Here is a 72,089-nt window from a genome sequence, read left to right as displayed (position 1 = left end):
CCAGTACATCATTGGGGACAAGCTTCCTGCCATCCAGGACATCTATACCAGGTGGGGTCAGAGGAAGGCCCTAAAAATTGTCAAAGACTCCAGCCACCCAAGTCATAAACTGTTCTCTCTGCTACTGCATGGCAAGTGGTACAGGATTGCTAAGTTTAGGTTCAAAAGGCTCCTTAACAGCTTCTACCCCCGAGCCATAAGACTGCTAAACAGTTAATGAAATGACTAACCAGACTATTTGCATTGACCTCCTTTTTATTCTGCTGCTGCTCGCTGTTTATTCCCTATGTATAGTCACTTTTCATCTTCCTACATATACATATTACCTGAATGACCTCCTATATATAGCCTCGTTATTGTTATTTTATTGTGTTACTTTTTAAAATTGTATTTGTTTACTTACTTACTTAATAAAACGGCATTGTTGAAAGTAAGTGTTTCATGGTAAGGTTGTATTGTAACACCTGTTGTATTCGGCGCATGTGACAAAACCATTTTATTTTATTTTATTTGAAACAAATTTACATTTCTCTTCTCATCTCTTCTCACCTGGTTTGACCTCTCCTTTGGCCCCCAGCACAGCAGTGAATCCTACATCAGGTGTGTTGGTAATCTTTAGTTAGTAAAATAATTGACTTATATTATCTTACCCAGGTATTTCTATTCTTTTTTTCATCACAAATGTGCCTAATTACTAGAAAAGAGGTTGATATTGGATTGATTAAATCATCCCATTAAGATACCTTATTGTATAACCAGATCCAATGACTTTGCTTTGCACCAGATTTGACTGTTAGTCCTACCTTGACAACTGACACCCCAAAGAGTCCAACTGAAAGTGAGTATGACCACACAATTTTTGTTTATTGGTGTTGACTAAGTTGTGATGTGTGTTAACTGTTAACAAACCGTCTCTATCTTGTATGTGCACAGGAGGTCAAAGCTCCACAGAAAGCGTTGTGAATTCAAACAGTCCAAAAAGAGTTTTGGGTAAGTATCCTTATTTAGTAATCCCACAGCAAAAATACACTTGTCTTTTCCTTCTAGAACTGACTTTGCTGATAACTACTTTGTTGAGGGAAAATGTACTTGTTGTGATATGTTGTTGCCTCACCAAGCTATCTTAAGAGGAATGCACTAATGTAAGTCACTCTGGATAAGAGCCTCTGCTAAATGACTAGTCGTGGAAATTTCCATCAGTGACACCTGAAGTCAATATTAAATTAATCATTCTTTATTATCAACAAGCTGGAGAGGTTCCAACAAACTTAATGTACCATAGTAAACATCGGTCGGGAGCTCCGCCGGAGAAGTCCCATTAGTTCTCTTATATAGTGCTTAAATAGACAAGCTATATTTGCAAGATTTAGCTTATTCTTTATTTATAATTAATTTATCATTAACGTTTGGTTCATGCATGTGACCAACCAATACCTCACGAGGCTTCTTCTCTTCAAGCTGAGACTTTGAAACTGATACACAGCCTTTCGGTTTTCAAAACAATGTTCTTGGCGTACTGCCAAATTGCTTATACTGATAGTGAGGATTCCTCCCAGTCACGATCAATCAGTCATTTACATGAACCCAGTCGAATTGGTTATTAGAAAAGCACAAACAACATTTTCCTTCACAGACTCAAATGTAAAACGCTTAGCTGACTAGCTGTCTTTTCTCACATATATGAAAAAGGAAACGTTTACCAAGACTAATAATAATGTGGTATTCTAACACCTGTCTACCATTGAAGTATTTACATTTGGATTAAGAGATAATGACCTCTCCTGATGTCATCATGTCACCAAACAGCGGTGCAATTATGGCAGGCAGCAGTGGGTATGGCTTCTGGAGTGGGCGTGTTCCTGATGGGATTGACAGCTGTCTATCTCTGCAGGAGGACCAGTGAGTACTTCTGATTCTGCATAACAAATCATTTGCAAACATTTTCTTTCTCATATTAATGTAAGTGCCTTTGACATGGGTTAATCTTTCAACTCCTTTTGGTGATATTGTGTATTGTAGGCTATATTCAATATCATTCATGTAGCCTAATTTGTTTTTCAGAGAAAACCAATTCTCAGAGGTAAGAATTCCCTTGTGAATATGATGCAGATTGGATCAACCTTTAGTTCTGTATTGTCCATGATGAGATGTTCTTACCACAACCTTCTTATACTTTTATGTTGTACAGACCTACAGCCAGACAGGATGATCACAGCCAATGTATGTTCCAAACAAAATACATCAAACACTGCACACACTACTAACACAACTACACACATGCATGTACAAACACAAATTCTAATTTAATTTTTATTTATTTTCTGTTGTAGGTGATTTGGTGATGGGACCTATGAGCAGTGCAGCCATGTTGGATTCAAGGGATGCTGGGATCTATTCTCTCATCACTTATGTACCGTCCACGTTTTTGCCCTCAGGTGAGTTTCATCCTGACCTGGGACGTGAATATTGGACCCTCAGCACAATAACACTTGGTCACTCAATGCCAACCATACTAACTTAAAATCTATTAGTCAAAGCATCTTAAGAGTATGAGAACAGAGCTGTAGGTCTCCAGGGTGGTTTGAGTCAGGAGGAGAAGAATGAAGTGACATCAAGCCCTGTTATTTTCACTTCTTCTGACCCCCCCCCCCCCGTCGTGTCTTTGGGGGTACCATTAAACTGAAGATATGTTTATCAATTAGCTCCCTGTAATTATTATCACGCGATTAAACTGATTAATCGTTTAATTGTAATTAACTAGGAGGTCGGGGCACCAAGGAGAATATTCAGATTACAAAGCTATAATTTTCCTAATATAACTTTCCTTTACTATAATATTATATTCTATTATAGTATAGGTCGATTATCTTCTAAGTTTAAATGGTGTATTTACCTCTAGTCCAGTCTCATTCCAAAACGTCGTAAATTGTATCTGCACGAACCCAGTCTTTACTAAAATCATCCATACATCAATTGTCTTAAAATCATTTATTTACTACACTAAGTAATTAACAGAAAAACATACAAACAGTAATTATCGTCAACAAAGGATTGGTATCGGAATGTGCCCTTGTGGGCTAAACAGGCTGGTCGGCCTGTTGAACAATGGGTCGTAAATGGTCAGCTGAGAAGTTTACACAGAGTTCATTAACAATTGACAATTGAAGGCTCACTCATTCGGGAACAATTGCAATCAATATATATATTTACGCTCAGTGTGTCGTTCTGATTCTTGTTGGAGAGTAGTTCTGTTGGGGAGTTTTGTCCGCTTTCTCTCTCTCTCTCTCTCGGTTAGAATGGATCTTTCAGAGCGACATTCATTAATGTCGTCATAGAATGGTGGTTTCGTTGGTCTTCGCGTTCGATGATATAATTTACTTAGCTGCAGACTAATAATTAATATCAAAGACTTGTTCTTATTCTGTCGGTATCAATAGTCTAAAAGTTAACCACGTGGTATGGTTCACTTTCAGTAGAGGAATTGGAAGGTAGAACCTATGTGCCAACGGAGTGTAGGCCTGGTCTGGAGAAATGTAAATCAGGGAGTGTTTTATAGTGCACATCGAACAGGCTGGTCAAATGACGCCTGGTCCTGTATATGTCCCTGGGGCGTGCCTATGACTGAGTTAGAGTTGGTTACAGAAATACAATTCTATCACATTACATCAGTACATAGCATCTCAATGTCTTACAAAGGCTTTATCCTTATCAATACATTCCATACACCCATATGAGGCAAGTTTTAAACTGAGTCTATTATATGAACAGTTGTATGGTAATATGGCTATATTGTCTCTTCTGAGTATCACAAAATGGTACCAGCGGATCAGTTCGTAGCTGGATTCTTCAATTCTATGAGTTGGAAGAATTTCCTTTGTCTCTCTATGAAACATGGGGTAGGAGATTCTCCTCAGAGGGTTTTTTACAACCCTGGGTTGGGGGGAAGGTAAGTTGGGTGATGGTACAAAGGGGAGGGGGTCAACTGTCCTTCCTGTACCCAAAGAGGCCAACGTCATGACACCCCCCACACACACAACCTCTAACTTATGGCTTTGTCGCTCTCTGTGAGATGCAGGTCCTGTGCAGGTATCTGCAAATGAAGATGCAGGGATCTACAGCCTGATCCCTTATGTATCATCCAAATCTATACTATCAGGTTTGTCTATTTAACTCTATCCCAAAGATTCATAACATGTGGGGCTTTTTATAGGACTCAAAGTTGTTTAGGCTTGGATTTTGGTCTGATGTAGTCATATCAGTAAGCATGTATGTATATAAATTATACATAAGATAATGTGTTAGAGTATCTTGAAAGCATGAGAACAGAGCTGTAAATCTGCAGGATGGTATGAGTCAGGAGAAGTGACATTAAGCACAGCAAAGTAACACACACAACCACACCCACACGTGCACACACACACACACACAAACACTCACTCAGGCTCCCTCTGTGTTGTACAGGTCCTTTTGAAGAAAATGGAAAGTCATCTGAAAATGAGAATGTAAGTTCAGAATCACCCACTGTGTTTGGTGATTGTGAACGACTCTTAGTTTTAGATTGATGTTACATCCTTTTACATGACATTACATTTACAGTACTGTAGAATCAAAGGACTGAAGTTAAACTGTTTCTTTTCTCTAGTCTGATATGTACCGCGTATACAGCCCAATCCTCGACAGACCAGCAACCTCAGCCCAGCCGGATGGGTTGTACAGTCTTCTGCAGACACACTGACACTACACCACTGGCTTTCTGTAGCTATGTATGTGTGTGTATGTGTGTCTCACAGAAATACTTTTTCTTGCAGTATGTCCTTTATTTATCAAACATCATGTTACTGTAAATAAGTATCTAAATCATCTACTGCAGTGCCGTTTCTATTCATAAGTGAAATAAGCGGCCGCTAAAGGCCCCCCCTCCCCCCCAAAAAAGTTGGGAAGTCAGTCGGGGTCTCAACATACTGTTACTTAGGATAGTAGCATACACAACGTGCAGTTTCGAAATGTGGTTCCGCATCAGCCATTTTCCTCTTGTTATGTCAGTCATAGACAGTCACTCAATTAGCCCATATCAGCTAACATTTTATAGATAGCTGGCGAGACCAACTTGCCTAGCAATCTAAGCCTTGTAGTAATGGGCGAATTACTGCCCAGGGGCCTGACCTACAGGGGGCCCCAATTGATTTTGTTAGTCACTCTCACTCAGATATCAAATGAACATGGCATAAGTCATGGCAAAATGTGTAGAATTGCAGGAAATGATCTATAAAATGTCTAAAATGTCTCTCCATCCCATTGCACAATGTGTAGAATTGCAGGAAATTAGCTTTATAATTGCAACTTTCTCTCCGCCCCATGGCAAAATGAGTAGAATTGCATGACATTAACTGTAAAGCTGCACAGTTAAATTGATTTAAATTAAGTCATTTCAATGAAACATGGTGAAGCCCCAAAATTGCCCTCGCTAGAAGCCTGTGTTTCAGACATAAAGAAGTGGATGGCTGCAAACTTTCTACTTTTAAACTCGGACAAAACAGAGATGCTTGTTCTAGGTCCCAAGAAACAAAGAGATCTTCTGTTGAATCTGACAATTAATCTGGATGGTTGTACAGTCGTCTCAAATAAAACTGTGAAGGACCTCGGCGTTACTCTGGACCCTGATCTCTCTTTTGAAGAACATATCAAGACTGTTTCAAGGACAGCTTTTTTCCATCTACGTAACATTGCAAAAATCAGAAATTTTCTGTCCAAAAATGACGCAGAAAAATTAATCCATGCTTTTGTTACTTCTAGGCTGGACTACTGCAATGCTCTACTTTCCGGCTACCCGGATAAAGCACTAAATAAACTTCAGTTAGTGCTAAATACGGCTGCTAGAATCCTGACTAGAACCAAAAAATTTGATCATATTACTCCAGTGTTAGCCTCCCTACACTGGCTTCCTGTTAAGGCAAGGGCTGATTTCAAGGTTTTACTGCTAACCTACAAAGCATTACATGGGCTTGCTCCTACCTATCTTTCCGATTTGGTCCTGCCGTACATACCTACACGTACGCTACGGTCACAAGACGCAGGCCTCCTAATTGTCCCTAGAATTTCTAAGCAAACGGCTGGAGGTAGGGCTTTCTCCTATAGAGCTCCATTTTTATGGAATGGTCTGCCTACCAATGTGAGAGACGCAGACTCAGTCTCAACCTTTAAGTCTTTACTGAAGACTTATCTCTTCAGTAGGTCCTATGATTAAGTATAGTCTGGCCCAGGAGTGTGAAGGTGAACGGAAAGGCTGGAGCAACGAACCGCCCTTGCTGTCTCTGCCTTGCCGGTTCCCCTCTTTCCACTGGGATTCTCTGCCTCTAACCCTTTTACAGAGGCTGAGTCACTGGCCTACTGGTGTTCTTCCATGCCGTCCATGGGAGGGGTGCGTCACTTGAGTGGGTTGAGTCACTGACGTGGTCTTCCTGTCTGGGTTGGCGCCCCCCCCCCCCCTTGGGTTGTGCCATGGCGGAGATCGTTGTGGGCTATACTCGGCCTTGTCTTAGGACGGTAAGTTGGTGGTTGGAGACATCCCTCTAGTGGTGTGGGGGCTGTGCTTTGGCAAAGTGGGTGGGGTTATATCCTGCCTGTTTGGCCCTGTCCGGGGGTATCATCGGATGGGGCCACAGTGTCTTCTGATCCCTCCTGTCTCAGCCTCCAGTATTTATGCTGCAGTAGTTTATGTGTCGGGGGGCTAGGGTCAGTCTGTTACATCTGGAGTATTTCTCTTGTCTTATCCGGTGTCCTGTGTGTATTTAAATATGCTCTCTCTAATTCTCTCTTTCTCTCTTTCTGTCTTTCTCTCGGAGGACCTGAGCCCTAGGACCATGCCTCAGGACTACCTGGTATGATGACTCCTTGCTGTCCCCAGTCCACCTGGCCGTGCTGCTGCTCCAGTTTCAACTGTTCTGCCTGCGGCTATGGAACCCTGACCTGTTCACCGGACGTGCTTGTTGCACCCTCGACAACTACTATGATTATTATTATTTGACCATGCTGGTCATTTATGAACATTTTAACATTTTAACATTTTGACCATGTTCTGTTTTAATATCCACCCTGCACAGCCAGAAGAGGACTGGCCACCCCTCATAGCCTGGTTCCTCTCTAGGTTTCTTCCTAGGTTTTTGGCCTTTCTAGGGAGTTTTTCCTAGGGAGTTTTTCCTAGCCACCGTGCTTCTTTCACATGCTTTGCTTGCTGTTTGGGGTTTTAGGCTGGGTTTCTGTACAGCACTTTGAGAATATCAGCTGATGTACGAAGGGCTATATAAAAATAAATTTGATTTTGAAATTTGATTAAGATCCAAGGTGGAATTTTCTAAAAACAAATGCAGAAATTCTCCATGTTTTTTTATGAAAAATATGAAACTGCTTGGCCATAATGACCATTGTTATGTTTGGAGGAAAAAGGGGGAGGCTTGCAAGCCAAAGAACACCATCCCAACCGTGAAGCACGGGGGTGGCAGAATCATGTTGTGGGGGTGCTTTGCTGCAGGAGGGACTGGTGCACTTCACAAAATAGATGGCATCATGAGGCAGGAAAATTAGGTGGATATATTGAAGCAACATCTCAAGACATCAGTCAGGAAGTTAAAGCTTGGTCGCAAATGGATCTTCCAAATGGACATTGACCCCAAGCATACTTCCAAAGTTGTGGCAAAATGGCTTAAGGACATCAAAGTCAAGGTATTGCAGCTGGACTTGTACCTGGCAACCATCCACCCGGCTCCTTTGGGCCGTGAGAGGGTGTCCGCCCTCATCTCGTGCCTCATCGGGAAAGCAGATCGGGGTCTGTTGGTTCCATCCTCCTGCACCCAATACCCATGGGTACTCTCCGATACCCATGGAGCTGGGAGGGGCGGTGCGCAGGGAGACTGGAGGGGGTTCCAGCTCACTTTTTCCCCGCATTTTTCCCCGCATTCCCAGCATAAGGCGCTCGTTGATTCAGGTGCGTCTGGGAATTTTATAGATAGATCGTTCGCCCATAGTTTAGGGATCCCCATTGTTCCCGTGGCTGTGCCTTTCCCTGTTCATGCCTTAGATAGTCGACCATTAGGGTCAGGGTTGATCAGGGAAGCCACCGCTCCTCTGGGCATTGTGACGCAGGGGGGTCACAAGGAGAGAATTAGTCTCTTCCTTATTGACTCCCCTGCATTTCCAGTGGTGCTAGGCCTACCCTGGTTAGTTTGTCATGACACCACTGTTTCTTGGCCACAGAGGGCTCTCACGGGGTGGTCGCGAGAGTGCTCGGGGAGGTGTTTAGGGGTTTCCATTGGTGCTACTACGGTGGAGAGTCCAGACCAGGTCTCCACCGTGCGCATTCCCCCTGAATATGCCGAATTGGCTCTCGCCTTCTCCAAAAAGAAGGCGACTCAATTACCACCCCATCGACGGGGTCATTGCGCGATAAATCTCCTGGTAGACGCTGCACTTCCCAGGAGTCATGTGTATCCCCTCTCACAGGCGGAGACGGAGGCTATGGAAACATATGTCTCCGAATCCCTGCGTCAGGGGTACATTCGGTCATCCACTTCACCCGCCTCCTCAAGTTTATTTTTTGTGAAGAAGGAGGAGGGAGGTCTGCACCTGTGTATTGACTATCGGGTTCTGAACCAGATCACTGTGAGGTATAGTTACCCGCTACCGGTCATAGCCACAGTCAATGTACGGGGCGCGCTTCTTCACCAAACTAGATCTCAGGAGCGCTTACAACCTGGTGCGTATCTGGGAGGGAGACGAGTGGAAGACGGCTTTCAGTACCAACTCAGGGCACTATGAGTGGGCCGAGATGTCACAGAACTCGCTTTGCCACTCCTCCACTAACCTGTCGCCCTTCCAGTGCATACTGGGGTACCAGCCGGTTCTGGCACCGTGGCATCAGAGTTAGACCGAGGCTCCTGCGGTGGACGACTGGTTCAGGTGCGCGGAGGAGACATGGGAAGCTGTCCGTGTTCACCTTCAGCGGGCCGTGCTGCGCCAAAAAGAGAACGTGGACCGCCACCGCAGTGAGGACCCGGTGTTCGCACCTGGGGACCGGGTCTGGCTCTCGACCTGAAACCTGCCCCTCCACCTGCCCTGCCGGAAGCTGGGTCCGCAGTTTGTGAGGCCATTTAAAGTCCTGAGGAGAGTGAACGAGGTTTGTTATAGGTTACAGCTTCCCCCCGATTACCATATTAACCCCTCGTTCCATGCGTCTCTCCTCAGGCCGGTGATGGCTGGCGCACTCCAGGAGTCTGAGGTGCGGGAGGTTCCTCCGCCCCCTCTGGACATCGAGGGGGCTCCGGCATACTCCGTTCGCTCCATACTGGATTCGAGGCGTCGGGCGAGAGGCCTTCAGTATCTCGTGGAGTGGGAGGGGTACGGTCCGGAGGAGAGGTGCTGGGTTCCGGTCGAGGACGTGTTGGACCCTTTAATGCTGCAGGAGTTCCACCGTCTTCGTCCGGATCACCCTGCACCTCGCCCTCCGGGTCGGCCCCAAGGCCTTGTCTTCTTTTGTCTTGTCTTCCCACACACCTGGTTTCAATCCCATCAATTACATGTTGTGTATTTAACACTCTGTTCCCCCCATGTCCTTGTCCGGTATTTTTTTCTGTAAGTGCTTGTGCACGTTCTGTCTGGTGTGCATCGTGTTATGTACCCAATTATTGATTGTTCTGTTTTCCGGTGGGTTTTTATTATTAAACTGCGCTGTTGGAAACACAGTTTTTGCTCTCCTGCGTCTGACTTCTCTGCCGCCAGTACGCACCCCTTACAGTATGTAAACTTCTGACCCACTGGGAATGCGATGAAAGAAATAAAAGCTGAAATAAATCCTTCTCTCCACCATTATTCTAACATTTCACATTCTTAAAATAAAGTGGTTATCCTAACTGACCTAATTTTTACTAGGATTAAATGTCAGGAATTGTGAAAAACTGAGTTTAAATGCATTGGGCTAAGATGTATGTAAACTTCTGACTTCAACTGTATATATTTTTCAAATGACACTTACATAGACAACAACTTTAAGAATTCATTTTAGACATATTTATATTTTCATATTCATAAGACGACACAAATGACATTTAGCTACAATTGATAAAATGCTGAATAGTTACACTTCATTTTTAAGTATCACTTCAATTTAATTTTTAAGTAAAACTTCTTCAGTGCTCTTCCATATCACTCCTCATCCTCAGCAATGCTGTTCACAGCCAAGGCATTCCAGAACTGCCTTCAATTTGCATGCATCAGAGGACACAGCTTGGTGATGATGTCCATCTTCTTGGACTCTTATAGCTCTATTGCTTATTTGGATTTGCATTTTACAGACCTACATTTTACAGACCTTGTTACTTTCATCCTCATTCTAATCACATTGGCCTACGTTAGCTCAACCGTCCTGCGGAGGGGGGCGGCACACCGATCCTGTAGAGGGCCTATAAGCTATTTTGCAAGTATGAAACCATCACAGTCAGGAAAGGTGAGGAATTTATTCTGCAATGATACAGTAGATGCCGATTTCCAATTATTTTAGAATCCAAAGATAAAATAAATAGGCCTAGACTTGACACTTCTCACTAAAGGCACATTATTTAGCTACCTGTTTTTTTGTTATGACTAAGAGTGACATCATAAGCTGAGTGTACAAAACATTCCTAATATTGAGTTGCACCCCCTTTTGGCCTCAGAGCAGCCTGAATTCGTTGGGGCATGGACTCCACAAGATGTCAAAAGTGTTCCACAGGGATGATGGCCCATGTTGACTCCAATGTTTCCCACAGTTGTGTCAAGCTGGCTATATGTTCTTTGTATCAATCCTGATACACACGGGAAACTGTTGAGCATGAAAAACCCACCTTTCCCAGTCAGAGGAATGCGGCAACTGCACAGAGTTCCACACACTAAATCACTTTATTTCCAGAGGATATATGAGATGAATGTGGTTCTGGACAGAGAATAATATGAATGAATATACTAATAAAAATAGCATGAGAATAAATGCGTAACAGCACATGAGCAATAATAAAGGACTGTATAATACACAGCATCAACTACTATTAACCACTAGCAATAGTAATGAACAACAGTAAATGCACAAGTTTCAATAGCAACATCACTAACTTCTGTCCACGCACTCCATCACTCTTGTCTACTTGGAGAGAGACTGAGGAGGCTCTGACCTGAGCAGGCAGAACGAGTGTCAGGTGTCCTGCTCCCAAGCAACCTATTGGTTGCCTGGTAGCAGAGGTCACTAGGAGTTTGGGGAGACAGTTTGTGATCGCTTAGTCTCTCTGGCAACAGTGGGGGATGATGGGTGGAGTGAGCTGCATGAAGTTATAAAACTCACAGGCAGGGAAATCCGTAACAGTGGGAAGGAACATTGCTGAAGCCCAGATCTTCAGCCCTACAAATTAAATTGAGCCCCTTGATACCCTTGTTTCATTATTAGTTCCTCAAGAAAAAAAACGTTCAAAGAAAAAAATCATAATATATTTGCAAAGCTTCTTGGTATCTTCTAACAGACAGATTCATGAAAGCTTCGATTCATTTGAACAGAATGAATCAGATCACACACACACACACACACACACACACACACACACACACACACACACCCGCACACGCACACGCACACGCACACGCACACAGAGAGAGAGACAGAGTTTGGGAGAAACTGATACATACCAACCAGTGTCCAGTTGCAAGTACTGTACGGTTTATGGTAAATAGTTAAGATACTGTAAAGCGGAAGATATCAAAATACTGTTGCTGTGATAAATAATGAAGATGCTTTTTTGTCACACCCTGATCTGTTCCACCTGTCTTGTGCTTGTCTCTACCCCTCACCAGGTGTCTCCCATTTGTCCCCATTATCTCCTGTGTATTTATACCTGCGCTTTCTGTTTGTCTGTTGCCAATTCGTCTTGTCACGTTAAGTCCTACCAGCGTGTTCCCGCATTTCCTGTGCTCTTGTTTTTGTTTTTCTCAGTCTTCCCAGTTGTGACCTTTCTACCTGTCCTGACCCTGATCCTGCCTGCCGTCCTGTACCTGCCTGACTCTGATTTGGATTACGACCCTTTGCCTGCCTTGACTTACCTTTTGCCTGTCCCTTATACTTAATAAACTCTGAGACTCATACTATCCGCTTCCTGTGTCTGCATCTGGGTCTCAGCCTGAGTCCTGATAGTACAAACTGGCCATGACTGAGCCAGCAGACTCGGACCAGCTCCGCAACTCTGTCTCCTCCCAAAGAGCCACCATTGGAAGACACAAGGAGATACTTCAAGGTCTTATGGAAGGATTCCAGACCTTGGCGGAACACCATGACTGTGCCTTCAATACATTGCTGGAGCAATTTCGCGGATTGTCTGCTAGGCAGCCCGCCACTACAGTAACCCCCCAGACTGTAAGTTACCCCGCGACCAGTGGCGCTTCTCCCCAATCTACTCTGGCTTCCTGAGAACCCTGCTTACCTCCTCCGGAGCGTTATTCTGGAAATCCAGGATCCTGCCGGGCATTTCTCTCCCAGTGTTCTCTCATCTTTGAGCTGCAGCATTCTTCATTTACCTCGGATCGCTCGAGGATAGCATACTTGATAACACTGATGTCTGGGAGTTCTCTCGCCTGGCATACAGCGGTGTGGGAGCAACAATCCACCGTTTGCCTCAGTCTGGAGGAGTTTGTGGCAGAGGTACGTAAAGTGTTCGATTCTTTGCTGTCCGGGGGAGAGGCGGCTCATAAGCTGCTCCAACTACATCAGGACTCCCGGCATGTGGCAGACTACGCTGTGGATTTTTGCACGCTGAGAGTGCCTGGAACCCGGAAGCCCTGTTCTCGTACCCCTCTCCATTCCCATGGACGTCAGAGTGCTGGATGGGCGCTCTATTGGCAGAGTCACCCACACTACGTTTCCCATTAACCTGAGAGTGTCAGGTAATCACAGTGAGTCTATGCAGTTCCTGCTCATTGAATCCCCTCATGTACCTGTGGTTTTGGGGTTTTCATGGCTCCAGAGGGACAATCCTGTGCTACTGGTTCTATCATAGATTGGAGCCTCTTCTGCCATGCGCATTGTCTGAAATCGGCGCAGCCTACCCCAGGACGTCTTCCTGCGGGCTTGGGAGAAGCCTCGGATCTCTCTGCCATTCCCGCGGAGTACCAGATCCTCCGGGAGGTTTTCAATAAGGCCCGTGCTACATATCTCCCTCTGCATCGACCCTACGACTGCGCAATCGACCTTCTCCCGGGCACTACACCGCCTTGCGGGCGGCTTTATTCCCTGTCGAGTCCGGAGACCAAGACCATGGAGAGGTAGATTGAGGATTAAGTTGCTGCACGGAGTATTCGTCCATCTGCCTCCCTCGCCGGCGCAGGGTTCTTCTTTGTGGAGAAGAAGGACAAAACCCTGCGCCAGTGTATCGACTACCGGGGCTTAAATGACATCACAGTTAAAAACCGTTACCCTCTACCAATCATCTCCATCTCCTTCGAGCGTCTCCAGGGGGTGACAATCTTCTTTAAGTTGGACCTTTGGAATGCCTACCATCTGGTTTGGATACGGGAAGGAGACGAATGGAAGACAGCTTTTAACATGGCAAGCAGGCCCTATGAGTACCTTGTTATGCCATTCGGACTGACCAATGCTCCTGCAGTGTTCTAGGCCCTGGTCAATGATGTGCTCCGTGATATGTTAAACCGGTTCATGTTTGCCAACCTTGACAACACCCTAATTTCTTCCTGGCCTGCTCAAGAACACGTCCTCCACGTCCAACAGGTCCTTCAGTGTCTCCTGGAAAATCAGCTTAAAAAAAAAAGTGAACTCTATCACTCCATCATCTCCTTCCTTGGGCACATCATTGCTGCTGGAAATATTCAGATGGACTCTGACAAGGTGAGAGCGGTGGTGGATTAGCCTCAACCCAACCCAAAAGTTGCATCCTTGTGCTTTCCTTTCTCATCGTCTTAACCCTGGTGAAAGGAACTATGATACGGGAAATGGAGAACTACTCGCGGTCAAGATGGTGTTGGAGGAGTGGAGGCACTGGATAGAGGGGGTGGAACATCTATTCATAGTGTGGACTGATCACAAGAACCTGGAATATCTCCTCACCGCCATGCGCCTCAACTCTAGGCAAGTGCGATGGGCCCTGCTTTTCACTCAGTTCAACTTTACCATCTCCTACCGCCCGGGGTCAAAGAATGTGAAGACAGATGCGCTCTAACACCGCTCTAGCCCCTCTGCTACACTGTCAGGCCCCGAAACTGTCATCCCTACCTCTTGTCTAGCAGCTGCACTCATCTGTGGTATAGAGAACCAGGCCCGGCTAACCGGATGTTTGTCCCGGACTCTGCCTGTTCCCCGGTCCTGGAATGGGCTCATTCCTCCAGACTTGCCAGCCATCCTGGCTCCCGTCGGACCCTGGCCTTCGCACGACAAAGCTTTTGGTGGGCCACCATGGTTCCTGATGTCTCCACGTTCATCGCCGCCTGCACTGTGTGTGCTCAGAATAAGACTTTGCGGCAAGCTCCAGCTGGCATTCTTCAACCATTCCCTGTGCCTCACCGCCCCTGGTCACATATAGATCCCTGGACTTCGTCATTGGTCTCCATCCATCAGATGGCAACAACACTATCCTTCCAGTGGTGGATAGGTTTTCCAAAGTCGCCCATTTCATTCCCCTTCCCAAGTTATCCTCTGCCAAGGAGGCTGCCCAGCTCATGGTGCAGCAAGTCTTCCGGATCCATGGACTTCCGGTGGACATGGTCTCTGACTGCGGTCCTCAGTTCTCTTCCCAGTTCTGGAAGGCGTTCTGCACCCTCATTGGGTCATCAGCCAGCCTGTCCTCCGGTTTTTACCCCCAGTCCAATGACCTGTCAGAGCGAGCCAGTCAGGACCTGGAGACGGCTCTTCGTTGCCTCGTCTCCGCCAACCCCACCACTTGAAGCCAGCAACTTGTGTGGGTGGAATACGCCCGCAACACCCTTCCCTTCTCGGCCACTGGTCTCTCGCCTTTCGAGTGTTCCATGGGATATCAGCCCCTGCTCTGTCCTGAGTAAGAGGAAGAGGTCAGCATGTCTTTGGCCCAGATGTTTGTCCGCCACTTGTCACCATACATGCAAGAAAACTTGGTTTGCTCTTCTCAAGACGCCCTACAGGTATCGGCAACAGGTGGACCGCCACCGGACCCCTGCTCCCCGCTATCGTCTCAGGCAGAGGGTATGGCTGTCCACTCGAGATCTGCGGAGGGTGGAGTCCTGTAAACTTTCCCCCCGTTTTCTCGGCCCTTTCCCCATCTCTAAGATCCTTAGCCCCTCTGCTGTTCGTCTTCTGTTGCCCCGCACTCTCCGTTTACATCCCACTTTTCATGTATCTAGAATTAAACCCCTGTCTCAAATCTCTTTGTCTCCTGTTTCCAGAATCATCTAGAAAGTCATTGTATGCTGTATCTTTAAAATGTCCCTTCACTGGAACTAAGGGGCCTAGCCTGAACCATGAAAAACGGCCCCAGACCATTATTCCTCCTCCACCAAACTTTACAGTTGACACTATGCATTGGGGCAGGTAGCGTTCTCCTGGCATCCGCCAAACCCTGATTCATCCATCAGACTGCCAGATGGTGAAGTGTGAATCACCACTCCAAAGAATGCATTTCCACTTCTCCAGAGTCCAATGGCAGCAAGCTGACACCTCCCCAGCCGACGTTTGGCATTGGGCATGGTGATCTTTGGCTTGTGTGCGTCTGCTCGGCCATTGAAACCCATTTCATGAAGCTCCCGACGCACGACGCAAAGTCATTGCGCTGACGTTGCTTATAGAGGCAGAAATTGGGGCAGCCCTAGCAGGGCAGAAATTTGACGAACAGACTTGTTGGAAAGGTGGCATCCAATGATGATGCCACATTGAAAGTCGCTGAGCTCTTCAGTAAGGCCATTCTACTGCCAATGTTTGTCTATGGAAATTGCATGAATGTGCACTCGATTTAATACACCTGTCAGCAATGGGTGTGGCTGAAATAGCCGAATCCACTAATTTGAAGGGGTATCCACGTACTTTTGGCGATGTAGTGTATTTATAAGTGACTATTTACCAGTTGTGCACTCATTCTTAGAGAGTCGGTTTTTGCTTGTTTGGGGGATGTCTACAAATGAAAGGAGTTGCAGGTTGGTTTTAAAAATGCCTTTTGTCCGGTATCTCACAAACACACTGTCAGCAGCGTCTTGAGCCAACTCCGAGCTGGGGTAGTTCATTTAAAGTCTAACCGTTTGAGAGAGTGGCACAGCCACAGGAAGTAGGGGTGCCCCCCCCCCCCCAAAAAAGAAAATGTAAAAAAAAATAAATAATAATAACAAAATCTTGTCCTTAAACGTTGCAAAGTTATGGGCAAAGACACAAAACATCCACATCAAATTAAATATTTTTCTTGATCAAATAACATGGAAAATAACCACTTTTTGTTTAGTATTAATTTACCATCCTTACAAACCACTTAATGTAAATGTACATTACTGTATTGTACATAGGCTGGTCATCTAGGTGTGTACCTGTATACTTTCCATCACCATGAGGAAAAACAATGCACAATACAGTAATTGAGTACATTGAGACACCAAGTGGTTTGTGATGATGTGGCTCAGTTGGTAGAGCATGGTGCTTGCCATGCTAGGGTTGTGGTTCCGATTATCATGGGAGACCGGTATTTAAATGTATGCACTCACTACTGTAAATTGCTCTGGATAAGAGTGTCTACTGAAAATAAATTAATAGACCATTTTAGTTTTCAATAGTAGCATTTTCAGACTAGATCTTTCATTTAATCAGTAGCGGGGCGTGGGTAAAATCATTGGGGAAGCCAATCCAGAAAAAAAGCCATATTGCAAACCTTGTGTTGTGATAATTGTGTTGTTTGCTCTATAACTATAATTGTGTTGTTTGCTCTTCATATGCCTTGCGTGTCACGTCCTGACCAGTATAAGGGTTAATTGTTATTGTAGTTTGGTCAGGACGTGGCAGAGGGTATTTGTTTTATGTGGTTCGGGGTGGTGTTTTATTTAGTGGGGCATTTGATTTGTGTATTCCGGGGTTTGGGCACTGTTTTGTATTCATGTATTTCAATGTTTGGTTAATTGGGGTGGGGACTCTCAATTGAAGGCAGGTGTTGTCTATTTGCCTTTGATTGAGAGTCCTATATATTAGGGGGTGTTTGTAATTTGTGGGGGATTGTTTCTTGTTTAGCGTGTGTGAGCCTGACAAGACTGTTTCGTTGATCGTGAGTTTGTCGTTATTATTATTTTGGTGTTCACTTTTGAGTTTAATAAACATCAAGATGAGCATCCACATACCTGCTGCATTTTGGTCCTCCTTTCCCGACGACAACCGTGACATTGCGACTGTGATATATAGGCCTAAGGCTGAGACAATAAGACACAGTGGCAGAATAAATTCAATCACACCTTTGTTTCATCACAAAACCGGAGTAAACTCTGTCCAGTGAAGTATACAAGGCATATTGCATGTAACAAACAGTTACATGACCTACAGTATGGTCAAGTAATTAATGTTTCTGACATTTTTGGACTACTAAACAACTACGGATTTAGAACCACAGAGAGTTACCGCAAGTCACAAAGAAAACAGGAGCTGCCTCCACTATTCCAGCACCATTTCAACATCATCAAATCACCTATGCTTAGTCTAGTACAGTGACAACTAAAAGATACCAAAAACAATTTATTCCAATCAACGTAAGCTAAATATGATGTGGCTGTTCTGATTTGTGTGTGTGTGTGTGTGTGCGTGCTTTCGTGCAAGTACAAAAAACCTGTCAACTCACCCTGCTTGTAGAGAAATGCCAATGCCATCCTCCTCTCTTTCATGTTCATGAAACGTTCTATGACTGTCATACAGTACACGCTATTATTTTTTGTTGTCCTAGGCTGCCTGGATAAAATGCTAGCTAGCTCGCTAGACTAACTTCCTTTTATGGGCAACGTTAGCTAGTTAACACTAGCCTCCTATATCTCAAATCAAATTTTATTGGTCACATACACATGGTTAGCAGATGTTAACACGAGTGTAGCGAAATGCTTGTGCTTCTAGTTCTGACTATGCAGTAATATCTAACAAGTAATCTAACAAATACACAACAACTACCTTATACAAACAAATACACACAAATGTAAAGGGATGAATAGAATATGTACATATAAATATATGGATGAGTGATGGCGTGCGACATAGGCAAGATACAGTAGAAGGTTTTAGAATACAGTATATACATATGAGATGAGTAATGTAGGATATGTGAACATTATTGAAGTGGCGTTATTTAAAGTGACTTGTGATACCTTTATTAAGTCAATTTATTTAAGTGGCCAGAGATTTGAGTCTGTATGTTGGCAGCAGCCTCTCTATGTTAGTGATGGCTGTTTAACAATCTGATGGCCTTGAGATAGAAGCTGTCTTTCAGTCTCTCGGTCCCAGCTTTGATACACCTGTACTGACCTCACCTTCTGGATGATAGCGGGGTGAACAGGCAATGGCTCAGGTGGTTGTTGTCCTTGATGATCTTTTTGGCCTTGCTGTGACGTCGGGTGCTGTAGGTGTCCTGGAGGGCAGGTAGTTTGCCCCCGGTGATGCGTTGTGCAGACTTCACTACCCTCTGGAGAGCCTTGCGGTTGAGGGCGGTGCAATTGCTGTACCAGGCGGTGATACAGCCCAACAGGATGTGCTTGATTGTGGATTTGTAAAGGTTTCTGAGCATTTTAGGTGTCAAGACACATTTCTTCAGCCTCTTGAGGTACTATGGTGTTAAATGCTGAGTTATAGTCAATGAACAGATTTCTTACATAGGTATTCCTCTTGTCCAGATGGGATAGGGCAGTGTGCAGTGTGATGGCGATTGTATCGTCAGTGGACCTATTGGGGCGATAAGCAAATTGGAGTGGGTCTAGGGTATCAGGTAGGGTGGAGGTGATATGATCCTGGGGCGATAGTCATTTAGTTCAGTTACCTTAGCTTTCTTGGGAACAGGAACAGAGGTGGCCATCTTGAAGCATGTGGGGACAACAGACTGGGATAGGGTTTGGTTGAGTATGTCTGTAAACACACCAGCCTGCTGGTCTACGCATGCTCTGAGGATGTTGCTAGGGATGCCGTCTGGGCCGGCAGCCTTGCAAGGGTTAACACCTTTAAATGTTTTACACACGTTGGCCACGGTGAAGAAGAGCCCACAGGCTTTGGTAGAGGGCCGTGTCAGTGGCACTGTATTGTCCTCAAAGCAAGCAAAGAAGCTGTTTAATTTGTCTGGGAGCAAGACGTCGATGTCCGCGACGGGGCTGGTTTTCTTTTTGTAATCCGTGATTGACTGTAGACCCTTTCACATATGCCTCGGGTTTGAGCAGTTGAATTGCGACTCTACTTTGTCTCTATACTGACACGTTGCTTGTTTGATTGCCTTGCGGAGGGAATAGCTGCACTTTTTTTGTATTCGGTCATGTTTCCGATCACCTTACTATGATTAATTAAAAGCGATTGTTCGCTCTTTCAGTTTTGCACAAATGCTGCCAACAGTGAAGAGGTGACTCCGGGATGCTGGCGTTCTAGGCAGAGTTGGAAAGAAAAAGCCATATCTCAGACTGGCCAATAAAAAGAAAAGATTAAGATGGGCAAAAGAACACAGACAGTGGACAGAGGAACTCTTCCTAGAAGGCCAGCATCCCGGAGTCGCCTCTTCACTGTTGATGTTGAGACTGGTGTTTTGCGGGTACTATTAAATGAAGCTGCCAGTTGCCAGTTGAGGACTTGGGAGGCGTCTGTTTCTCATACTAGACACTCTAATGTACTTGCTCAGCTGTGCACCGGGGCCTCCCACTCCTCTTTCTATTCTGATTAGAGCCAGTTTGCGCTGTTCTGTGAAGGGAGAGGTACACAGATCTTCAGTTTCTTGGCAATTTCTCGCATGGAATAGCCTTCATTTCTCAGAACAAGAATAGACTGATGAGTTTCCGAAGAAAGTTCTTGGTTTCTGGCCATTTTGAGCCTGTAATCAAACCCAGAAATGCTGATGCTCCAGATACTCAACTAGTCTAAAGAAGGACAGTTTTATTGCTTCTTTGAGCAGAACAACAGTTTTCAGCTGTGCTAACATAATTGCAAAAGGGTTTTCTAATGATCAATTTGCCTTTTAAAATGATAAACTTGGATTAGCTAACACAACGTGCCATTGGAACACAGGAGTGATGGTTGCTGATAATGGCCCTCTGTACGCCTATTTAGATATTCCATTAAAGTCATTTACAACATTAACAATGTCTACACTGTAATTCTGATAAATGTGATATTATTTTAATGGACAAAAAAATAGCTTTTCTTTCAAAAACAAGGACATTTCTAAATGACCCCAAACTTTTGAACGGTAGTGTATATCAAGCAAGTATTTTTATATTCCACAGGTATTATCAGATTAACTTTTTCTACAGATATTTATCAGACTCAAGTAAAAATGCTGGTAAACACACAAATACGTTTAGTAAAAAAGATTCTCACAAAAGTAGTGCACTGAGCCTTTACTAGTCTTGTAATAGCGGACCGATATAGATGTCTTCAACAAGGCTAACTACTTCCCGTGGCTATGGAGAGTGGTGAATGTTCTGCTAATGAACTAATCACTGTTAATGATTCCACTCGTTCGCAGAGGCATGCACGATTAGAGCTCAGACAGATCAAAAATATAAGCGTTCTGAGCTTTGATCACAGCTGGGAGCAATATATAGATGTTGACCAATAATTGATTTTCTTTATTGTGTACAAAATATATATTTTTATTATTATGTATGTTAAAAAATAGAGGAAATTACAGAGGTCCGGACCTTGGTGTCCTCCTATGTTTTTACGGCCCTGCGGGGAGGGGTCTATATTAAAGAATTAATTTGTATTTTTCCCCAATTTCGTGACTATGATCTTTTCTCATCGCTGCAACTCCCTTACTGGCTCAGGAGAGGCGAAGGTCAAGTCATGCGTCTTTCAAAACATGACCTACCAAGCCACGCTTCTTAACACTCGCTTGCTTAACCCGGAAGCCAGCTGCACCAATGTGTCGGAGGAAACACAGTTCAACTGACGACTGGGTTAAGCCTGCAGGTGCCCAGCCCACCACAAGGAGTCACTAGAGCACAGTGAGCCAAGTAAAGCCCCCCCAGCCAATCCCGGACAACGTTGAGCCAATTGTGCGCCGCAATATGGGGAGGGCCGGTCACAGCCAGTTGTGATACAGCCTGGGATCGAACCCCAGTCTGTAGTGATGCCACAACACTGCGATGCAGCTCCTTAGACCGCTGTGCCACTCAGGAGGCCATTAAACAGCATTCTAAAAGAATCCCACCCTTTTAGTATGCCGTTCACTTGAGGATTCCATTGATCATTTGGTGTGTCTAAATACAAAGTGCCACTCAGTGTAACTCAATTTAATTGTGAGCAAAACGATAAATCATATTGATTTAGTCAATTATTTTTAAAGGGTAATTAACTAAAACGACCAAAACATTCTCATTGGTGTTACTCTACTGGAGGCACAATGTTACCATAATGGTAAACATGATTTAAAGTTATTAAGCCGCCATATCAGTTTATTTACAATGGGAAGATGTACCTAAATACATTTAAATTTATAAAAAATCTACAAAAATGTATTAATGCCCAAATGCCACTGCAAATCAAGAACGTTCCTTGAAAATTCAAAGTGTCAAACGAAGAGTTGGTTGACTGCAGTTCCAGACAGACAGACAGGATAACTAAGATCTATTTTTCTCTCTGTCTCTTCCAGGTGGATTCAGGGGAAACAGGAAGCTACAGTCTGATCATTTCTGTACCATCCACATAAATGCCCACTGTTGGAGTGGATACGCAGGCATCTCAAAAAGTACAGCACAAATAAAAATGATAGCCATAGTTTGTCTTATTCACCATCACCCATGTGATTGTGTTCTGCACTTCTTTAAATTATTCTTACCATATCATTTATATGCCAAACTGTCAAACTGTCTGTTTCTGTCTTGTTGTGTGATATGCACCACATGTACAGCTCAATCCCCGACAGACCAGAAAACTCTTAGTGAAACCACAACTGTCACTTTCTCTAGCTACAGATCCCAGAATACCCCTCTCATATAACGGCATATGTCTGTTCCGCTCAACAAGTTAAATGCTCGTCTCTCACAGGATGCTGTATATAGAGCATGTCTTGAGTTTAATGGTCAGACAATAAGACTTTCTGTTAAACACCTACCTATCTCTTACGCCTGTATCTGTGAATGTATTTTTGGTATTTCTATTTCTCATGTTTTTATTCTGATAAACTGAGGTGGCTTAATAAGTATATTGGCTATTTATTCATCTGTTTAGCTAATTCCATTAGGTGTCAGTTAAGCAAACTGTAAAACAACACCAACATCCACCTTACACATAAAACCAACTGTTGAAGTTGAACCAAACCTCAGAAACGTCAGATACATTCAACTGACGCTATGGTTACATTTAATTAACATTTAACATCTTTACCAGACTATTTCAGATATGAAAACCCAAACTAAATACGCCCTCTAAAAATACCAACATGAGAAACATATGAATGCTTCTGACAATTACTGTAAGCACCTCAAGATGTCAACAGAAATGTAGTGTTGTTGAGTTACAGAGCCAGACATGGAGTCACAGCCAGAATATTAACTTGTGGGTGTTGCCAATGCTGTACATTAACCTTACTTCTTTTTATCAGAGTTGTCACAGTCAAATAGGCCTCAAATAAAACATATGAATTTACTCTGACAGTGAAGCTAATGCTTTTGGGTTCATTTGATATTTTAGGAGCAAAATATAACTACAGAACATTGGCTGATTGACATTCCCCCAACCTCATGATGTGAGACACTACTTGATAGTTAATGGAGTTAATTTGTGGTTTTTCTGCGAGGAAGTTTCTCATCTATCTCTCTATTCAAACCGTTCTATCAGTCACAGACACCATACTCCTAGTAGTTTGTGAGAGTCTGTGAAAATGGTGTTGTTCACCCCTGATATGGCTGGTCATCTGTTTTTGGTCATCCTCCTTGTCTGAGAGTTATTCCTCCATTCCAAGTTATTGTAATAGTCTACAGCTATAGCTGTGGTAAGTTGATGTCTCATTTTATCAGTCCATTCTAATTTGATATGAATATGTAATTTTTTGCCTAAAGGGGTATTGCCATTGCTACTAAATAACGTGAGCTCAATAAGATGTCTGATCTGAAGTAATAATGTCATGAACGTGTGTAAATAGTTACTAACATTATGTTACTATAGAACTGTGACTCATGCTAATCGATACTGGTTTTGAAAAAATGTGTCTCAAGATTTTCTTAGAATGGCTCATTTGCATAGTGACCCTTTTTTTATTTCTAGATACCTTCCAAATCAAAGCGCAAGGTCAGTATCATCGTGGTCAAATAACTCAAGCATAGTGTCACGGCTGTTATAAGAAGCGGACCAAAATGCAGCGTCTGTTTCGTTCCACATATTTGTTTGATCGTGAAACTAAATGCAAGTAACAAAGTAAACTTAATGCCAAAACAACAAACCGTGACACAGGATGAACAAACACACTCACAAAATATAATCACCCACAAACAGGAAGAGGAAAAACCCCTACTTAAATATGATCTCTAATCATAGGCAATGAGGATCAGCTGCCTCCAATTAGAGATCAACCCCAAACAATCCCAACATAGAAATAGACAAACTAGAACTTAAACATAGAACTAGAAAACACAGAACAACCCAAAACACCCCCTGTCACGCCCTGCCCTACTCTACTATAGAAAATGACATCCTACTAGGGTCAGGATGTGACACATAGATTGGTAACTCTTTTTCTAATTTGTCACACAGAAACGAGAGGCCATGAGTAATTGGTCAAAAAGAATGGCACCGATTGGTCTATAGGTGGAGCTGTTATAAGAAGACTCACTTAAACCCTCATTTCCACTGCCCCATTTGACCTAGAGCAGGAGTGTCAAACATACGGCTGGTTTGAGTGGGGAAAAACAAACTCAATATACAGTGCATTCAGAAAGTATTCTAAAAACCAGTTTTTCCTTTGTCATTATGGGGTATTGTGTGTAGATTGGTGAGTGAATTATTTTTAAATTCAATTTTAGAATAAGGCTGTAACGTAACAAAATGTGGAAAAAGTAAAGGGGTCTGAATACTTTTTGATTTCATTGTACTTTAAAGTGACTAAAATCAAATCTAAACTTTAGAAACAGTAATAGACCTACATTCATACAGTTTCTTTACTGTCTAGATTGCTTATAATCACCGAAATGAAAGCTAGACAGTCAGGGAGCTTAAACATTTTTTTAAACGATGGATAGAGGACTATTTAGGGACATTTTTCATGGCGAGGAAATATAAATAATTGTCATCGCTGTCCTCCGGACCTCGTTTATGACCGAATGCAGCCCCCGGGGAAACATTTGTTTAATGCCCCTGACCTAGATACCTGAAACTTTGTATGTAGGTGTCTGTCCTCATGATGAACATATTCGCCTCAAGGACAGGGTAGATTTACCTCCATCTTGGAAATCTTTTCAAACCTTTGAAAAACGTATTCTCAGGAAGGGTCTAAATAACACCTAATTCGGTATGTAGGCCCATGGTACATCTCTTAATTTAGCTAAGCTAAGTGATTGGTTCAGAGATGGCTGAGTTATTGATAAATCAGGGAATCCGATTTTTCCTTTTAAATACTTCTCAAATTCACTTCACAATGACCTATCAACTTGACAATGTTTAGGGTAAACAAAGACATTACCAAGATAACTTAAAAAATAAGGAAAATATTAACTATTTATTTTATATTTCTTAGATCTAAAATGTCCCCTTGACATCCTTTTCTGGGAGATGTAGGCAAAGATTTGTATAACTAAACCAAGATAGACCACAGCCTGTCATTTCATATGGGAGCAAAATAATCCTAGTGGATCATAGTTGGGCAGAACAAGCAAGGAGGTGGGCAGAGCCAAGCATGAACTAGCGAGATCCTATTGGCGCGTTTTAGCATGTATTTGCATATTTCTGTTAGGGAACACCTACTCTGTAAAGTGCACGTGTGCAATAACTCAATATGCCCTTGCACTCCTTCTGAACAAAGCCTTTGCCAAAGGATAGTCTGCAAAACTTAGTCCACTCTGTTCATAACAGATTTTCGTTTTGGGAACAGAAAACTGTTTGAGATCAAACGTTTTATCGGTGATAAAAATTAGCAGAATAACAGAAAAAAATCCATTTCACTCCACCTTCTCAGTCAACATTTCCATATGGGACCCATATCGGTTAATGAAGGGCTGTTCCACGGGCCCCATTAGAGAAACCCAACAGTGGGCCCACTAAGTTTTGTCCTCAGTATCCACGTTGGCCCCACATGTGGTTGCCATGTTGGTCTTTATGTCGGTTCATGTTGGTCTTATTGAGGGACCACAGTGGGCAAATGTATGATAACCCATGTGGGTGCCCCAGATTTTAACCCAAGTGGGTTAACCCTTCCTTAACACTTGAGCCCTTATAAAGAATAACCACAAGGGGCCCACAAAGGTTTGTCCTAAATAACCACGTTGGCCCCACATGTGGTTGCCATGTTGGGCTTCATAAGTTGTCCTAGCGGGCGAATTGAGGATTTACTTGCATGGGTCCCAGGTGTTTACCCAAATGGGTTACCCAGATGTAACCCATTTGGGTAAACACCTGGGACCCAAGTCCCCAATTTTCCCGCTAGGGCAATAAGTAGGCTGTAAATGTTGATTTCAAATGGGCTGTCAACCTGGGACCAAACTGGTTTTATTCTCAGTCTCCAAGCAGGCCCCAGATGTTGCTGCCCAAGCTTCTTTCTTAAGAGATGACAAAATCATAGTTTTCTTTAAAATAAAAAGTGTATTTATATCACATCAAATGCATTGTAGGAACTTCAATTAGAGGGATAGTTCAAAATAATTACACATTTACACACTGGTTTCCTTACCCTGTAAGCATCCTTTTGACAAGGTATGACAACAATCCATGCTTTGCTTTATTTACCTGGCTACTGTTTCCAAATGCTAACTTTTTACAATTTGTAGTACAAATCCAATGCAAATAAATGATACAAACTTAAGCATTTTTCGCGCTTCATGTCTAAATCATCTTAAATCAATAATACAGTATGTGCAGTGTGTATTTTCAAAGGTCTAAAGTGAAACTGCCTGTTTCTTTCCTCTAGTCGGATATGTACCACGTATACAGCTCAATCCCCGACACACCAGCAACCTCAGCCCAGCAGGACAGCCTACTGATGTAGTTATGAAACCACAACTATGACTTTCTCTACAGTGCCGTGAAAAAGTATTTTCCCCCTTTCTGATTTTCTCAATTTTTGCATATTGTTGATACTGAATGTTATCAGATCTTCAACCAAAACCTTATATTAGATAAAGGAAACCTGAGTTTACAAAAACAATATATATACTTATTTTATTTATTTAATGAACAAAGTTATGCAACACCCAATTCCCTGTGTGAAAAAAAATTGCCCCGTTACACTCAATAACTGGTTGTACCACCTTAAACTGCAATGCCTGCAACCAAACGCTTCCTTGGTTTTCATCAGACATAATGGGACCCATCTCGTCCAAAATGTTGACTCAAGTTTGCCAAAAAGCACCTGGAAGTACCTGGATGATCATCAAGACTCTTGGAAGAATGTTCTATGGACAGATGAGTTTAAGTATAACTTTTTGGACGACATGGGTCTCATTATGCCTGGCGAGACCTTATAACAACGGTCAATCATGGTGGTGGTAGAGTGATGGCTTGGGAATGCTATGCTGCCTCAGTACCTGGACGACTTGCCTTAATAGAAGGAACCATGAATTCTGCTTTGTATCAGAGAACTCTACAGGAAAATGTCAGGCCATCTGTCTGTGAGCTGAAGCTAAAGCACAGCTGGGTCATGCAGCAAGACAATGATCCAAAACACACAATCAAGTGAAAATGGCTAAAAAGCAACAAATGTGAAGTTTTGGAATGGCCTAGTCAAAGTCCAGACCTAATTCCAATTGAGATGTTGTGGCAGGACTTGAAACGAGCAGTTCATGCTTGAAAACCCACAAATGTCACTGTGTTAAAGCAGTTCAGCATGGAAGAGTGGGACAACAATCCTCCACAGCTTAGAGACTGATCAACAATTACAGGAAGTGTTTGGTTGGAGTCATTGCAGCTAAAGGTGGCACAACCAGTTATTGAGTGAAAGGGGGCAATTATTTTTTCCCACAGGGGTATTGGGTGCTACATAACTATGTTTCTGAAATAAATTAAATAAATATATAATTGTTGTGGTATTTGTTCACTCAGGTTTCCTTTATCTACTATGAGGTTTTTGTTGAAGATCTGATAACATTCTGTATCAAAAATATGCAAAAGTAGAGAAGATTTGAAAGGTGAAAATTATTTTTCACCGCACTGTAGCTACTGATCGTAAAATGTCTTATGTCTGCACCTCACCCTTTGAGCCTCTTACAGGATGTTGTATGTAGAGAATGGCTACAGTATTATCACTGCTCTCTATTATCACCTGGCTCCGTGATTGTATTTATACTTATTTTATGTTTTGCTAGTTCTCATGTTTTTGTGGAAAATCATTATGATAAACCGTAAGGGTTAAATACAGTAGCTTTTTTATTCATTTGTTTAGCTAATTCCATTAGGGTAACTGTAAATCAACACCCACATCAATGCAACTGTTGAAGTTAAGTAAAGAATTAGAGCTGAAAGACAGATGATAGAAAATAGGTATTTGTGTTTATTTAGATAGTAGCAGCGTCCTCAAACATAGGGGTTTGGGATCGGGGTAAGCATTAAGGGTTATAGGTTACAATAAAAATGTAAAACATGCAAATGTTCATATTTTCAGTTTACAGACAGAGCTCTGAACTTTATTCCTTTCCCGTAACTTACATTTTTTATTTTTTTTATTTATTTAACCTTTATTTAACCAGGAAGGGCTCATTGAGATTTAAAATCTCTTTTTCAAGAGCGTCCTGGCCAAGATAGGCAGCGCCAAGTCATTACAAAAATTACAGACAAACAACATAAAAAACTACAATTAATCTAGTAAAAACCATAGAATTAACAAAGAATATAACAAAATCAAAAACAGCAAATTAAAAACATTGACATGTCAGGGAATCAGTCTCCAGATCATTCATCAGTGATTTAAAAATACCAATCGGGACAAGTTCTTCCAGTTTAAAAGTATTTTGTAAGGCATTCCAAGACGATGGCGCAGAGTACATAAAAGCCCTCTTACCAAATTCAGTTCGGACATTTGGAACAGTTAGCAGGATAAAGTCCCGCGAACGAAGAGAGTACCCACCACATTTCTGAACAATAAAATGCCCAAATAAAAAGGTAGTAGACCCAAAATGGCTTTGTAAATAAAAGTATACCAGTGACTGAGCCTACGAGTGACTAGAGAAGGCCAGCCAACCCTGGTATACAAAGTGCAGTGGTGCATAAGGGTTTTGCAATTTAAAAGAAATCTCAAAGTACCATGGTAAAGGGTGTCAATTGATCTCAAACACTGAGCGGAAGCATTCATATATTAAATATCCCCATAGTCTAGTAAAGGCAGAAATGTAGCTGATACTAGCCTCCTTCTGGCTTCAAAAGAAAAACAAGCCTTATTCCTAAAATAAAATCCTAATTTCAGCTTCAATTTTTTTGTAAATTGTTGAATATGCATTTTAAAAGAGAGGCCATCATCAATCAAAATTCCAAGATATTTATATGAGGTTACAACCTCAATCTCCTTGCCCTGACAGGTAGTAATAGGTGAAAGGTTCAGAGGTCTATTTCTTGCTTTAGAAAACACCAATAGTTTAGTTTTGTCAGTATTGAGGATAAGCTTCAATTGAGACAAGGTATGTTGAACAGTATTAAAAGCAGTTTGCAAGTTCTGGAAAGCTTTTGTAAGAGATGAAGCACAACAGTAAATAACAGTATCATCAGCATAAAAATGAAGTTGTGCATTTTGGACATTTTTGTCTAAATTATTTATATTAATAGTGAATAAGAGAGGACCAAGTACAGAGCCTTGGGGCACACCATTTAAGACAGACAATTTAACAGACCTAAGCCCATCAAATTGAGTGCACTGAGTTCTATCAGACAGATAGTTAGCAAACCATGCAACTGCATGCTCTGAAAGACCTACACTCGACAATCTCTGCCTTAGTATAGCATGATCAACTGTATCAAAAGCCTTAGAGAGATCAATAAAAAGTGAGACACAATGCTGTTTTTTGTCAAGAGCTTCAGTGATATCATTTAAAACCTTCATGGCTGCTGTAATTGTGCTATGCTTCTTCCTGAAACCCGATTGGTACATTGATAAAATAGAGTTAGTAAATAAAAACTATTTTAGCTGTTCACTCACAAGGGTTTCAAGTATTTTCACCAGGGGTGACAGCTTTGAGATTGGCCTATAATTATTTAAAAGAGTTGGATCTCCCCCTTTTAAAAGTGGCAGGACAAATGCTGATTTCCAGATCTTTGGAATTTCATTACATTCCAGGGTTAGATTAAACAAAAATGTAAGTGGTTCAGCTATGAAATCAGCTGCCAGATTTAAAAAGCAGGGATCCAAAAGATCAGGACCTGCAGGCTTCCTCTGATCTAAGGATTTCAGGGCTTTATGTACCACCTGCACTGAGAATGGCAAAAAGCTAAAAGTTTGACCAGCTCTCACTGGTTCATCCACACAGGGTTGTACAGAGACAGAGGACACTGAATCAAACAGCCTACCAGATGATACAAAGTGCTCATTGAAACAATTCAGCATTTCAGTTTTGTCATATATAGCAACAGAGTCCTTCAATACACATGACGGTAATTCATTTACATTACTGTTACCAGACATAGACTTAATAGCCTTCCAAAACTTTCTAGGGTCATTCAGGTTATCAGTGGTAACAGACATAAAATATTCAGACTTGGCCTTCCTAAGAAGAAAAGAACACTTGTTTCGTAACTGCCTAAAAACAAGCCAATCAGCATCAGAACACGATTTCCTTGCTTTAGCCCAGGCTAGATTACGGTCGTGAACAATGCAAGAAAGCTCAGACGAAAACCATGGATTATCCCTCCCTTTAACCCTGAACCTGCGGAATGGAGCATGCCTGTTTACTATTTGGAGAAAACCATCATGAAAGAATTTCCAGGCAGTTTCCACATCACGGATAAACTCAATCTTGCTCCAGTCAAAATAAAACAAATCATGAAAGAAAGCCTGCTCAATGAAACACTTCAGATTTCTCTTACGAATAAAACGCGGGTTAGACTTAGAAATCTTAGTATTTCTAATAGCAACAACAGCACAATGGTCACTTAAATCATTACAAAAAACACCAACCGCAGAATATTTATGAGGAACATTTGTCAATATCAAATCAATCAGGGTAGATTTATCTGGGCATTTTAGATTTGGGCGAGTGGGTGAGTTAATCAACTGGGTAAGATTCATAGAATTACAAAACATTTTTAAATCATCAGACACCGGCATTAACCAACACCAGTTGAGATCACCAATCAAAATCATTTCACTGTAAAGAAGTTTAGACATGAGGTGCGTCAAAGAAGAAAATGCATCACCGAGAGCAGAGGGGGGTCTATAACAGCCAATCACAGTTATAGAAAGACCCTTTGAAACCTCAATATTCAAAGCAAGAAATTCCAACTGTTTTTACATATATAGCCACAACCCTTTCTTAACCCGATCAGTGCGATAAACATTGTAACCAGTTATACAAATATCCGTATCAAGAACAGACTTGCTGAGCCAGGTTTCAGAAAACACAATTATATCAGCATCAGTTGATTTAGCCCAAATCCTAACCCCATCCATTTTTGACAACAGGCTGCGTACATTTAAATGAAAAATACCAAGACCAGATCTTGATTTAAAATCAGAGGGGGTTTGGAGGCATTGCATATCAGGGCCAGGGTTAGGCTGCACGTTACCTGATATCAACAATAGAAGAATAACTAGGCACCTCTGTTTAATAACTTTGCACGGCTTCTCTTTTTTAAGAGACCTACTGCAAGCGAAGTCTACAAGTGAGTTTCCAGACAATACAAAACAGTCATTTAAAACCATTAGACTTTGGTAGTGACACAAATTCGTAATGTTAACATCATGCCACAAATACATCGGCACTTGGACGAGTGGAACGAGTGAAAAAGAGCGAGTTCCTACAAACAAAATGTCCAATGGACGGGAGAGCACATTGTCAGATGTACTCACCCAGCGACAATGTTCGTTTTCTCCAGATCTCGTTAAAGTCAGTGCACAAAGCAATAACACGAAAATTGTCATTTTCTCTAACAAATGTAAATAATAGAGCCCAATGAAGGTAAGGGGAGAGAGGGGCAGCGTATATGTAAGTCTGAATGTGAGTATTTGCACGTGTGAGTAGATTGGGTGTTGAGGTCGATTGAGAGAGCGGGTTGGGGATTGTTGAGCTGCCACTGACAGCCAGACGAAGAGCAAAAAGGAGCGGCTTAGACGAGACACTCCGTGGATAAAGAAGGAACTCAGGCCAGCCAGAGATAGGGTTACTTTGGTAAACTTCAGTGCCGAGTTGAAGTGCCAAGTTGAGGAAGACCCGTGATCTTTACAGCAGCAAAAATAAAATAGTTTGCACTAGACAACAAGGAAGTTACTCAGCCATAAATAAATAGGTTATTAGTAGGTTAAAATGTACTAGTCACAGACAAACGACTTGACATGCTACCATCTTGGATGTCATAAATGTATTTTTTTTATCCTACACATGCATCTTTTTAATCTGTTTAAGATGTTCTCTGCTGTAATATTTAAAGCAGGCAGAATAAATTGACTTAAACCATCCTCTCGTCTCTGTTATTTTACATGATCCCTTCCATATCCCAAAAGACAGAATAATATTTGTCAAAATAAAGCTACAAATATTTACCTCTAAAATCGTATAATCGCGTCTCTATACCATCTTTTTTACAGTTTCTTTTCAATTGTATAGTACTCTTTTTTTTAAAGCTGGAATTTTTTTTGTTCTTTTAATTCATATAACTACGTTGACCTAACTCTTGTTATTTTCTACAGTGCATGTACAGTAGTACACAGGGATATTGGTTTCTTTGCTCTGGCATCCACAGAGGGGTCTGTAATGTGCTCAGGATCTCATCATTGCTGTCACATTGCTTTCTCATCCTTTATTAGTGATCCAGAGTGAAGCTGTGAAACCTTTTGTTATTCTTACATTTTTTACCCCTTGACATGGTCAAATAACTCAAGCATAGATTGATAACTGTTTTCTAATTTTGCACACAGAAACTAGAGTAACTTGGTAAAAAAGAATGGCACTGATTGGCCTATAGGAGGCGCTGTTATAAGAAGTCTAACTTAAACCTTCATATCTGCTGCCCCGTTTCACCTAGAGGCAGGAAACTTTGTATGTAGGTGTATTTCCTCATGCTGCACACATTTTCCTCAAGAACTCATAATGTCTGTTAGGATAGATTTTCCTCCATCTTGGACATTTAGGAAAATCTTTGAAAAAGGTAATCTCATGAACCATAGGTCCAAATAAAACCAAATTCAGTGTGTAGGCCCATGGAACATTGTTAAATTTAGGGTTATTGATAAATCTTGAAATCAGACTTTACATGTCCATTTAAATCCTTTGTAAATCCACTTCACAATGGCCTATCAACGTCAAACATTTTAGGGTCATCAAAGACATTATTGTGATGATCCATGTTAAGTTCCTGTAGCACATTGTCAAGACAACCATGAGACCAGACATAACCCTGGTCTCAGAGTCCACAAAGACCATCATTATTTTGGAGCTGTCAGTCCCTTGGGAAGATCGTCTTCAGGAGGCGTACAAGAGGAAGAGGGCAAAGTATGAGGGACTGGTCATCGACTTTCAGAAGCAGGGTTGGAAGGCTAGGTGTATGCCTATCGAGGTAGGCTCCAAGGGTTTTGCTGGGCAATCCCTCTACAGAGCCTGCAGCGCACTTGGCATCAAGGGAGTGAAGAGGAGAAGAGCCATCAGCAGCACAATGTCCCTGGATCAAGAGAGGAGATCCATTGGGAGCAGCGTAATGCTACCTGGAGACAAGTCAGGATCTGATCAACCTTGGTTGGGTCGCCTGTGCAAGGGTGTGTGATGTTGACCCGAAACACCCTATGACTCCAGGTTACATCACTGATTATGTGACCAGGAGCATCAAAATATGTATTCATTTGATTAAAAAAACAAAGAAACAATTAACAATTCCCTGTTCCTTATCTGTCGTGATTGGTTTTGAGGCTTCTTTGGTGCGTGACGTCACTCTGAGCCCTTCCCAAAACACCAAACATGGCGGAGAGTTTTAATCGTCATCTGAAACCAGTAGTGACCACCAACTTCAATGACAGTAAATAGCATTGCTGCTGAGGAGGCCTAGCTAGCTAGCTACAGTGTTTGCATAATCTCAGCCGTTTCCTTGTAAAACAGAAATAGCATTTTGCTAGCTAGCTAATGCGTTAGCTAAACTGCTTCTAGATTTGGGATCTCATGGGGGCTTCAGGAGCCAGCAGGTTTAAATTTAAAACTAGATCCGTGTTTAGACACCTGTGCACATGTGTTGCTATTCCTTGCTAGCTAGGGAGTTATTTGCCCAGTTATAGCGGATTTTTGGTCATCAAACAGGGTTTGTTTGGTCAGGAAATGTCAAGCGGGCTGTTGCTCAAGGAGAGAGAGACATTGCAGCAGCAGGTAGGCTAGCCTATAGAATAAACAATAATAAATAGATAGCCAATTCAAATCATATAATGTAGCCTAGTCTGGCTACTTACGTCGGTGTTTAACTACACTGAACAAAAACATAAATGCAGCATGTAAAGTGTTGGTCCCATGCTTCTTGAGCTGAAATAAAAAAAAATCCTAGAAACTTTCTATACACACAAAAAGCTTATTTCTCTCAAATTTTGTGCACAAATTAATTTACATCCCTGTTAGTGAGCATTTCTTCTTTGACAATATAATCCATCCACCTGACAAGTGTGGTGTATCAAGAAGTTGATTAAACAGTATGATCATTACACAGGTGCACCTTGTGCTGGGACAATAAAAGGTCACTCTAATATGAGCAGATTTGTCACACAACACAATGCCACAGATGTCTAAAGTTTCGACGGAGCGTGCAATTGGCATGCTGACTGCAGGATGGTCTGTCCACCCAAGCTGTTCACGGAGAATTGAATGTTAATTTCTCTGTTTTAGAGAATTTAGCAGTACGTCCAACCGGCCTTTAGCAACACAGACCACATGTATTGCATTGTGTGGGCGAGCGGTCTGCTGATGTCAGCGTTATGAACAGAGTGCCCATGGTGGTGCTGGGGTTCTGGTATGGGCAGGCATAAGCTACGGACAACGAACACAATTGCATTTTTATCAATGGCAATTTGAATGCACAGAGATACTATGATGAGATCCTGAGGCCCATTGTCGTGCCATTCATCCACCGCCTTCATGTTTCAGCATCATAATGCACGGCCCCTTGTCTCAAGGATCTGTACACAATTCCTTGAAGCTGAAAATGTCCCTGTTCTTCCATGACCTGCATACTCATCAGACATGTCACCCACTGAGCATGTTTGGGATGCTCTGGATCAACGTGTACGACAGCGTGTTCCAGTTCCCGCCAATATCCAGCAATTTCGCACAGCCATTGAAGAGGACTGGGACAATATTCCACAGGCCACAATCAACAGCCAGATCAACTCTTTGCGAAGGAATCGTGTCGCGCTACATGAGGGAAATGGTGGGTTGCACCACATAGTTTAAGGTTTTCTGATCCATGCCCCTACCTTTAAGGTATCTAGATAGATTAGGGCTTAATGAATTCATTTCAGTTGACTGATTTCCTTAAATGAACTGTAACTCAGTAAAATATTTGTAATTGTTGCATGTTGCGTTTATATTTTTGTTCAGTATATTTAGCCATTAGCAGAATGTATTATTGTCATGTCCTATGTTCTGTCCCTGTTTTGCTGTATGATCTCACTCTCTCTCCCTACTTTGTGCGCGGAGTGAAGGGAGAGACTCATTCTGAAAGTGCAAGCACATGACAGTTGAGCAAGATTTCAAAATGTAATCGCAGCTTAAACACTGTTTTTAAAACAACTACTGTTACTGTTTTTAAAGAGAGGAGAGTCTTAGCTTTCGGTGAGTAGAAATATTACATTTAAACGTTCAATGTCATGTCAGATGTCCTCTTTTGTTGGCCTAGTCTTGTTAAATGTTTTTAAAATATAACGTAGGGTATGTGGGGCGAACAGAAAGAGGATTCCAGACTGCGTAGCTCAAAGTAGGGGGTTCTATGAATTTAGTAGGTCACCTAGCATTTCATGCACCCTGTCTTATGAAATGGTGTCGTTAATAAAGATCATTGTTTTCTATATCTGTGTTGAGTGTTGGTGTCCTAACCTCGCTGGACCATACCATACCGGTCAAACAAAGATGGTGGCTAACAGTACTCTGCTCAATCCAGTACTTGCCCCACCTATCAGGTGGTCTAGCAAGCTTTATTACACTTGTGGGATATACACTATATGTCAGACCATGAGGACACAAACTTAGGCACAGGTGCGGCCCAGATTGCAGCCCCCGTCCCATATAATGGTCAGCCCCTTCCCCCCAACATGCAGTCGGTGCACCCTGTCTTTATGCCAGAAACATTTACTGGTATGGGGCTGGAATGGTCTGTTTGGGCTGGACAAAAGGTAAACAATTGGAATTATGGGCTCAAGTTAAAATATGTCTTTGTTACTATCGGGGCGGGCTCGAGACATTTCTAGCGGTCTCTCCGTTGAGGATAGAAGTGACTACACACAGTTGAAAAATGCTATTGGGAAATGTTTAGACCCTTGTGACAGTCACAATGGGAACTGTGCTAACTTCCTGGCTAGGAGGAGGCTGCATAACGAAACAGCCCGTGAATTTGGTAATGCTCTACGTCGGTTAATGGAGAAAGCGTACCCAAAAGCAGATGCCACTACTCTGGATATGTTTACACGTGATCATTTTATTGATTATGTATGTAGTGGGGACTGGCGTGTCAGTCTTCGGTCTGCTAGGCCCGCTACTAGGGAACAAAGCGGGTTTGCTTATGACCGAGTGAACAGAGGCCGAAGCAAATTCTGCTAGGAATGTGGATGTAACCGTCATATGAGAAGAAACTGCCCCTACCTGCCGGGAAACTAGAGCGGGTGTGCACGGCAGGCCAATTGCTCGCCCCCCTTCCTCCTTCTTCTAGACTGGCCTCTCCATGTGACAAGAACTAAGCGGGTGGGACTATCGTCTACCAGTTGATACCGGGGCTCAAGCTTCAATTGTTTCCATACCTAAAAATAACTAATGGAGACACTGAGTTGATGGGATACCAGGGCTAAGTTGCTGTAGCTAATGGGTGGGAAATTGAGATCCTGAGCCGTTGGCAGAGCATTTGTCAATTTGAGTCTTTAGCTGTAGTTACTGAATTCTTATGGTGGATATCCTGCCCTAAGACATTTTGCTTGGCACTGACTTTCTAGCTACATTTGGGGATGTGATTGATATGGAGGAAGATGATACCGACTAATGGGAAAGAAGCTACCTCTCTTGTTGTTGTATGATGCTAACCAACCCAAACTTGTTACTGTTCACTATGATACAGTAGTCTCAACCCACTGCGAAGTAATTATCCCGTGGGCAGTTGAAGGTCTTCCCAAGAAGTACACCAAAGGTATGCTGGAACCCTCTTCCTCTTTGCTCAACCATTGTGATGTCAAGGTGGCTCACGTCTTGTGTACAATTGACCAGGGGGTTATGCCAGTACGTGTAATTAATATGACTGATGAGAACCAGATTCTAAAATGGGGCATGGAAATTGCCACTCTGTTCACTGAGGTGGAGGTAGATAGTGAAACAGTGGACTTCGAAAAGCGGAGTGAAGAGGGCATCACCCCTTCCTGGTCTGTAAACACCATTGTGGTGCAATTTAGTTTGGAAAAGAGAGGTTTTAAATGCGCCGAACTTCATTCCATTCGTGAACTGCTCCATCGGCACACTTCTGTTTTTAGTACAGGAGATACGGATCTAGGGCAAACTCACCTTACGATGCATCAGATAGATACCGGTAACGCAAAACCCATTAAAATGGCCCCGTGCAGGATCCCCCTCCAACTGCGACAGGAAGTCGTAGACAACATTTAGCAGATGCTAAAGCACGGCGTCATCCGCCCCTCATGTAGCTCCTGGACAGCCCCTGTCATTCTGGTAAAAAAAAGAGACTCAATGATGTCACTGAGAAAGATGCTTACCTGCTCCTGAGAATTGACGATGCTCTTGACAGTTTGAACAAGGCTCGCTGGTTCTCCACCATCGAGACAGTCGGGTTGGACCCCAAAGACAGATCAAAAACGGTGTTTCCTACCAGATGGGGCTTGTTTGAATTCAATGTTTTCTGTTTTGGTTTATGCAATGCACCTAGTACCTTCCAGATGATGATGGATGTAGTCCTAGCAGATTCACAGTAGACCACCCGTTTAGTTGATATGGATGACATTATTGTGTCCGGTCGTACCGTTCAAGAACAACTCCTCTATTTGGATGAAGTTCTTTCCGAGCTGCACCAGGTAAATCTTGCCCCTCTCTGCATCAGCTTACTGAGAAAGGAAGACAGTTTCAATGGCGGGAAAACTGCCAGCGGGCATTCACGCAGTTGAAAGCTAGCCTCACTACTGCATCAGTCGTGTCCTACCCAGATCCTAACAAGACCTTTAGCCTAGATACCGATGATAACAATGAAGGAATAGGAGCTGTACCATATCAAAGAAGAAAGGATTGGAGTGTGTGGTAGCATATGCTTGTCGAGCTCTGACAAAGCAAGAATGCAAGTATGCTACAACGAAGAAGGAGCTGTTGGGCATGGTTACTTTCAAGAAGATACTTCAAACATTACCTCTTAGGCAAAGAGTTCATTCTGCGTACAGACCACATCTCCCTACAATGGTTGCACAACTTTCAAGGTTTAGAAGGGCAGCTAGCTCGGTGGGTGGAACAGTTGGCCAATTTTCAGTATAATATTGTGCACTTTCCTGGAAAGCAGCATGCGAGTGCAGACACCCTGTCGAGGCTACCAGCATTCTCTGCCGTGCCCTGTGTTGCGTCAAGCCCTCCCTCTGATCAGTGCCCTGTGGTTTGCGCATTGATGCATGTCAACCAGCTGGCATGGCTAGAACAGGAAGCAGGGGTGGGGGATCACATGGCAGAAGCCCAACAAGAAGACGCGGAAATACGCCTTCTCCTCTAGCTTACAAGAAGTACAGTATAGGGGACAAGCGCAGGGAGGTAGAGTAATCAAGCCTTAATATGCGCCAGTATGGGATCAGCTTCAGGTGCAAGGGCTGAGTTTAGTGCGTCCCCCCTTGCCTAATTCTGATGCCATTTGTAAGATACAAGTTGTCCTCCGCAAACCTGTGGCGCCTACAGTTTTGGACATGCTACAAAGCACAACAATAGGGGGTCATTTAGGAGTGCAAAAGCTATAGGGGAAAGCCAAAGATCGTTTCGACTGGCCAGGGTGGTTTGACAATGTAGAAAAATGGTGTAAGGAGTGTGTGGACTGCACGTCCCGTAAACCCCAAGGGCGGCCGTCCTGTGCACCCCTAAACCTGTCTGTCACCTCTTGGCCGTGTGAACGTATAGCAGTGGATATCTTGAGTCCCCTCACTAACACCGCCAACGGGAAAAGTGCATCCTGGTAGACTGAGATTATATCTCAAAATGGACAGAGGAGTTTGTGGATGTGTTGAACATCCATAAATCTCGAACCTCTGCTTACCATCCCCAGTCAGATGGGTTGCTCACGCGCATCTAGCACACGAGAGAGGTCATCTGGCCTCCAGCATCCACGAGAGGGGTCTTCCGGTCTTCTTCAGCAATGGGAGGCGCCAGCAGCGTCTCCTTCAATGGGAGGGAGGTCAACGGTAGCCCAACTTTCTCGGGGAGCACGAGCAGTGCGAGACCGGAAGCCACTAGCGTGGTCCAAAGTTACCACATGGCTTCGGAGTGACTCATGGACGGTCTTTTCCATCCAGGATGGGGGACAATGTGTTGAACTGGGATGTTCTTCTACCGTATGTCATGATGGTCTATCATAGTAGTGTTCATGCAAGTACCGGGTTCAACCCATTCAAAGTGCTGTTTGGTAAAGAAATTGTTCTTCTAGTCGATGTGATGCTTGACATAGATCACAGGAAAAATGTAACATCTGTCAGTGGATATGTATTGTGGCTGGATGACACTTTGTCTACATTAGTGCGGTCAGTGAAAAGACACCAAGCTAACTTTGATTTTCGTGCCAATTATCTATATTAATCAGTGGTTGAATTGGTTTGGGTTCGAAATAAGGCTAAGAAGCGTGGGGTATGTCCTAAGTTACAGAGGTGCTACAAACAACCTTTCCAAGTGATAGAGCAGGTTTTAGATGTCCTCTGCCGTATAGAACTGGATGGAGAGAGGTCCTGAAACTGTGGTGCATTTCAAACAACTCAAACCCTTTGTTCCTTGATCATTTGCAGAGACTCCAGTACGACCCGGCTGGGTGGGAGAGAGAGAGAGATTTCCTGCCCAACCTCGCAGGCCTTCCCGCCGACTGGAGGTCAACCCATGACCCAGTTGGGTTATCACAGGCCGGGGTTCCAGTCGGCTGTGGATTGTCCCGGAGAGAGGCTGTTCTGCATCCAGGGCTGCTGTTGCCAGCTGCATCTAGCACACGATAGGCGTCATCTGACCTCCAGCATCTATGAGACAGTACTTCCGGAATTCTTCAGCAATGGGAAGCACCAGCAGCATCTCTTTCAGTGGGAGGAAGGTCAACGGGAGCCCAACTGTCTCGGGGAGCATGACCAGTGCAAGACTGGCAGCCACCAGCGTAGTCCAAAGGTACCACATGGCTTTGGAACAACTCAGGGATGGTCTTTTCCACCCAGGATGGGGATAGTGTGGTGAAGCTGTAGGACAGCTTGTAAGGGAAGATATCACTAAATCATTAACTAATTGCTCACACCTGTGCCTGCTTACAAGACTCTGACCAAAACTCTGAGAAACTGATATAAGACAGAGCCGAGAGTGCAGGCAGGTCGTGGCAGGGGAGCTGTGCTTTGATGAACGCTGGACTTGTAGCCTTTGCAATTATCTGCATTGTACTCACCTTAACAGAGGGAGGTTTTGGCCAGTTCTCCTTAACCGTTCGGACAAGTAAAAAAATCTGTCTTACTTGTCTGAAGGACAAGTGGCAGAAAAAGTTAATGTCAAGCCCTGCAGATAATTCCACCATGGGCAACTGGCAACAAGAACTGAGCCGATGGACAAGGGGCAATGAAATGTGGTATGTAAACCTTATGTATGTCCTTAGAAGCTATGTGAATATAAAGTCACTGCAACCTTAGATGGCTGCACCAGACCAAATGGTGGCACTATAGATATCATCGTCACCAGTGCCACCATATGATACTAGAGCAATAACTATTGATCAAGTGGACTTTGTCTCATGCAAATAAATTATGTCAAATATTGTGATTAGTATATCTGTATAATCACATATCGTTGCCCATGTTAGGGAAAAGTGGATATTTTATTCTGTAAAATCCTGTCCTGCCGCTTGCAGTCAGCGTACTACAGCTGTGAGAGTGTATTGAAGTATTTAGGAACGCTAATGTGGAGTGAACCAACTGAAATTTAAATCAACATGGTAATGCTTTTACTGACTGCACATAAAGGAAGATAGATCCTACATCACCGAGGGCTGGCTTTGTTATCCAACTGATCTTGTGTCCTTTCTGTCATCCTGTGAAACCCGTTCATTGCTGCTCGCAGGTATCTTTTTTCTGTCTAATGTCCATATTGTTTTCCCCTTGGAATATTGTTCTGTTTCTCTTGCACAATGTCTAATTTTTTATTTCTCTGCTGGTCAGGGAGATGCTTTACAATTGGTCTGTCTCTCTGTTGGTAATAAGCAACTCAGTTAGTTGTGAGCAAGTTCTTCTTGTTGGCGAGGCTCCCTGTGCGTTGTCAGCATTTGATGGTGCGCCTGTCTATCAATCTCTCCAGTGTTAGGTCTAGTGTTGGGTCCAGGACGGTGGGCCTCAAGGGTGGTGTGGTCACCTGCTAATGAGAGTGGCCAGTAGGGGGAGCAGTGCTGCTGTAAGGGGGGCAGAGAGGCCTGCTGCTCCTCCACACTCCATGGCATTCTCCTGCATCAGACACATGGGGCATCACAGGAGTTTCAGACCATAGAAATGAATTAATACATACACTATATATCTATATGCTTCAGACAATATACAGATGGTCACAAAAATGCTTAATGTCATGTTAATATACACTCATAAACAGGCGTTCATGTACTTTCCGTGTAATCACAGAATTGTGACGCCGACGCACACATATCTACACACTGCGTACCTCGGGGTGAAAAGGATGACACGATTCTGGCCGCTTTCTGTCTTTCTGAAACTTCAGCCTATCACATTTCAGAGACTCATTGTGTGCAGAGGGGTTAAGGATAGAAATACTGATGATGAACCACACCTCAGACACCTCAGATACATTTAACTGATACTGTGGTGACCGTTTCTGCAACATCATTCTAGCATGATGAGACAACCAAACCGTAATGCACGCTTCATAAATACCTACATGTATGAGAAATGTATTAATACCTCTGACAATGAAGAAGCTATTCACGCTCTCAGAACACTAAAGTCTAACTTCAGAGTTCACTTACAGTTAACTTACAAAACCCATCTACTTACAAAACATTTATACTAAAAAACACTCTCAAAAGCTTTGTACTAAAAATACACTCAAACTTATTGAGGGTTAGTAAAGGATATACATAATCTCAATGGGATCCATGGAAACCAGGGGGGCAGAGCTGCAGTCACACTTGTTGTCCACGACAACCATGAAGAGATTACTGCTGGGAATCTGCTGAATTACAAAAGATCTGAGTTGATTCAGTTGATGCTTTTAACATAAGGCTAGTCCCCTATTTTCTCCACTTCCTATCTGACTGACGTGCCCAAAGTAAACTGCCTGTTGTTCAGGCCCTGAAGCCAGGATATGCATATAATTGGTACCATTGGAAAGAAGACACTTTGAAGTTTGTAGAAATGTTAAAATAATGTAGGAGACTAACACAATAGATATGGTAGGACAAAATCCATAGAAAAAACAATGTTTTTTTCTTTAGAGAGCCCATGCTATTACAATGGAGCGTATAGGGAAATAATTAAATCTAGCTCCCAGTATGCAATTCCTATGGCTTCTACTGGGTGTCAGTAGTCTTTGTGTCACATCCTGACCAGCAGAGGGAGCAATTGGATTAGTTTTGGTCAGGATGTGGCAGGGTTTTTGTGTGTGTGAATGGTTGTGTTGGTGATTAGGATTCCCAATTGAAGGCAGGTGTGTTGAGTTGCCTTTGATTGGAGTCCTATATAGGAGTGTGTGTTTGTCTTTGGGGTTGTGGGTAATTGTTTCTTATTTAGTGTGGTTGCACCTGACAGGACTGTTGGCTGTCAGTTTCCTTGTTTTTGTAGAGTGTTCTTTCTATTAAATTCAAGATGACGAACACTAACTCTGCTGCATTTTGGTCCTTTCCTGAAGACAGCTGTGACACTTTGTTCAAGGTTTCAGGCTTGTTTCTTCCAAAACGAGTAAGACTAATGAGTTTTACTACAGGGACACAGACTTGGAAATTTGTGTATAGTTTAATTAGATTTTAGGGTATCTGAGGATTAAATAGAAACGTATTTTGACTTGTTGAAACAAAGTTTAGGGGTAGATTTTTGGATTCCTATCTTGGCATGTTGAACGAGTGGATTACTCAAATCAATGGCGCCAACTAAAAATACTTTTTGGGATATAAAGAAGGATTTTATCTAACAAAATGACACTACATGTTATAGCTGGGACCTTTTGGATGACAAATCAGAGGAAGATTTTCAAAAAGTACGTGAATATTTAATATGACAGTGCAGTTAGATTAACAAGAATTTAAGCTTTCAACTGATAGACGCTTGTATGTACCTAAATGTTTAATATCCATAATGTTTATGATTATTTATTTGAATTGCGTGTCCTCCAGTTTCACCGTAAATTGGCCCGCTAAAGTGGCACCTATCTCAGAACTAACACATGAAATTACCCTGTATTGTGTATACACAATCAACACACAGGTTAAGTGAGTTTATCGGTGCCTAATACACAGGTAAGGGAACTGTGTTACAAGTACCTGGCACAGCCCTCACAGTCGATGTTTCCCGTGGTCTCTTCGATGGTACGCTCAGAGACGAAGGCAGGGTACTCCGTGTCACATGGCACCATCATGGTCTTTCCCCTCGACCTTGTTGTGTTGTGGCCATAGACACAATACATCGATTTTTGGAACCTCTTACCCTGGCATTTTGAGTGGTAACTCATGGGTACACTAGCAATGGATGCCAGTCCTGATTAAAAGGGAACTGCCGTCCATGGATTATATGTATATAGTTGGTTGCAGTTGTCTGTTTGCACATGTCAAAACAAAAATCTTGGGAAAAAACAGTTTGTAAACCAAATGCCTACTGCTGAAAATAGAAGACTGACTGTAGAACCAATATAATTCTCAACTCCCATTTTTTAGTGACCAGCAGCACTGTTTTTCAAAGTAGCTCATCTTGAGATAGGCTATTGCCAAGAGGAGCGCATTGGCCCTCACCGTGAGTAGTAGCCTATGGCTTCATCATTACGTGAGTCAGTGTGCCACTGGAAATTGTATGTAATTGCTCAATGTAGTAATATATAAATAAAAAACACAATTCAAACAGGAAAGCTGCTTTAACATACTCAATTAGAATTGTTGGGAAGGAAAACCATTTCACTCATGTTGTAAATTATAGGTCATATTTCATAGAAATCTGGAAACACTGGGCATTTACTTTAAGAAGATTTAGACATGCATGGGTCATTTACCCGAAACCTCCCCTGTGCGCCGTTTGCTATCGAGTTGGTGTCCTCACCAATACCCCGCCCTCGGTTCCTTTTTTGGGGGTCTTGTGTGTCATGTACTTCAACCTCATCAGGTCCACAGATGGATATTTCTCTGTTATGTAGCCGCGAATGGCCTGCGATGAGACCATTCGAGAGTCCAACTCGCTTCTTTAACCATCACCATCGTAGGTGGATGAAGAGGAGTTTTCCGTGCCACAGCAGGTGCTTGTTGGATTCTAACAATGAAATTGACAAATGTATCAACCGTAATCTAACCAAATAGCCGTTACTTCTTCGGCGGCTGCTGCTTTTTTTTAGGAGGCATGATCAAACGGTTAATTTCAAAGTTAGGCTATATAAAAACGTTAGTTTAAAAACAGCAACTGCATTCTCAGCCTACACACGTTCAATGTTATGCACTTCAAGCAAAGCACGCGGTTCATCTGAACGGGCGCTGACATTTAGGTACCAGTCAGAGCATTCAAGGTAAACTGATCAGTCCGAGTAGTGTGAACTCGCTTCTTCTCTCCTCCGTTCCTTCCTTTCCTTCGCTGCTCTGGCATATTATTAAACATGACTCACCAAACATAAATGAAATATGAAAACCCTTCTACATTTTAGAGATCATCAAACTCTCCACTACAAATGCAGGGTTTTTGTAGTTAAACTTTGTGCAGCTGTAAAAAAGGTGAAACAAAAAGTCGAAGATAAATATTTTTCTCAGACAGACAAGTTAGTTTGTTAGTTTTAAAAATCGAATTGCCGGCAATAATGATACAAAATAAAATCTGTTAAAGACAGTTAGCTTTAGATCATATTGTAAAGTGGTTGTTCCACTGGATATTATAAGGTGAATGCACCAATTTGTAAGTCGCTCTGGATAAGAGCGTCTGCTAAATGACTTAAATGTAAAAATGTAAATGTATAATGACCGATAAATGATTCTGAATGTTCAGCCTCCTTGTCCTCTGCAACATGACATTAGCCCACAGTTGTCATATGAGACATGTGGTTTTCCTGTGAACAAGCACCACATCTGCTTTTCTATTGAAACATTTATTCTTTGTCCCAGTCACAGCCACCATCTTCTGTGAAGTCAGACTAACAGTATGTATGTAGCTGTCTAAATAATGACCTTGTTCATCCCTGATATGGCTGGTCGTCTGTTTTTGCTCATCCTCCTTTTCGGTGAGTTATTTTTCCGTTCCAAGTTCCATCATCTGTTTGTGCTACAGGATATTCCATTCTTCTTTCCCCTCTTTTAGTCTTTTACTTTAGGAACTCTTAATATTTCAACATATTATGGTTATAATAAGTGTGTCTTATTCCATTGATCATCCTATTAATTTATATTTCTCTGTCATTATTGTACATTTTGTTCAGATAAGAATGACCACTGCTTGATAACATGGCTGTGAATGCATTCCAGGCTATTCTGCTTCGCCAGCTTGTGTAAAGTGTTCCCATCTCATGTTTTCTTATTTTTCATAATGGCTAAAAGAGCATGATAATGACCCATTTTGTTATGTCTAGATACCTTCCAGTACATCAAAGCCAAAGGTCAGTATCATTATTATGAATTTAAAGCTGCATTATGGAACATTTTAGGATACCAGACAAAACAACGGGTTACCAAAATATTCAAATAGTGATTGAAATATTTTCAATAAAAACGTTATTTTGATGAATTCATCGGAGTCAACATGGGTCAGCATCCCCATGGAATGCTTTCGACACTTTGGAAAATCCATGCCCGACTGTTTGGTATACTCCGTGTAGTCCCGACACAAATCTAGGGTTGGTACCCAAGCCAGCTGGTGGATCATTCTAAATGTTCCGTTGCCAGGATGGCTGTCAATGTTATTATCCCTTGCTTGCTAGCTAGGCAACTTTGTCTAACACAGTCACGTCAAACAGTGCAGCCAGAATAACAGCAAAGAAGCTGCATTTGCATTTGTTTAAGCTGTTTTCTATAGATTTTGTTGGGGGATACATCCATAACAATGAGCTAATGACTCGATGCGAGATTTCGCCTGGTATAGAAAATGTGCTCTCTCTCCAGGACACTATTCAGAGGAGTTAGCCAACTACAGTACACAGTTAACATAATCACTTTAAACTTAAGCTGGAATGACAGTAAACTTGCTGCATTTTGTGTTTTTCTATTGGCATTTCTTTGAATATATCCATAATAATTATACTGATTCCTGATTTTGACTGGCTGAGAAAAGCTGCCAAACTGTCTCATCCCGACACATTCGTTCATTACTATGTGACAGCTGGAGATGATCGGATTTCAATATTGAAACAAGGTTGCAAATGTCGGAGACAGACAGCAAGGTTAATACAAATCTCCGCTGTTGAAAACCAAATGCTAGTCTAAAGTAAATGGGATATAATATCTAAATTCTTTTTACAGTGGAGATCAAGTTTATAAATTGCCTGGCTGGGTTGATGAGATGGTGGACTGAGCAGTCAAATGGAATAGTGAATAGACTATTTTTTGTGTTTGCAAATGTTGCACGCATCGCTCTCGTGCGGCAACGTTTACAAACACAAAAAATAGTCTATTCACTATTCAATTTGACTGCTCAATCCACTGTGGTGACAGAACAAAAAAAGACTCTATTTACATGTTGCATATGAGTGCATTTCACACTACTTTGGATTATCATTGGAGTTTAAGGCTCGTATGAATGTCCTGCTTAAAATAATGTTACTGTCATCATTGCAAATCAACTGGATTATACTTAAAATAACTTCAACTTCAAACAGTAAAATGTATCTTTTGCTATGGCTTTGTCAGTGAGTGATTAGCATTCTAGCGAACAACTTGCTGCATCCAAAATAGTTATTTTACAAAGATCACAACCAAATATAATCTCAGTGACTGTTCAAGCAAGAATCAAAACATCATTGTCAGCGTAGGTGAGCCCCCCAAAAGTTATTTTGTTTAGAAGTAATAAAAACGTAAATCTAGGCTATGTTGAATGGGAGCAGATGGCGTGGCTTTCTTACTGCAGCCAAGAGTCACGCGCATCTGTACGTGATGTCAGTGTGTCGTGCACTGGAAAGTATGGAATGCCATTTGGGTCTAATAACACTATTTGAAGCGTAAAATAAGCTTGTTGACCAATCAGGACCTGGATATGACTGTACGCCACATAATCATTTAACACGTTCGTTAGTTTTTTACGTAGTATTACATATTGATTACACGATCACTTGTTTTTCATATGTCACAGCGATTCACCGATATGTATGATGCTGGTAAAGCGCAGACACACCTCCACAAGCTCTGGGACAGTTCTGGTCAGAAAAAAATCCATCACTTCCGTTGTTTGGCTGTGCCCATATAGCAACGTTCCACAATGAGCATATGTCCTGGTGGAAGGATGAAAATAAAACACATTTACTCAGAACAATAATACGTCTTTAATGAAAGACATGTTCTTAATCTTTTGTTTAAATGTTGGCAACCGTTTTACAAAAGCAAAATGCCCATCGAAGCCGAGGATTATTGTGTGATAACTCCCTCCTAAGGGCTGTTCCTGCCACGGGTTCTCATTGTTTATTGTTAAATAGACAACAGTGTCTTAATTGTTTTCTCTTTCAAACTCATATAATATTAAGTGGTACATTATCTGTATGAGTAGTTAAACATTGAAAATGAATTTATAATTCAATTAAAAAATACACTCCATCATCCCTCTGTCACAGATCTTCCTCAGCCCAGTCTGACAGTGATTCCTGCAGTCATCAAAGAGAGAGACTCAGTTCAGCTGAACTGTCAGACTCCATCTGTCTCTGAGTGTTACTTCAAAATGGAAGGGCAAGTGGAATTCACCCTACCATCACCCTGTCAACAGACACTCACAGGAACACTACTGGTGAGGTGGACAGGTCAGAGTTCACCAGCTGAGGTCAAAATACAATGTCAGTACAGTGCTACAGGTTCACAGTTTAGATCCATATACAGTGAGCCTTCAACAGTCACAATTCAGGGTAAGAAGACTATTTGAATGGTTGTAAACAATGTACTGTTGTGCCATCATTACCATGTTCCTCTTGTGATATGTTATCATACTGTTTGTTGTCATAAACTATTACATGAAGCATTCAAGGAATGTATTATATCTCCTTAACTTCCCATACTGTCGCTGCATGAGGTAATGGACTCAAGATCCTTAAGTGTGAAGTAACAAGGAGGGACTAGGCTATCAGTACATTTCTCAAAACCACAAAATGCTAAATGCTATATTCCCCTATTCTCAGACATTCCTCAGCTGACAGTGAGTTCTACAGTCATCAGAGAGACAGAATCAGTTCAGCTGAGTTGTGAGACTCCTCCATCTCGCCATGTGTCTAACTGTTACTTCTACATAGAGGTGGGGAAGAATTTTCCAAGGTCATTGTGTACGCAGACAATAACAGGAACTGAGCTGCTGAAGAGGGCAGGTCCAACATTTCCAGCTGTGGTCAAAGTGAAATGTTACTATGCTGTAGGGAGGTCTCACACATCTCCTTTAAGTAACCCTGTCTCAGTCACTGTTCAGGGTAAGTAGGTGGTTTATAAAATGATACACTTCACTGTTATACCGTATTAATTATGCTCGTTCTGAAAATGAGATCTTCTGTCGTATTTCCTAAACGTCTTCATTTCACATAATGATAGGATTTACTGTACTTTGTACAAACATAAATGCTGACATAGTTGAACATTTTATTAATGGATCTACCATACTGTTAGTATGTATGGATTAGCTGTAATGTTTTTAAATGCAACTTTCAAAGAGACACACCTCCTCCCAGGCTGGCCGTTCTACAGTCATCAGAGAGAGAGACTCAGTTCAGCTGAGCTGTCAGACTCCTCCATCTGTCTCTGTGTCTCACTGTTACTTCTACACAGAGGGGAGAGATCCTAAACACTCACCCTGTACACGTTCACTCACGGGGACTGAGCTGCTCTCGTGGGCAGGTCAAAGTTCATCTGCTGAGATCAAACTGAGATATCTTTACACAGTAGAAACTTACTATCCATCGATGCACAGTGGTTCTGTCTCTCTTACTATTCTTGGTAAGAAATGTTATATTCAGATTCTCTTGAATGATTCTGTTTAAATCACAATCTCATCCAATGTCATTTCAAAATAGTTGTTGTGAAGACAAATATTTGAAATGTATATGTCAGAAGTAGAGTTCTAAGATCCCACGGCAAACAACCACAGAGACAGGCCAAAGTACAATCAAAGGTTCTTTATAAACTCATCTTTACACAGTAATACACAGTATCACTACGGTCCTATAAGAAACGTATAAATAGGCTGGGATTTAGGGCTGTAGGCTAACTAGAAGCAACGGGCCAAACTAAACCTTCCGAGCAGGGTTTTTTCGTTCGGTTCTACCCGAGCAGGATTAGTTCGGCTCTACCCAAACAGGGTTCGGCTCTTCCTCCCGAGCAGGGATCATTAGTTGATGGCTGGTCTGGTAGTCGATTGCTGGTTTGGTGTTCAATGGCAGGTCACCTTCTGTCCCTCGCTCTGCACCGGCCTGGCTGTGTGGTAGAGTTGGGTGTAGCCTCTCAGCTGCGTCAGGCGTGTCCCCCGTGTCTGTAGTCGTGGGGGACAGAAAATATACAATTAGAGGATGTACTGGCCAACAATTGGTGTCACACTCACACGTTCGCAACAAGCACTTTCCTTTAGTAGTGCAATAGAGAGCATTGTGATTTGTGTCTTTCCAACATCAAGCGACCAGCGGAGACGAGAAGCTTGTCGGTTGAGAGGTCCCTGGTTCAGTTCCTTTTAACTCTAGTTCTGAGGCGTGTTTAGCGATTGGTTTGGGGAGGCAGGAGGTGATAGAGAATCATCTCAATGTCACTTTAGTCCATGTTAATCTGTGGAATCACAGCACACCATACAAGCAAGCAAAATAGTCCATGCGATTCAATTTGATTTCACACGTGAGCATGTAAGGAATTAAGTGAAAGGAAATCGTTGTAAACACACAGCACACATGATTAAATGGAACTCATAAATATAAATGATATCAAATAAGATATTCTGATACGTAATATAAAAAGAATTGCAGGCTCTAGTTTAGTAAGAGTCAGTGTCACTTGTGACATATACATTACATTCAAATATAGTGATGTAAAAAGGAGTCTCTGTTCTTTCCTAACAGATCCAAAACCAGACATTACAGTCCAATTTGATGAGGACTTCACCATCATCTGTTTGATTCCTGGATCCGTCAGTCCTGACAGCACCTGTAACCTGTATGTTGGAGAGGAGAGTCAGCCATCCTTCACAGCAAAGATCAAGAAGAGACAATCCACCTCAGCACCCAGACAGGAGTTCTGTCAATTCACTCCAAATCATAGTGATCTGATCAGTGGTCTACAGTCAGTGAGGAGTAAGGAGGTGAGCTGTGATTACAGAGTGAGCTCTGGACCAAACTCTCTCTCTCCACGCAGTGATGGGTACAGCTTTACAGGTGAGTCATTATCTAAACAAATCTATCAGGGCTGCAGGTCTTCATGATCTGACTCACTTTGATTTTAGCATCTTCTTGGTATGACTATATTCATTCTGACCAACAAACTAAATATCACATTTCAATCCCAAATGATTTCAGATCTGGTGGGAGTTCACATCAGTGATCCAACAACTGTACAGACACCTTCTACAGCAGGTAGGCTACACATCTGTGCTTTTATAGTGGCACTGCTGTTATTTTAAAGAAAAGCATTTTTCCGCAATAAGAATAGTTGTGTTCATGTGTAAATTAAGCTGTTCTATAGATATGACACCAGCCTGAATACCAATGTCTGGGATCTTCAGCACAAGTAATAGAATGTCTGTGTTCATCTAGTGGAGTGTTTAGATCGTATCTATGCGCTGTTATACTTCTGCTGTTAGATAACATGGTGACTTCATTCTAGGAAGCTGTCAACAACAATCAACACCTTATCTGTCCTGAAAGACTTTATCACCTTATGAATTGGTCTTATCATCTCTATAATGAGTAGAAATATAATCTACCAGGGCTAGAAGCAAACTGTCCGTAGTGATTTTTATGCCCGCCCACTTTGAATAGACAAGTTATGAAGGTATTTCAAAAGGCCAACAACACCATGATGATCATTAATACGATCATGAATAAAATGCTAATTTCATTAATATGTGTTTTCTCAGTGGGTTTGACTCCAGGTCCTAGATCTACTTTGCCTCCCAGCAAGACAGTGAGTCCTACAGAAGGTGTGTTGGGCCTCTAAATTACCATCTCTGCAAATAGTAATTATACAGTCAAGAATTTAGATTACGGGCCTGTAAAATTAAGTGACCCAAATGTGAATGTAAAACCTTATTCTTGTGTAATCATATTGCTTCCCACTAGTTTCAACTGTTACTTCTACCTTTACCCCAGACACCACAGTGACACAAACTACCAGTAAGTAGATCCACCAATTTTAACTTAGTTTCAAATACAATATCTTTGTTCACATTCATTCACTAAAGCTCTGACCGGTTAACTAATAGATGTATTCATAGCTGCTTGTAATTTCAGTCCAGATTTTTAACCACTTTTAATCCATCTGATTTGTAGGTAACGTGTAGTGTACTTCTCTCTTTCTGCTTATTGAAAGACCTTAGATATTACATTAATTTACGTTTGTTCTTGTGTAATATGAGTAATCTCTTCTCATCATGTTTGACCTCCCCTTTGACCCCCAGCACGGCAGTGAATCCTTTATCAGGTCTCTTAGTCATCTTAATCTAGTTAGCAAATAGAAGTAAAATAAATAGAGTAGTTTATCTTCTCCATGTTGAGTTTTTTCCCATCACAAATTTGCCTCATTACAAAAAGAGGTTGATATTTGATTGATTAAAATCAACCCATTTAGATGTATTTTTGTATAATCAGATCCAATGATTTGCTTTGCATCAGGGTCGACTGTTTGCTGTACTTTTACCACTGACACCCCAGCGAGTCCAACTGAAAGTAAGTATAGCCAATAGATTTAATTTAGTTTGCTAAGTATTTTTGTCTATTAAAGCATAAACCAGTTTTGCAAATATAGTCAAATGTAAATTCAGTCAAAGGTTAAGGATGAATCAAACAATTAATTTGTCTCTTTATAGAAATATTTGCATAAATCTGTTATTAAACTGTCCTTCTGTCTTGCATGTGCCCAGGAGGTCAAAGCTCCACAGAAAGTGATGTGGAATCAAACAGTCAAGAAAGCATTCTGGGTAAGTATCCTTTTCTAGCTGTCTTTTATCACACATATGAAAACAGAGCTGTGCACATTTTTTCAGAAGAACAATAATGTGGTCCAAGAGCTAATGACCTCTCCCGTTGTCATCATGTCACCAAATAGTGGGGCAATTATGGCAGGCAGCAGTGGCTTCTGGAGTGGGCATGCTCCTGGTAGGATTGACAGCTGTCAGTCTCTGCAGGAGGACCAGTGAGTACATTTGATTCTGCCTAACAAATCATTTGCAAATTTACCGTGCTGACATTAATGTAAGTGCCTTTGGCATGGGTTAATTTGTCAACTCATTTTGATCAAATTGTATAGCCTGTTTGGGATAGGGGGCAGTATTTTCACGGCCGGATGAAAAAAAAGTACCCGATTTAAACTGGTTACTACTCTTGCCCAGAAACGAGAATATGCATATTATTAGTAGATTTGGATAGAAAACCCTCTGAAGTTTCTAAAACTGTTTAAATGGTGTCTGTGAGTATAACAGAACTCATATGGCAGGCAAAAACCTGAGAAGATTCCAAGCAGGAAGTGGCCTGTCTGTGAAATTGTAGTTCTTCTTTTGGTTCTCTATCGAAACTACAGTATCTGAGCTGTTACGAAGCACTTTCTAAGGCTTCCATTGGCTTTCTAAAGCCTTCAGAAAGCGGATTGAGGTGTCTCCTGTCACTGGGCAGAGTATGGTAGCACAGTTTGTCAGTGGTCTGCCTGGTGACAAAGAGATCATGCTGTTTTTTCTTTTCCTCTTTGAATGAATACACTATTGTCCGGTTGGAATATTATCGCTATTTTATGAGAAAAATACCATAAAATGTATTTTAAACAGCGTTTGACATGCTTCTAATTACGGAAAAGGAACATTTTGAATATTTTTGTCTCGAAATGCGCTCGCGCGTTACTCTTTGGATAGTGACCTGAACGCACGAACAAAACGGAGGTATTTGGACATAACTATGGATTATTTGGAACAAAAACAAAATTTGTTGTGGAAGTAGCAGTCCTGGGAGTGCATTCTGACGAAGATCAGCAAAGGTAATACAATTTTTCTAATAGTAATTCTGAGTTTAGTGAGCCCCGAACTTGGCGGGTGTCAAAGTAGCTAGCCGTGATGGCTGAGCTATGTACTCAGAATATTGCAAAATGTGCTTTCGCTGAAAAGCTATTTTAAAATCTGACATAGCGATTGCATAAAGGAGTTCTGTATCTATAATTCTTAAAATAATTGTTATGTATTTTGTCAACGTTTATGATGAGTAATTTAGTAAATTCACCGGAAGTTTTGGGTGGGAATGCATGTTCTGAACATCACATGCTAATGTAAAAAGCTGTTTTTGGATATAAATATGAACTTGATTGAACAAAACATGCATGTATTGTATAACATAATGTCCTAGGAGTGTCATCTGATGAAGATCATCAAAGGTTAGTGCTTCATTTAGCTGTGTTTTGGGTTTATGTGACATATATGCTTGCTTTGAAAATGGCTGTGTGATTATTTTTGGCTGTGTACTCTCCTAACATAATCTAATGTTTTGCTTTAACTGTAAAGCCTTTTTGAAATCGGATGATGTGGTTAGATTAACGAGAGTCTTGTCTTTAAAATGGTGTAAAATAGTCGTATGTTTGAAAAATTGAAATTATAACATTTTTGAGGTTTTTGTATTTTGCGCAACGCACTACCATTGGATATTGGCGAGGCGTTGGCGAGGCGTCTGTCCTCAACAGGATAGGTTAGACTATATTCAATATAATTCATTTAGCCTCATTTGTTTTTCAGAGAAAACCAATTCTCAGAGGTAAGAATTCCCTTGTGAATATGATGCAGATTGTATCAACCTTTAGTTCTGTTTTGTCCATGATGAGATGTTCTTACCACAACCTTCTTATACTTTTATGTTGTACAGACCTACAGCCAGACAGGATGATCACAGACAATGTATGTTCCAAAACTAAATACATCAAACATACACACACACGACTTACAGAACTATATACATGCATGTACAAACACTGTAATTCCATTTTTATTGTGTTTCTGTTCTAGATGAATTGGTGTCTATGGGAGCGGTGAGCAGAGGAATCATGGTGAGTATTCTACATTTACAGTGGTATCTGTACACATATACCACCTGACAGAGGAGGCTGGTGGGATGAGTTATAGGAGGACGGAATCATTGTAATGACTGGAATGGAATTAATGGGACGGAGTCAAACAAATCAAACACATTGAAACTACGTGTTTGACTCCATTCCATTCATTCATTTCAACGATTACAATGAGCCTGTCCTCCTATAACTCCTCTCACCAGCATCCTCTGCCCTCTGACTGTCTGATCTGAGGATCAAGACCTTAATGTTTCATTAGTAGTGCTTCAACATATGAATGTTCAATGTATCAAACCAACAGCTATATTTATTTACAGATTAATATGGTAATTTGTATTTATTACCAAATAAGATGTTTTTACCCAAAACAGTTTCTTAATACATTCATTATTGTTAAACCCTGTAAATGTGTTCCTAAGTAGGTACAGAGTTTAGTCGTACAAATAAATTTTTTAAATCAAATAACCTACATCTTGCATTGGACATGTGTAGACCTCAGAATGACACAAAACCGACAAACACTTCCTGTGATACAAAGGAGGGTGCAGTTCATGTCACGAGTTAGATTAGAATAGACAGACAGTTTGATAGACTGGAGGATAAAAAGTCTCTCTCTTCTCTCCCTCTCTCTCTACTACAGGTGGATTCAGGAGATGCTGGAATCGATTCTCAGATCACTTCTGTACTGTTCACGTTCACGCCCTCAGGTTTGTCCCTCAGATCTCGGGACCATCTGCAAGTGCACAGCTACTGTACATGCTTAAACTTTGGGCCTAACCTTATCAACCTTATCAAAACGCATATATGACACTTAAAACAGAAATGAATGTGTCAGAGCATCTGTGGAGCATGAGAATAGAGCTGTAGATCTGCAGGGTGGTTTGAGTCATGAGGAGAAGTGTGAAATGACATCAAGCCTTGTTACTTGCACTTCTTCTATTTGGATGTTACCAACGCAACAGAGCAAACTCGACTAAGTAACTCACATGCAATGTAGACATGTAATATACACACGATCCACCCTCAAACACACACTCATACATACATACACAACCTCTTAATCATGGAATTGTCTCTCTCTGTGATGTGCAGGTAACGTTGATGTGGATACACAGGCATTTGCAAATAAACATGTAAGTACAGCACAAATAATTGCATGGAGTATTCTTATATCGGTTGTACTATTCATTGTATTATATTGTTATATTATTATTATTATTTATAGCATTGTTTTCACAGACAGACGGACTCGAGGATACAAGTATCTCTCTTTCTCTCACTGTGATTTGACTTTCAGTTTAAGATTGGTCTTACATCCTCATAAAATACCCCTTATGAATTACATTAACTGTACTGGAGATTCGAAGCCCTAAAGTGAATCTGTTTCTTTCCTCTAGTCTGACACTTACCATGTATACAGCTCAATCCCCGACAGACCAGCAACCTCAGCCCAGCCGGATGGGTTGTACAGTCTTCTGCAGACACACTGACACTACACCTCTGGCTTTCTGTAGCTATGTCTCACACAAATACATTCTATCTCACATGATATCCTTTGTTTATCACACATCCAGTTACTGTAAATAAGTTGCTTAACAGGTAATATATCTACTGTATTACACATGGACAACTGGTTTCTGTTACATGTCTATCCATAATATCTGTTACTGTGTTAATATATATATATTTTTTTTTTAGGGGTCCAGGGGGCATAGTCCCCTTTGAGCATTTTTCTTATTTCTTTCCCCTAGTTAATGCTAAATCTACTGTATTTATGTATTTTACGTTGACTGTGTGATACCTCCTTCCATAGCGGTTGGATACAATTAATTTCCTGTTGGGCAAAACATAATCCAAAACACAACCAAAACAAACTGCAAATGCATCCAACAAGTTTGTTGAGTCACAAGCTTGATGTATTTATTGGGTGCAAAGAATCAAGGACCAAAATACAAAATGTTTGACTACCTTAATACACTATAAATGAGTTTGTCCAAATACTTGTGACTTTTTCAAATGTGGGGACTATATAGATAAAGTGCATTTATATCAAAACGGTAAAACATACAATGCCTTCAGAAAGTCTTCACACCCCTTGACGATTTCCACATTTTGTTGTGTTACAGCCTGAATTTAAAATGTATGAAATTGAGATTTTTTTTGTAACTGGCCTACACACAATACCCCATATCGGGGTGGCAGGTAATCCAGTGGTTAGACCGTTGGACTAGTAATCGAAAGGTTGCAAGATCGAATTCCCGAGCTGACAAGGTAAAAATCTGCCGTTCTGTCTCTGAACAAGGCAGTTAACCCACTGTTCCTAGGCCGTCATTGAAAATAAGAATTTGTTCTTAACTGACTTGCCTAGTTAAATAAACCCCTTAACCCCTTTGTTTTGGAAATCCAAAATAAGTTCAGAAGTAAAATTCTGCTTAACAAGTCGCATAATATGTTGCATGGACTCACTCTGTGTGCAATAATAGTGTTTAACATGATTTTTTAATGGCCTCATCTCTGTACCCCACACTTATAATTATCTGTAAAGTCCATCAGTCACGTAGTGAATTTCAAACAGATTCAACCAAAAAAACAGGGAGGTTGTCTAATGCCTCACAAAGAAGGACACTTATTGTTTAAAAAAAGCAGACATTGAATATCCCTTTGAGTAAGGTGAAGTTATTAATGGATGGTTTATCAATATACCCAGTCACAACAAAGATACCGGCATCATTCCTAACTTAGTTGCCGAAGAGGAAGAAACCTGCTCAGAGTTTTCACCATGAGGCCAATGGTGACCTTAAAGCAGTTACAGAGTTTAATGACGCTCAGCAGCACCTTCTCCACGCTGCTCTTCGTCGTCCTTCTCGCCTTCCTGTGGAGGAACTGGGAGGTCATCTCGCAGTACCTGGATCCCCTCCTGATGTCCCCGAGTCGACCTACACGGGTGGGGCTCTCTTAATGAGTGACGAAGGGAGGTGATGGTGGGGCGGGGCTCCCTGAACAATGAGGGACAGAGGCAGGGACTGGTGTGTGGGGGGGGGACTAACTAACAAACCCGTACACTGCCTCTGATGCATGTGGTGGAGCCAGGCAAGTACAAAGGGTGGGCTTAGCGGAAAGGAGGAGGATGATGAGGTGCCAGGAGATCTGCACACTTACTTATCTCTCTCTCAGAACTGTGAAATTGTTTACCCGTGGAAGATGTTTTCTTTCTTTAGAATTGATTCAAGTGGTATTGAATTTGTTTCTTCTTATTATTGCAGTCATTAATGCAAATGCTTGAGGGCTTTCTCTTGTGGCAGGATTGGGAAGGTAAACAGCTGGCATGTTGATGATCCACATGGCTAGTGACTTCACCCTTTTTTTGATCTCCTTTTCTCTACGTCCAAAATCTCTCTTCCTTTTCTCTCTTTAACCCTAAAATCTCTCCTTTCTCCCTTTTCTTACTCCCAATATGTTCTCTTCCATGTTTGTCTTCCTCTGCCCCTCTTCTTAATCACCCCAGTCGTTGCCCATTTCACCAAATCGCTCTTCTTTCTGGGAGGATTGATGTGACTAGCTACAGTGCACTGTTGTGGACAAAATCTAATTCATCACTGGATCAAGCAAGTGATGGGTTCTTGACTTGTTTCTATTGGACGAGCTAAATGCGACGTTGGGCTTGATTGGATCAGAACTGAGTCGGAATATGCTCAGCTTGACGCCTTGCACTCTTGGCCTGGCCTGTTGGATCTGCCCCTGCTGAGACTATAAACTAATCTATAAACTGAATGAACATACTTGAAGAGCTGTGAAACTGCTCAGACTTTCAGTGCTTCCGTACTGTTTCTATTAGTGAAAATGAAATGTAAACTTTTTATTTTTTTAAACAAATAAACATGCGGTTTTAAAAATGAAGGATTGAGTCAACAAACCCAGTTTCTATTTCAACCTCGTGTTTTTGATGTGTTGCAAATGTTGCCTATATTGACAAGCTAGTCGAGCTCTAACAATGTCCTAAAAGATGGAAAGCAGGCGAGACCGTTCCAGACTGGGTCATAGATAGGCCTCATCTGTGACAGCTTCAATGGCGTTGTCTATACTCAATTTTTCAATTTTCTTTAATGGCAGATTTCTCCTGACTCGTAGGAATTCCCACCCAGTTGACTATGTTAAAATAGTGAAAGCCCTCCATTGCAATGTCTATGCTAAAATGGGTTATCCATAAGTATCACAACAGGCATAACTCCAATATGAAGTAGTTTTTTCAGTTGCAGAAATGCCACGAGTCCACAACCTAACAATTACAAAACTTGGATTCGATCAAATAACCCCCATGTAGCAAATTGGCAAATATTTGTTGATCAAATAAAACTCATTGACCTCCATATGAATTGCAGGGAATAAAGAACCAGGAGCACCAGCGGACAGCAATGCTCTGGTTTGGGTACCTTTGAATATCAAACTGAAGACCCAATTAGTTCTTCCTCTCCCTTGTGGACAAACTCAAGTGGTACAACATTTTTTATTGCACCATTGTGGGCACTGACCCATAACAGACTAGTTTTGAGTAATTTCCCATAGCTTCATAATTAACAGCGAAAAACCAGTATCAAGGCCGTCCCTCAGGAGACTCGTACCAAGATGTCATGTCCTGTGTGCCGAATTGTTCCAGGCTCAGATTGATCTCAACCATCTGCCCACTCACTGTACCAGATTATCCTAATGAATCGTGCCATGGTCATCAACCTATGATGGATGAACAACAAAGTCCTGACTGTATAGCAATACTCTGGTTTGGGTACCTTTGAATATTAAACTGAAGACCCCTGACGTTAGCCATCAATATTTTTCACTGTACTAGTGATACAATTAATCTGGCAGAAGAGGGTACTGATTTAAGCAGGTGTAAGAAATAATAACTTAACAGGTTTTTATATATATAAATATCTTGCATCAGTGAATCATTAAACATCTTAACAAAACCCCTAGCCACCATCAACACTTATCTACAGGAAAAGTGGACATTTTACTGCAGCTAGGTCTACACTTAAATGACACAAAGAAGAACTACAAAAAACTGCTTTATTTAAAAACATACAAAGTGGATAAAAGGAGTGCAGTCATTCTGCTGCTGCCCTCTTGCCTCGTTTCACTGTGATTTTTAGCTTCAGGAGCAGCAGTGTCCCCTTCATCACCCTCTGCAGGCTTCTGGAAAGCTTTGGCCTTTGCACCCTTCTTGGCTGCCCCTTCACCCTTGGTAGTCTTCTGTGCTTTGGGTTGATCCTCAGCTGTCCCCTCTTCCCCATTGTCCTGTTCGACTTGGGCTTCTTAGCAGGGGGCACCTTGGAAGAGGATGCTTTTGCGGCCTTCCTGAGTTTTGCATCCTGAAAGATGAAAATGACAGGTTTGCAATACAATAACCCATTTAAATATTCCATTTAACCATGATAAAACCCAAATAGGGAACAGTACCCATGACAAAAGTATATATATAAAAAAGTCCCTATACACCAAAACCACTTGAACAATGCCAATAGTCAGAACATTACTGAAACCACACTTGCCTCTGAAGGTTTCTCCTTCTGCTTTTTGGCTGTAGCTTTTTTTTCTCAGCTTCTAGAGACAAGAGTTAGTGATGTGTGTGTATGCATGCAATCATGGACACCATGAGAAGTGAGATACCCATACAAGTCATTGAATGAGCAATGTTAAATGTCCTCCATTGCAATGGGTGTAGCTCAATAACAATGATCCCATACAATTGGGCGGATTATAGGGTGATGTCTTAATCCTAGGAGTGATGAGCACAATTAATTCAGTGGATTCAGTTTACCGGCTTCCTTGTCCTTAGTCTTCTTGGCTCCAACCTTGGCAGCCTTCTCCACATTGGGATCAGTGTTCTCAGTGGCCTTTGGCTTGGGCTCCTTCACCCTACCCCTGACTGCAAGATGTCAAGGGAGAGTAAACACACATTGAGCTACATTATATTAAACAGCAAACCCATGTTCAATATGTTTGTCATATAATGTTGACTTATATAATAAACACAAAACGTTATATTCAGAACTGGTACCATAAAGTTTTGTTTCGTCGAACAACCACCTGATTGGTAGAAGACTAAAAGGCTACACTGCACACACTCTATGGGGTTTGGGACATAATCTATAATAATTTGGCTGCTCTATATTATTTAGACCAGCAGGTGCCACTAGTGTGCACTTGATCAAAGCCTTGAGAATTTAACCTATTTCAGACAATTAGCTGGAAAATCTCAACTCTCCAGGAAGCTTTGTTTCCCCATCACTAATCCTATACTTGTATTTGTTGCCAAAGCATAACTTGAAAAAACAAAACAAAAAAATACTTAAACTTGTAACACAAAACAGACAGTTTCGATAATGCTTGCCATTTCCTCATTCAACATTATATCATGTTGGCTCATTGGCTGAGCTGGCCAATCAGCAGTATACTTGATTTAATATTTTTTGTAACAGGTATATGCCCACACCATTCTGTTGTTGGGGTACGCCCAGGGCCGGAATAACAAAGGGCTTCTCGGGCTGAAGCCCCTGGGCCCAGAAGGCAGAAAAAAAGTCACAAATATATACATACATTATACAGTACATATTAGATATGTAGTATATATTTTCACTGCAACAGCAAACCACAGGAGGATTCAGGATTCCACTCTCAATGAGTGTAGACAGCTTCCTGCTGCCACTCTGCTAATCATCAGATGGGGGGGAGGATAGGTTTGGGTAAATGGGGGGCCCTGCCTTGATTGGGTAACTGAAAAAATGAATTGCAATATAACTAAATGTGACTGGTCAATTATGTGAGTCAGGGGCTGGGCCCAAGAGGCAAAAACATTGTTTTAACTTATTTTATAACCAACCAAGGGAACCTGTTCTCAATGTTCAAAATAAACCAGAGAACATATTTAGCCATAGAGGATCAATAGTTTCTCAAAAATAACTGGATTAAATGTTATCACAAGCGCATGCAGGTAACTGCCAATATAAAGAAAACGCCAACAAAGTGTCTTAAAAAGGGTGTTTGGCCTTAACCAGCTGCAAGAACAGCTTCAATGCTCCTTGGCATAAATTCTACAAATTGACCTAAACAGTGGCAGTAAAACACACCCCACACACACACTATAAACTTTGTCCCTCATTTACTCAATTTTTTCCTTGATTTCGGCAGTTTCTGGTTGCCTACTGTCGGGAAGGCTGCAATTTGGGCAGCATGATCAGCTTGTTGTGTTGTGGCCATAGACATAATACATCGATTTTTGGAACCTCTTACCCTGGCAATTTGAGTGGTAACTCATGGGTACACTAGCAATGGCTGCCAGTCCTGATTTGAATGGGAACTGCCATCCATATGTATATAGTTGGTTGCAGCTGTCTGTTTGCACATTTCAAAATAACAATCGCGGGAAAAAACATAGTTTGTAAAGCAAATGCCTACTGCTGAAAATAGAAGACTGTCTGTAGAACCAATATAATTCTCAACTCCCATTTTTTAGTGACCAGCAGCCCTGTTTTTCAAAGTGGCTCATCTTGAGATAGGCTATTGCCAAGAGGAGCGCATTGGCCCTCACCGTGAGTAATAGCCTATGGCTTCATCATTACGTGAGTCAGTGTGCCGCTAGAAATTGTATGTAATTGCTCAATGTAGTAATATATAAATAAAAAACACAATTCAAACAGGAAAGCTGCTTTAACATACTCAATTAGAATTGTTGGGAAGGAAAACCATTTCACTCATGTTGTAAATTATAGGTCATATTTCATAGAAATCTGGAAACACTGGACATTTACTTTAAGAAGATTTAGACATGCATGGGTCACTTACCCGAAACCTCCCCTGTGCGCCGTTTGCTATCGAGTTGGTGTCCTCACCAATACCCCGCCCTCGGTTCCTTTTTTCAGGGTCTTGCGTGTCATGTACTTCAACCTCATCAGGTCCACAGATGGATATTTCTCTCTTATGTAGCCGCGAATGGCCTGCGATGAGACCATTCGAGAGTCCAACTCCTTCAGCGCTTCTTTAACCATCACCATCGTAGGTGGATGAAGAGGAGTTTTCCGTGCCACAGCAGGTGCTTGTTGGATTCTAACAATGAAATAGACAAATGTATCAACCGTAATCTAACCAAATAGCCGTTACTTCTTCGGCGGCTGCTGCTTTTTTTTAGGAGGCATGATCAAACGGTTAATGTCAAAGGTAGGCTATATAAAAACGTTAGTTTAAAAACAGCAACTGCATTCTCAGCCTACACACGTTCAATGTTATGCACTTCAAGCAAAGCACGCGGTTTATCTGAACGGGCGCTGACATTTAGGTTCCAGTCAGAGCATTCAGGGTAAACTGATCAGTCCGAGTAGTGTGAACTCGCTTCTTCTCTCCTCCGTTCCTTCCTTCCTGTCCTTCCTTTCCTTTCCTTTACTGCGCTTATCAGTTTGCCTTCACTGCTCTGGCATATTATTAAACATGACTCACCAAACATAAATGAAATATGAAAACCCTTCTACATTTTAGAGATCATCAAACTCTCAACTACAAATGCAGGGTTTTTGTAGTTAAACTTTGTGCAGCTGTAAAAAAGGTAAAACAAAAAGTCGAAGATAAATATTTTTCTCAGACAGACAAGTTAGTTTGTTAGTTTTAAAAATCGAATTGCCGGCAATAATGATACAAAATAAAATCTGTTAAAGACAGTTTTAGATCATAAAAACAATGACCGATAAATGATTCTGAATGTTCAGCCTCCTTGTCCTCTGCAACATGACATTAGCCCACAGTTGTCATATGAGGCATGTGGTTTTCCTGTGAACAAGCACCACATCTATTTTTCTATTGAAATTTTTTTTCTATGTCCCTTGTCCCAGTCACTGCCACCATCTTCTGTGAAGTCAGACTAACAGTATGTATGTAGCTATCTAAATAATGACCTTGTTCATCCCTGATATGGCTGGTCGTCTGTTTTTGCTCATCCTCCTTTTCGGTGAGTTATTTTTCCGTTCCAAGTTCCATCATCTGTTTGTGCTACAGGATATTCCATTCTTCTTTCCCCTCTTTTAGTCTTTTACTTTAGGAACTCTTAATATTTCAACATGTTATGGTTATAATAAGTGTGTCTTATTCCATTGATCATCCTATTGATTTAAATTTCTCTGTCATTATTGTACATTTTGTTCAGATAAGAATGACCACTGCTTGATAACATGGCTGTGAATGCATTCCAGGCTATTCTGCTTCGCCAGCTTGTGTAAAGTGTTCCCATCTCATGTTTTCTTATTTTTCATAATGGCAAAAAGAGCATGATAATGACCCATTTTGTTATGTCTAGATACCTTCCAGTACATCAAAGCCAAAGGTCAGTATCATTATTATGAATTTAAAGCTGCATTATGGAACATTTTAGGATACCAGACAAAACAACGGGTTACCAAAATATTGAAATAGTGATTGAAATATTTTCAATAAAAACGTTATTTTGATGAATTCATCGGAGTCAACATGGGTCAGCATCCCCATGGAATGCTTTCGATACATTGTAAAATCCATGCCCCGACTGTTTGGTATACTCCGTGTAGTCCCGACACAAATCTAGGGTTGTTACCCAAGCCAGCTGGTGGATCATTCTAAATGTTCCGTTGCGATTTCAATATTGAAACAATGTTGCACATGTCGGAGACAGACAGCAAGGTTAATACAAATCTCCGCTGTTGAAAACCAAATGCTAGTCTAAAGTAAATGGGATATAATATCTAAATTATTTTTACAGTGGAGATCAAGTTTATAAATTGCCTGGCTGGGCTGATGAGATAGTGGATTGAGCAGTCAAATGGAATAGTGAATAGACCATTTTTTGTGTTTGCAAACGTTGTGCGCATCGCTCTCTTGCGGCAACGTTTACAAACACAAAAAATAGTTTACTCAGAACAATAATACGTCTTTAATAAAAGACATGTCCTTAATCTTTTGTTTAAATGTTGGCAACCGTTTTACAAAAGCAAAATGCCCATCGAAGCCGAGGATTATTGTGTGATAACTCCCTCCTAAGGGCTGTTCCTGCCACGGGTTCTCATTGTTTATTGTTAAATAGACAACAGTGTCTTAATTGTTTTTCTCTTTCAAACTCATATAATATTAAGTGGTACATTATCTGTATGAGTAGTTAAACATTGAAAATGAATTTATAATTCAATTAAAAAATACACTCCATCATCCCTCTAATGTCACAGATCTTCCTCAGCCCAGTCTGACAGTGATTCCTGCAGTCATCAAAGAGAGAGACTCAGTTCAGCTGAACTGTCAGACTCCTCCATCTGTCTCTGAGTGTTACTTCAAAATGGAAGGGCAAGTGGAATTCACCCTACCATCACCCTGTCAACAGACACTCACAGGAACACTACTGGTGAGGTGGACAGGTCAGAGTTCACCAGCTGAGGTCAAAATACAATGTCAGTACAGTGCTACAGGTTCACAGTTTAGATCCATATACAGTGAGCCTTCAACAGTCACAATTCAGGGTAAGAAGACTATTTGAATGGTAGTAAACAATGTACTGTTGTGACATCATTACCATGTTCCTCTTGTGATATGTTATCATACAGTGTGTTGTCATTAGCTATTACATGAAGCAATCAAGCAATATATTATATCTCCTTCATTTCCAATACTGTCGCTGCATAAAGTAATTGACTCAAGACCCTTAAGTGTGAAATAACTAGGAGCGATTAGGCTATCAGTAAATTTCTCAAAAACCGCTAAATGCTAAATTCCCCTTTTCTCACAGACCTTCCTCAGCTGACAGTGAGTTCTACAGTCATCAGAGAGACAGAATCAGTTCAGCTGAGTTGTGAGACTCCTCCATCTCTCCCTGTGTCTAACTGTTACTTCTACATAGAGGGGAGGAAGAATCTTCCAGACTCATCGTGCAAGCAAACAATAACAGGAACTGAGCTGCTGAAGAGGGCAGATCAAACATTTCCAGCTTTGGTCAAAGTGAATTGTTACTATGCTGTAGGGAAGTCTCACACATCTCCTTTAAGTAACCCTGTCTCAGTCACTGTTCAGGGTAAGTAGGTGGTTTAAACAATGATACACTTCACTGTTATACTGTATTAATTATGCTCGTTCTGAAAATGAGATCTTCTGTCGTATTTCCTAAACGTCTTCATTTCACATAATGATAGGGTTCACTGTACTTTGTACAAACATAAATGCTGACATAGTTGAACATTTGATTAAAGGAGTATCCATACTATTAGTATGTATGGATTACCTGTAATGTTTTTTAAATGCAACTTTGAAAGAGACACTATTCTCCTGATCTTACAGGCCCTCCTCTTCCCAGGTTGACAGTGAGTCCTGCAGTCATCAGAGAGAGCGACTCAGTTCAGCTGAGCTGTGAGACTTCTCCATCCGTCTCCGTGTCTCAGTGTTATCTCTTCACTGAGAAAAGAGACTTTAAACCATCCTGTCGGCAGACACTCACAGGGACTGAGCTCCTCTCGTGGTCAGATCAACGTTCACCTGCTGTGGTCAATGTGAGATGTTTCTACTATGCTATTGGTAGTTTTTCCCCATCCTCTGACAGCGACCCTGGCTCAGTCACTGTCCAAGGTAAGCAGGTTATTTACATAATTGTAAACATGACCCTCCTTTTAAATCTTAACATGTTCTGAGATACATTCGGCAAAAATACACTAACCTGCAACAATATTATTCTGATTTCAACGACTTATTGTTTCACAAAAGGATTTACTGTCTTTTTAAAATCTAGAATTAATTTGAAGTGATGAGTCATGTTCTTGAAATGCTCTGGTCTGTTACACATGAGGATTTTATGAACATAGTAATCCGTTGAATATTAGATTGACATACTATTTCCCTCTGAACTCACAATCCCTCCTCAGCTGACAGTGAGTCCTGAAGTCATCAGGGATACAGACACAGTTCAGCTGAGATGTCACACTTCTCAATCTACCTCTGTGTCTCAGTGTTCCTTCTACATAGAGGAAAGACAACATCTCCAACAAAACACATCCTGTCAACAGTCACTCACAGGGACCAAGCTGCTTGAATGGGCAGGTCGTGGTCCAACCACCAAGGTCAACATGAGATGTATCTACTATGCTGTAGAGATGTCTATCTACTCTCCTTACAGTGACCCTGTCTCAGTCACTCTCCTGGGTAAGCGGGGTAGTTTATGTATTATTATACCCCAGTGTTTTTCTATTCTGGTCCAAGATTAACACACCGGATTATTGTATATTATTTATATAATATACATTTTAAATACTGACTGAAGCAAAAAGAGATGAAGTTATGCACTTTTGGATTTTGAGGGATTTTTTCATGCAATGTATTTTAGCAAACTGTTGAAAGTGGTTTACTTTCTGATTCTGATATTACAGACCTCCCTCAGCCCAAGCTGACAGTGAGTTCTACAGTCATCAGAGAGAGAGACTCAGTTCAGCTGAGCTGTCAGACTCCTCCATCTGTCTCTGTGTCTCAGTGTTACTTCTACACAGAGGGGAGAGATCCTAAACCCTCACCCTGTACGAGGTCACTCACAGGGGCTGAGCTGCTCTCGTGGGCAGGTGAACGTTTATCTGCTGAGATCAAACTGAGATGTTTTTACACAGTAGAGACTCACTATCCATCGACACACAGTCATCCTGCGCCTATCACTATTCTTGGTAAAATAGTATTATTATTATGAATACACTGATCTGATTGGCTCACTGTAATCAGATTGGAATACGTAATGTCATGCTAACATACAAACTATTTGTTTCTTACTCTTTTAGTTATCTAGTACAGAAAGAGGTTTGTTTTCTCATGAACCTACAGTATGGACAGTTATTGATGTGTTCTCCTCACAGGTGAACTGCAGAAACCAGACATTAGTGTCAATGACGAATCTTCTCATGACATCACCATTATTTGTGTACTTCCTGAGTCTGTCAGTGATGGTCATAGCTGTAACCTGTACACTGGAAACCAGCCTCAGGCCTACAAAGACGCTTGGGTCAGGAGATTTAACACAGCATTATCCAAACTATTCTGTACCTTCAGTGTTACTAAGAATGATCTGTTCAGGCATCTGCAGTTGGAGAGAGATGTGAGCTGTGACTATAGAGTGAACACAGGATCACCCTCTCTGTCTCCCCGCAGTGATAAATACATTATTACAGGTAAGATACTTCCATAAAAATACAGAAATATGTGTTATATGTACATTTTTTAAGTGCAGACTTATAAGTATGGGCAAAAACTGTCTTTTCAACAAAAAATAGTTTTTCTTCAGATGACATTAAATCAATGTGGAAAATGTATTGGATTTGCCAAAATAATTTTGGGAATGTTGGTCTTTTTTTCACCCAACTTGATCTTCAATCCAATGATATGGCTGAAATGTTGTTGATTTCACTTTGAATTCACATTAGCTGTCAACTCAATCAAATGTAAATCAAAACTAGGTGTGGAACTGACGTCTGTGCCCATTGGACAAATGCTTAATTTATTGCTAACTTATTTTGAACAAATCAATTAATTTGAATTAATGTTTTTAAATCACAGTCCAAGTTAATTCAAAATAGTTAAACAAATCACAAGTCCATGTCATGTTTATGACCATCATGATTTGAACTTGCATTGTGAAAGACTGTAGGCTCTACAGTATATTTTTATATGCTGAATAGTGTGCCTTGTACTTCATTAAGTCGTTGTCCTCTCCCAACAGGTCAGAAACCAAATATCACAGTCAGTTTGAGAGAGAACCTCATCATCACCTGTTTAATTCCTGGCTCTGTCAGTTATGACACCACCTGTAACCTGTATGTTGGAGAGCAGAGTAAGCGTCTTATAAAAGCACACATCAGGAAGACGAAACACACAGATTCCAAATGCTGGTTCTGTCAATTCTCTGTGGAGGAGAATGATCTTTTTAGAAGTCTACAGTCAGTGAGGAGTAAGGAGGTGAGCTGTGACTACAGAGTGAGCTCAGGACCAAACTCTCTCTCTCCACGCAGTGATGGGTACAACTTTACAGGTGAGTCATTATCGATAAAATAATAATTTATCAGTGCTGCAGGTCTTCTTGATCTGACTACCCTTTGATTTGTTTAATATGACTATATTAATTCTGACCCTCCCTCCCCCAATAACTCAATCACTCACTTTTGCTCGCTTCTTGGAGCATAGCACTTTGACATATGGATCTCCACACTGCCTTATTCTGGGCCAGATCCCAGGTTGATCTGGTGTTGAGTCCCAGGTTGTGTAGTTTAAATTCTTTGTTGAACTGGTTCAGTGTTTACATCGTATCTATGCGCTGCTATACTTCTGCTGTTAGATAACATGGTGACTTCATTCTAGGAAACTGTCAACAACAATCAACACCTTATCTGTCCTGAAAGACTTTATCACATTATGAATTGGTCTTATCATCTCTATAATGAGGAGAAATATAATCTACCAGGACTAGAAGCAATCTGTCCGTAGTGATTTTTATAGTCTTACTTTGCCCACTTTGAAAAGACAAGTCATAAAGGAATTTAAAAAGGCCAACAACAACATGATAATCATTAATACGATCATGAATAAAATGCTAATTTCATTAATATGTGTTTTCTCAGTGGGTATGACTCCAGGTCCTAGATCTACTTTGCCTCCCAGCACAACAGTGAGTCCTACAGAAGGTGTGTTGGGCCTCTAAATTACCATCTCTGCAAATACAAATTGTACAGTCAATGGTTTAGATTATGGGCCTGTAAAATTAAGAGACCAACATTATGTAATACCTTATTCTTGTGTAATCATATTGCTTCCCACTAGTTTCAACTGTTACTTCTACTTTGACCCCAGACACCACAGTGACACCAACTTCCAGTAAGTAGATCCACTAATTTTAACTTGCATGTATATTTTTGTTCACATTAATTCACTAAAGCTCCATCTGATTTATGAATTGACCCATTCATTGCTGCTTGTAATTTCAGTCCAGATTTGTGTAATTTTAGTCCATCTGATTTGTAAGTAATGTGTAGTGTACTTCTCTCTTTCTGCTTATTGAATGACCTTAGATATTAAATTAATTTACATTTGTTCTTGTGTAATCTCTTCTCACCAGGTTTGACCTCTCCTTTGACCCCCAGCACGGCAGTGAACCCTACATCAGGTGTGTTAGTCATCTTTCTCTAGTTAGCATATAGGACCTAAACAAATAGACTAGATTTATTTTACCCAGGTTTTTCCTCTTAATTTCCCCTGATTAAAAAAAGAGGTTTATATCTCGTTAATTAAATCAACCCATTTAAATACCTTCATTTTTGTATAATCAGATCCAATGACTTTGCTTTGCACCAGGTTCAACTACTAGTTCTACTTTGACAACTGACACCCCAAAGTGGCCACATGATTTTAGTTTAGTGGCGTAATAAGTTGTGTTGTGTGTTAACTGTTATTAAACAGTCTCTCTCTTGCGTGTGCCCAGGAGGTCAAAGCTCCACAGAAAGCGTTCTGGTTAAGCATCCATCTCTAGCTGACTGTCTTTTCTCAGACAAATGAGACATTTCCAGGAAGGAAGTGGAGTTTCCAATAAAAAATATTCTATATTATTCTCAGAAGATAAAATGTCGTCCCCCAACTCCCTTACCATGTAGGTCCATTGCTTGTTCAAGAGGTGTTGATATCTGATAGAGTTTTGGTTAATACATCCCATGCCTCAATAGTATTTGCCAGAGCTTTGTTTATCATGGCCACTGATCGCGCTATACGAACAATATCTTGAAAATGTGCTAACTATTTTTGAGGCAAGAGGATTGTAGGGGTAATCCACTAAGGATAAACTTTTTTACTGCTGTTAACGCCGCATAAATTATAATTTTCTGAACCAGTTGTAGTACATATGAAGAGTTTGAGAGTTCAACAAAAATAAAGGTGGATCATCACAGGGAAACACATTTTTGCAAGGAAATCTGAGAAATGTGACCAGAACTGGGACACACAGGACATTCCCAAAACATTAGTGTTCCAACAGCATTCATATGACATCTATCACATATTGTAGTAGGAGTCAGCTTCATCTTAAAACTTTTAAATGGGGTTGCATAACTTCTATGTCTAAGCTTATAATGTATAGTCTGGTGTGCTGGGTTTTTAGAGGTAACAAATACATTTTCCCAAATGGTATCCCAGTTCAGGTCGTGCCCCAATCCCTGCATTTCACGGTTCCATACTAGAGTGACACCCAATGTAGAGCAACCCCTATTACTAGCCTGTTCAACCTCTCTTTCGTGTCGTCTGAGATTCCCAAAGATTGGAAAGCAGCTGCGGTCATCCCCCTCTTCAAAGGGGGGACACTCTTGACCCAAACTTCTACAGACCTCTATCTATCCTACCCTGCCTCTCTAAAGTCTTCGAAAGCCAAGTCAACAAACAGATTACTGACTATTTCGAATCTCACCGCACCTTCTCCGCTATGCAATCTGGTTTCAGAGCTGGTCATGGGTGCACCTCATCCACGCTCAAGGTCCTAAACGATATCTTAACCGCCATCGATAAGAAACAATACTGTGCAGCCGTATTCATTGACCTGGACAAGGCTTTCGACTCTGTCAATCACCACATCCTCATCAGCAGACTCAACAGCCTTTGTTTCTCAAATGATTGCCTCGCCTGGTTCACCAACTACTTCTCTGATAGAGTTCCGTGTGTCAAATCGGAGGGCCTGTTGTCCGGGCCTCTGGCAGTCTCTATGGGGGTGCCACAGGGTTCAATTCTTGGGCCGACTCTCTGTATACATCAATGATGTTGCTCTTGCTGCTGGTGAGTCTCTGATCCACCTCTACGCAGATAACACGATTCTGTATACTTCTGGCCCTTCTTTGGACACTGTGTTAACTACCCTCCAGACGAGCTTCAATGCCATACAACTCTCCTTCCGTGGCCTCCGACTGCTCTTAAATACAAGTAAATCGCTGCCTGCACCTGCCCGTCCGTCCAGCATCATTACTCTGGACGGTTCTGACTTAGAATATGTGGACAACTACAAATACCTAGGTGTCTGGTTGGACTGTAAACTCTCCTTCCAGACTCACATCAAACATCTCCAATCCAAAATTAAATCTAGAATTGGCTTCCTATTTTGCAACAAAGCATCTTTCACTCATGCTGCCAAACATACCCTCGTAAAACGGACCATCCTACCAATCCTCGACTTCGGCGATGTCATTTACAAAATAGCCTCCAATACCGTACTCAATAAATTGGATGCAGTCTATCACAGTGCCATCTGTTTTGTCACCAAAGTCCCATATACTACCCACCACTGCGACCTGTACGCTCTCGTTGGCTGGCCCTCGCTTCATACTCGTCACAAACCCACTGGCTCCAGGTCATCTACAAGACCCTGCTAGGTAAAGTTCCCCCTTATCTCAGCTCGCTGGTCACCATAGCAGCACCCACCTGTAGCACGCGCTCCAGCAGGTATATCTCTCTGGTCACCCCCAAAGCCAATTCCTCCTAAACTGGA

General features: G+C 41.6%; 1 protein-coding gene and 4 long non-coding RNA genes across 6 annotated transcripts; 3 read left to right on the top strand and 2 right to left on the bottom strand.

Moving 5' to 3' along the window:
* The first annotated feature begins 3,788 nt into the window (after positions 1-3,788).
* On the top strand, positions 3,789-4,912 carry LOC145859522 (uncharacterized). The gene is made up of 3 exons (XR_014379724.1): positions 3,789-4,156; positions 4,462-4,502; positions 4,643-4,912. It is a non-coding gene; the product is annotated as an uncharacterized LOC145859522 (long non-coding RNA).
* Positions 4,913-40,761: 35,849 nt separating this feature from the next.
* On the bottom strand, positions 40,762-41,877 carry LOC145859331 (uncharacterized). The gene is made up of 2 exons (XR_014379534.1): positions 41,611-41,877; positions 40,762-41,399 (listed from the first exon to the last, which is right to left on the bottom strand). It is a non-coding gene; the product is annotated as an uncharacterized LOC145859331 (long non-coding RNA).
* A 3,314-nt stretch (positions 41,878-45,191) lies between these two features.
* LOC123725600 (uncharacterized) lies at positions 45,192-58,450 on the top strand. 2 transcript variants are annotated; one of them, XM_082959091.1, is made up of 17 exons: positions 45,199-45,366; positions 45,712-45,738; positions 47,899-48,183; positions 48,454-48,735; positions 50,362-50,673; positions 50,815-50,871; positions 51,375-51,437; positions 51,577-51,630; positions 52,129-52,182; positions 52,377-52,433; positions 52,562-52,648; positions 54,225-54,243; positions 54,352-54,383; positions 54,492-54,532; positions 55,194-55,260; positions 55,646-55,686; positions 55,951-58,450. In XM_082959091.1, exons 1-17 carry the CDS (start codon positions 45,309-45,311, stop codon positions 56,041-56,043), a joined length of 1,629 nt encoding a protein of 542 aa, XP_082815217.1. In that variant the 5' UTR covers positions 45,199-45,308; the 3' UTR covers positions 56,044-58,450. The 2 variants fall into 2 exon arrangements, with proteins under 2 accessions (XP_082815216.1, XP_082815217.1); XM_082959090.1 differs by having other exon boundaries at positions 45,192-45,366; positions 55,646-58,450.
* Positions 58,451-59,603: 1,153 nt separating this feature from the next.
* Positions 59,604-63,311, bottom strand: LOC145859520 (uncharacterized). Its single transcript, XR_014379722.1, has 3 exons — positions 62,393-63,311; positions 60,369-60,476; positions 59,604-60,151 (listed from the first exon to the last, which is right to left on the bottom strand). It is a non-coding gene; the product is annotated as an uncharacterized LOC145859520 (long non-coding RNA).
* Positions 63,312-63,421: 110 nt separating this feature from the next.
* LOC145859521 (uncharacterized) lies at positions 63,422-65,110 on the top strand. Its single transcript, XR_014379723.1, has 3 exons — positions 63,422-63,545; positions 63,891-63,917; positions 64,789-65,110. It is a non-coding gene; the product is annotated as an uncharacterized LOC145859521 (long non-coding RNA).
* Positions 65,111-72,089: the final 6,979 nt, after the last annotated feature.

Source organism: Salmo salar, chromosome 12 (assembly GCF_965601325.2).
Source record: "Salmo salar chromosome 12, fSalSal1, whole genome shotgun sequence".
In the NCBI taxonomy this organism is placed as follows: Eukaryota; Metazoa; Chordata; class Actinopteri; order Salmoniformes; family Salmonidae; genus Salmo; species Salmo salar.
Note: the sequence above shows the minus strand (reverse complement) of the source record. Positions and strands in the feature narration are given on the sequence as shown.

Bases quoted from the DNA above. Each gene is read 5' to 3' on its own strand.
- LOC123725600 (XM_082959090.1), top strand. From the start codon at position 45,309: ATGACCTTGTTCATCCCTGATATGGCTGGTCGTCTGTTTTTGCTCATC. The intron at 45,367-45,711 runs GTGAGTTATTTT...TGTTATGTCTAG, and splicing joins TTTGCTCATCCTCCTTTTCG to ATACCTTCCAGTACATCAAA. The intron at 52,434-52,561 runs GTAAGTATCCTT...GTCACCAAATAG, and splicing joins CAGTCAAGAAAGCATTCTGG to TGGGGCAATTATGGCAGGCA.